The sequence below is a fragment of the Triturus cristatus genome, chromosome 10, assembly GCF_964204655.1.
Source record: "Triturus cristatus chromosome 10, aTriCri1.1, whole genome shotgun sequence".
NCBI lineage: Eukaryota > Metazoa > Chordata > Amphibia > Caudata > Salamandridae > Triturus > Triturus cristatus.
In genome coordinates, this window is record NC_140593.1 from 152,365,690 (window position 1) to 152,426,637 (window position 60,948).

General features: G+C 44.3%; 2 protein-coding genes across 2 annotated transcripts; one reads left to right on the forward strand and one right to left on the reverse strand.

Annotated features, from left to right (window-relative positions):
- Positions 1-11,185: 11,185 nt before the first annotated feature.
- LOC146789084 (cis-aconitate decarboxylase-like) lies at positions 11,186-29,593 on the reverse strand. The gene is made up of 6 exons (XM_085629988.1): positions 29,515-29,593; positions 28,196-28,383; positions 26,701-26,793; positions 21,760-21,965; positions 20,826-21,267; positions 11,186-12,223 (listed from the first exon to the last, which is right to left on the reverse strand). Exons 1-6 carry the CDS (start codon positions 29,591-29,593, stop codon positions 11,744-11,746), a joined length of 1,488 nt encoding a protein of 495 aa, XP_085486114.1. The 3' UTR covers positions 11,186-11,743.
- A 6,663-nt stretch (positions 29,594-36,256) lies between these two features.
- On the forward strand, positions 36,257-60,544 carry LOC146789085 (uncharacterized). Its single transcript, XM_085631025.1, is given in 5 exon segments — positions 36,257-36,323; positions 36,947-37,060; positions 52,887-53,844; positions 53,846-54,189; positions 60,393-60,544. Coding segments are annotated over 5 exon segments (1,635 nt in total).
- The last annotated feature ends 404 nt before the right edge of the window (positions 60,545-60,948 follow it).

Consider the following 60,948-nt stretch of genomic DNA (forward strand, 5'->3'; position numbering starts at 1 on the left):
TTTGTACTACGTGTGCACTTTTAACTTGGTGTCTAAATTCTGCCGCTTTTCCCATATCGCCCCTCTAGCTAGCACCACCTTACCCAGACTACAGCAGTGGTCTGGTGGTGTCAGTTTGTATGGCTGTCCCAGGGTGGCACAATAAGTGCTGCAGCCCTGGTAGGCCTACTGAGGGACCCATGCCCTGGGTACCTAGGGTACCATCTACCAGGGACTGTCAGGGCATCCTCAGCATCCAATTGGGTTTGTACCGAGGGTACTCACATCAGTTTTAAGGAGAAAGCAGATAGGCTGGGGTCCTGGATAGCAGGATCACAGCCAGACTAGTCAAAAACCACTCAAATACCAGGCAAAAAGTTGGGGGCAACCATTAGTCAGATTCCACCTTCCTACACATCAATACTCCTTTTTGCAATTCCCTAATTGCGATTCGAAATTAGGAAATCACAATACGGCATGTATGAAAGTGTGTTAAACACTTTTTGTGATTCCTAGGGGATCGCAAATGACCTACCTCATGAATAATAAAGAGATAGGTCGCAATTTGCGACCCCTTAGGAATCGCAAAAATCACATAGATGGTGACCTGCTGGGGTCAGCAGACCACCATGTCTGTGATTGCTTTTAAATAAAGTAATCTTTCTTTTTGTAAATCAGCACGTTTTCCATAAAGGAAAACGGGATGCTTTACAAAAATAAAAATGAAAAGTTTTCCTTTCATTTTTTAAGAGCAGGCAGTGGTGGGACCACTGCCTGCTCTTAAAAAATGCTTTTACAAACATTCACAAAGGGGAAGGGGTCCCTTTGCGAATGAGTTACCAACTACTTAAAGTAGGTGGTAAAATGCGAATGTTTTGCGACCGCATTTCAGTCACAAAACATTCCTGCATACCGATGCGATTCGGTATTAGAAAGGTATGCCCTAAACACGCCCCTTCCTAATACGGTATCGCAAACCCATTTTGCGATTCGGTAACAGGTCACCAAATTACAAAATAGTGTTTGCTGCGTCTGGAAAGCATTTTTTGCATTCGCACACGAGCGGAATCGGCCCATTTGCGAAGACAAAAATGCTTGATGCATGTGCCCCTTAGTCCTTTAAGTTCCAATCCACCAAGGGAGTACACTTCCAAAGCCAACCAGGACCTCAGGGAAGGCACTTAGAGACTCACAGGGTCCAACAGCAGGGTCCATTCCAAGTCCAGTTGCCACTGGTCAGCTGGGCAGTTGCAAAAAAGATGCACCAGCATTTACAGCACCCCCAAAAAGAATGTGTTGCTCTCTACTGTAGAAGGACAACTATCCTGAAACACGTGTCTAGAGATACACAGCACTGGCTGCACCAACAAGGGTGGAAAACTGATGCATCGGGGCAAACTGAGTGCTTGGATGTGAGGCAGTGTGCACCCACCCACATTCCTGTTTGAAAAGGCTCCCTTGAGCTAATGAGCTGACGAGCTCTGGTTGATGCACCTGCACCCAGCGAGTGGCACAAAGACCTGAGAAGACTTTGGGCAGCTTTTACAGCACCCCCAAAAAAAATGTGTTGCTCTCTACTGAGGAAGGACAACTATCCTGAAACACGTGTCTAGAGATACACAGCACTGGCTGCACCAACAAGGATGAAAAAGTGAAGCCTGACACCAAATTAAGTGTTATCGTGCACTGCATTTACTATGATGCATCGGGGCAAACTGAGTGCTGGGATGTGAGGCAGTGTGTGCCCACCCACCCTCCCGTTTGAAAAGGATCCCTTGGGGGACATGGTCAGGCCACCGACCAAGATGGCCGCGCGGCACTGAAGCTCCGTCAGACGCCACCAGCTCATCCGTATTATCCCCCAGTATGCTGCTTTGAATCGTGCCTGCATTAAACCATTTGACGGCGGGCTGGACTGTGTCAGGAGCGGTGCCTTCGCTGGTGCGCAGGAGACTGGAGAAGCATGGTTTTCAGCTGCTGGAGATCCAAGGGGTGTGACTCTCCTGGACCTTAACCAGCGCTGCTGCCCTATCGGCCTGCCTGAACACCTCGCAGACGCCAAGCCTACCAGCTTCCCGGTGTGTACAGTGATGATTGCTGTTAGGGCGTCGGGTGCAGACAGACCCCTGTGCTCTCCCTCCCCCCGGTGTCGCTTTATCCCTGTTGCGGAGCATCCCTGTCTGCCTCGACAGTGTGCTGCGCCATACTCCCCTGCGTCTCCCAGAGCCCCGTTGGGACAGGGCCCGCAGGTGAGCCTGGGAGGTGATCACACAGTCACACGCTGGCGCATTAGTGGGGGAGGTGAGCTGAAGATCAAAGTGCATCCCGCACCCAGTTGCCCTGCGCATTGCCTTGGTAATCGGACCAGCACATCAAATCGCCGGACTCTGCAGGCCCAATGACGCAGCATTAACGGGACCTGGAAAGCCCAGAACTGCCAGTGCAACCTTTATGCCCGCATCTAACTAGCGGCTAATATTGTATTTCTGCTTAGCGAGGGAGTGCTCCCCGGGGTTATACAGTCGTCCATTTTAAAATCGGGCCTCAATCCCTGAGTTGACCTGCCCATGCCTGTGCGGCGCTTTTGGCCTGCAACCGCTCTACCTCCTCAGTACGTTTGGCCTGGGGGGTATGCAATTGAAGTGTCTCTCCCCGCTTTCGCTGCAGTCCGGTGGGTCCGGTGGTCATCCTGGTTTGGTGCTCTGGGCGGGGTGGCGCTGCTTGGCCCGCAACATCCCCAGGAGAACGGGCCTGCCCCAGCTGACAGATCTCCATAGCTCATTAATGCTGCGGCCTACCGCATTCAACAGACTACCCATTTTTTGGGCCTCAGCCTTTTCATTAACTGAGACTGCTTGATCTAGTGCATGGCTGCATTTGCTGCAGCACCGACCCTGGACCTGGCCTCTGTTAATACGTTTGTCTGTTACGCTTGGTGGGTTCTGGGATCTGGGTTTTCATGACCTAACATATCATTGGCTTTTATTATCACCCATGTCCAATTTCTCTGTTCGCCACACACAGCGGCATGGGCCGTAGAGACCCTAAACATAAGACACTACCATTTGAAAAAACCGCTGAGAAGGTGAAGGATGGAGGCCCGGGCATGGCGGAGGGGGGTCACGATGGCCCAGTCAGCATCTCTATTACAGGAAATGTGAGCGGGCTTTAGAGCCCTAGATGGGCGGTTCAACACCCTAGTTAAACGGCTGGAAAGCCTAGGGGCCAAGATCCAGGTTCACGACAGACGTCTTGACGTCGTGGAGGCAAGGATCTCCGACACAGAGGATGGCACGGCAAAATCCCTCAAAAGGTTAGAGTGTGTCGAGCGCATACTCAAGGATGTGGCCATTAAAAACGAGGACCTCGAAGCACGCAGTCGGTGTAACAATATACACATTTTAGGAGTTTCTGAATCGGCGAACACTGGGCACATTGACCTCTTTGTTGAGTCTGTGCTCATCAACCTGTTTGAAAGGGAATCGTTCACACCCGGTTTTGTAGTGGAATGGGTACATCGTACATTGGGCCCCAGACTCAACCCCAGCTCTCCGCCTAGGCCCATCATTACTCAGATCATGAACTGCCGAGACCGTTACACTGCACTTATCTTGGCAAGAGAGCGGGGCAACACTACATGGCAGGTCTCCAAGTTGTCGCTCTACCCAGATTTCACCATTATGGTGCAGGATTCCCGCCATAAGTATAATGGGGTCTAGGCCACTCTCCGAAACCTTGGCCTAAAATACGGTATGCTCTATCCTGCTAGGTTGCGGGTGGACGTCAATGGCCACGCCCGCATTTTCGACACACCTACAGAAGCACAGGAGTTCTGCCATAAGTATAAACAGAACAGTCAGGCAAAGGTAAACGGTGCGGGGTCCTCCTACCACATGCAGAAGCTCCAATACAAGCATCGAACTGTTTTATAACAACGGCGCAGGCTAAATGGAATATGATTATGTACTAAAGAACAGTGGTGTAGTGCGAATTCTTGGGATAAGTTCACTATGTAATCAGGCATTATATTCAATAGCTGGGCGACTGACGTGGCGTTGCTTCCCCTCAAGGTGTAGGCCATTGGCATGGTGCTCCTAAACCAGGTGCATCATTATATTTATGTCTTGTTCCGACTTGGATTTTTTTTTATGCCACACCTTGTTGTCTGCTGGGGTCTGGTCCTCACTGTAAGGGAAGTGAGACTTGGTGGAGGGTGGGGAAGGGCTTAGTAAAAAAAAAAAAGAATAAATAAATACATTTAAAAATTAGAAAAATTAGAAGGAAAAAAAGGCTCGTCAGCTACTGAGCTGACGAGCTCTGGTTGATGCACTTGCGCCAAGCGAGTGGTACAGAGACCTGAGAAATATTTGGGCAGCATTTGCAGCACCCCCAAAAAGAATGTGTTGCTCTCTACTGAAGAAGGACAACTATCCTGAAACACGTGTCTAGAGATACACAGCACTGCCTGCACCAACAAGGGTGAAAAACTGAAGCCCACGCACCAAATTAAGTGTTATCATGCACTGCATTTACTATGATGCATCGGGGCAAAGTAAATGCTGGGATGTGAGGCAGTGTGCGCCCATCCACCACCTCTTGTGGCTTGTTGTATCCCTGTAGCTTGAGCAGGAGGCCAGCCTTATGACCCCTGGAGTCCACTTATTGTGCTGGGTACAAGAGGGAGCAGGTCCAGTCCTTCAGAGATGGTCTCAGGTCGCAGATAACGGGCCCAGTCCTCTTCTGTCCTCAGGTCTGGAAAATGTTCAGAAGTGGGTGCCTGGCAATGCCACATTTATGCCTGCCGTGAGCTAGTCTGTGGGAATGACTCCAGAACATGGCTTAATCAATGAGGTAAAAGTTCCTGGGGCAACCCCTACCTACTTTAGTAATTTTTAAGATGGGTAAACTCTGTGGCCACACTAAGCTTGGGCTCTGAGGGCTGTGGGTGTGTGTGGGGAGTGTATAGAGCAGTACATGCATGGTGAGTGCATGTACTGGGTGTATGTATAACAGAGAGGAATATATTACATGAGAGATGCAGTGCGGTGTATGTGCAGCGAAAGCATGTGCTGGGTGTGTGTGTGCTTGCGAGAAGTACAATACATGAAGGGTGAAGTGTTATGCACTGCGTGTATGGGGAATATGTGTACTAGCAATGGGTGTGTTTGCATGTAGCACACCATTGCACAATACAGAAAGGATACATGGAGATGACAATACTGGACAGTATGTGTGCTGTACATGTCCAATAAGTGCAAGTGTGGCCGGAAAGATACATTACATGGAGGATCCTGGGAAACCCAGGCCACACTGGTGAAGACATGAGGAGTAGAGGAATCCCTCCAGACAGATTTGTGTAGTGCTGCATTGCTGAGAGTTGAGTGGGACACACTGGAGGAAGGGAGAGAGAGACTCCCCCTGTACACTTCAAAGGGGTGCTCTTTGATTCGGTGATAGATCCCGAGGAAAGGGCCTGAACACATCTCAGGAAGGAGATGGGGCTTATAAGGGATTCATAAAGAGTAGGGCTGTGAGCCAGGGATTAACCTTTTGATGCACGCATGACTGTGGCTGACATCGAGGTATGAACTCTAGTCACTCCCATGGCCTGTGTTGTGGGAGTATCAACTTCAGAGTCTCTCCTGCTGTGACAGACAGCTTCCCAAGAGAAAGAAGAGAGAGAAAAGTGTACACTTCAAAAGAAGCAGAATCCTTAACATCAAACTTCAGAGACCCATATCCTAAATAACATTTGGTGTCTGGAAATGGATTATAAGAAGAGGAGGTTCAGACCACAAAATGTGTCATCTGCCAAGCAGCCAGAAGGGCTGTGTGAGATGGGGAAGCTCTGTAAGACTTCTATCTGAGAGAAGGATTTGGGGCCAAGGCCTGCTAGTCTCCCTGCTGGTTGAGGCGACATTACCCAGGGAAACCAAGACCACCTGTTGTAGAGCCTGGAGCATCAGCGCCTGTTTGCTTGCCAAGACCAGTGGGGAGGGAGTGAGGCCCCGTGGGGATCTCAGCTAAATGGACTCCCAGTGCAATATGGTAATTTCCTATCTGCACATTCCAGGCAGCGACCCCCGTATGCCAGAAGGGGGCTGCTGTGAAGATAGCCATAAGCGGAGTACCATGCACGACAAGTGAAGCCATCTGGCACTTGTGGCAGTGACCCCCAATGCCAGGAGGGACCGCTGTGCAAGTTACTGCCAGATTGGAAGGGCAAAAGCCTGTGTGGAGCCTAGTGGCATCCCCGGATTCCAGGAGAGGCTGCCGATATTTAAGTGGTTGCGAGGATCGGGGCGTCTCATGAGAAATCTGAGCTGTGACGCTTGGGTCACAACGAAGCGACAAGGGTTGACCCAGAACTGCCCCGTGAAACTGTGGAAGACACTGTGTGTGCATCGCTGCATTACTGGGAACCCAGATGGGAGCACAGCAATATCATCCTTGCCCGTGTGTGAGCACAAGACTTTCAGTGCAAGAGACACACCAGAGCACCTCAACAACAGATAGCAATCAAATCTTGATAGGCATTATGATGAGGAGGATTGGAAAGAACTGATTTGCGCTCATGAGAGATGTTTGTGAGAAGCACGGCTGAAATTCAGCTGTTTCAAAATGTTGCACCAATGGCACAGGTCTCCCTATAAACACTGCAGGGCAAAACTCGCCAGGACTGCAGAATGCTGGTGCTGCACACTCCCCAAGGGAGACATGATACACATCCTATGGCTTTGTCCATAGTGCAGTCATACTGGGAGTCAGTATGGTGACACCTCCGCTAGATGAGTCAACAGCTCAACCTGCCCTGTTACACAGCACTCAGGATGTCACAAGAATCAATAACTACAAGAAAAGATGGCTGGATGCAGCATTATGATCAAACAAAATGGACAAGTTTCATGACTTAAAGCAAACTTTTTTCGCTGTCATTATAGAAAACAACGTGAAAGGAGGGAGAGCACAACTGCTGTGTAGGAAACCCCTCACCCACCTACCTAGTAGGTGGCATGCTTCATCATCGGGGCCCAACTGGATTGTCTAGCACAATCCAGTTGTGCTACAACGCCTGAGATACAGCGGAGCAGGGTTATGAGCAGTGAGTGAAGTGCTATGTGAAGTGATTTAAGAGTTAAAAAAGTCTCTGGGAAATGCCCTTTGAAAAAACTTTAATTATAAGGGTCCCAGGACTAGTGTAAAAAAGAAGGGGATATAGTTAGGAATGTTATTTTCCTTGTATCCCTAGAAACTAAGGTCAACTAGTTTCAGCCTTCATTATAGTTCTAGAGGCTTTCGTCAGGACCAACCAAAATTGAAGTAAAAATAATTTTGGTGAATGGCCGTAAAAATAATATATAGGCCAAGTGTAATTATCAGCACACACCCTAAAGTGTGCTGTGAGTGTGGTGATGAGGTACTCACAGTAACTCCGTTTGAGGTTACTTGAGTAGAGAGGTTGTTAATCCTCTGGAGTTAGAACGCCGTATGATTCTCCGCTTGCCAGTTTGTAAGGGAGAACAGGTCCGTACTACCTAGGGCGGCGATCGGTTCCGCTTGTTCAGCTGAACAAGCGGAACCGATCGCCGCCCTAGGTAGTACGGACCTGTTCTCCCTTACAAACTGGCAAGCGGAGAATCATACGGCGTTCTAACTCCAGAGGATTAACAACCTCTCTACTCAAGTAACCTCAAACGGAGTTACTGTGAGTACCTCATCACCACACTCACAGCACACTTTAGGGTGTGTGCTGATAATTACACTTGGCCTATATATTATTTTTACGGCCATTCACCAAAATTATTTTTACTTCAATTGTGGTTGGTCCTGACGAAAGCCTCTAGAACTATAATGAAGGCTGAAACTAGTTGACCTTAGTTTCTAGGGATACAAGGAAAATAACATTCCTAACTATATCCCCTTCTTTTTTACACTAGTCCTGGGACCCTTATAATTAAAGTTTTTTCAAAGGGCATTTCCCAGAGACTTTTTTAACTCTTAAATCACTTCACATAGCACTTCACTCACTGCTCATAACCCTGCTCCGCTGTATCTCAGGCATTGTAGCACAACTGGATTGTGCTAGACAATCCAGTTGGGCCCCGATGATGAAGCATGCCACCTACTAGGTAGGTGGGTGAGGGGTTTCCTACACAGCAGTTGTGCTCTCCCTCCTTTCACGTTGTTTTCTATAATGACAGCGAAAAAAGTTTGCTTTAAGTCATGAAACTTGTCCATTTTGTTTGATCATATTGTTCTGGGGAAGAGGACAAGTTTTCCTTTTCCTCGCTCTCTTGTTGTTCTTATTTGGATGCAGCATTAGCCTTCATAATGGTTTGCATTCTAAGACACTGTGAATAGCCCTTACTATGAGATACTGACGACTGGTACAACACAATGAAAAGAATGGCCACACACGAACGAGAGATATATAAGCTGAATGACCAGCTACAAGTATTTGGAGACATTTGGGGGGCTTACTTGAATAAATATCCCTGGAAGAGTGATACAACTCTGTAGGTGACATAAGCTGATCATATAACTGCGTCTCTTCTAATGACTGTTCTTCAGTTGCTCATTCAGCCCTCTCCAGCTACACATTCTGGGAATCCCTGCCAGCTATGACCACTGGACCGACCACGGAGAGGCTGGCAAAGTAAATCGCTGATTTTTCGGGTCACCAAGCCTAACCTCTCTCTTTTCTTCTTTTTCCTAATATTTTCTCTTTTTAAAATGTTTTGTATTGTATTGTATCTATGTATTGGGCCAGTGCTACCTGAGTAATCCAGGCTCTGAATCCTCTTGGATTGAAATTGGATATATTACTTGAGTAATGTAAAAATCCCAATAAAGGTATTCAGATGGAAAACGCAGTATATGTTGAGCTCCGAGATCACATCAAAGCTAACCATCTCCTGCTCGACTACCAGTCTGGCTTCAGATCACGCTGCGGCACAGAGAATGCCTAATTACACATTGTAGATGATTCCCTCTTGACCACAAATGAACCTCCTCCAGATATTGATAGACAACAAAGATAAAGATGACCTCTTCCTCCAGATATTGCTGGTCCGCTCAGCTGCATTTGACGCAGTAGACTATCCCACCCTCGTGCACACTCTAGAGCCCCATTGGAATTCACCAGCAATGTACTTCTCTGGTTCTCCTTCTACCTTTCCAACTGATTCCAGCTCGTTCACACGGGCACCTCCAGGTCACAAAAGATTCCAATTATCTGCAAAGTCTCCCATAGTTTCATACTATCTCTTGTCCTCTTCAACATTTACATGGAGCGGCTTGGTGCTCGACTCACAGAAAACAGCATCAAGATTCACCACTATGATGAAGACACTCATCTCTGCTTGAAAGTCAAGTCTGCTTCAGACACCCAACGTCTCAGATACTGCCCGCACATCATCCAGACCTGGATGTCGAGCACCTACCCGAAGCTCAACCTTTTTTCTAATGACTGACTTTCAAGACTCTGTCAGTGATTCCAGATTTAATTATCTTAATTCATGGTACAAACTATTTCATTCTTATCATTTCTGTCCATGTCCTTCTCTTTTCACAAAATATCCTACTTACAATATGAATTCTTCTAAATAACTACGCAATCAGTGTGGTATGATGCCATATTATTGGGGACTAAATATAATCTAACAAAAGTATTGTGTCCTAAATATGATTTACAAAAGTATCACCTCCTTGGAATTAATAATAGAAAGTCTGCCCCATGTGCACCAATATTTTTATAGACAAAATGTAGGCCACAATATTTATGTCAAACTATATTTCTGGTGTTGATATTGTAACATATACAACCAATCAGTGCTTGAAGCAGCAGCAGCTGGAGGAGCAAAATTCAAACTTTAAAAGGATTGTAATTTTTGGACATTTTACCAAGCAGGCTACAGAATGCAGAGAGTGCTCCAGTCCAGGCTTGATGGCTGCACAATATTACAAAACCACCATTAGAGCACTGGACAATCTCAAAAGTATAATAATAACATACATTTAGAATATGTCATGAAACTCTTGATTTTGAATTTATGTTTTTTATGACCAAACATTGCCTGTCTTTACATACATTGAGAATGGAACAGGGGACTAATTGGAAGATATTCCAATTTGAATGAAATAGAGTTTATTATGTTCTCTGACACCGAACCAGGCTATTTCTGAATGAGGGGTCTCTGACCATTAATATTAATTAAACAGCACTAAAATCACTAAAGCGTTTGTTCAAACCTCTGTGAATGAAAAGTGATATCACAGTGTGATTTATTTGTAAAATGCATCAAGCTCCTTGAAGCCCTAAAATATGTGCACAGATTATTTGAAGGACTCAAAATCATGTCATTCTCCTTTGGAAAGATATCTGTGGACTTGTCAAAATACAGGGAGCGGTTGGTGTCAACAGACCACAAGCCATGCACTTGGAGAGTGTCTTGCTCAACCTGAAATTCCAGCTGGAGTTGCTAACCCTTGCAAGAATCAATCAGCTCTTTATTTGGGAATATATGGCATCATAGAGGATGCAGGATGGTCACTTTTACTGATCTTCATCAATAAATTAATATCGAAACTAAAGACTCTACTAAGTAGGTTTCCCTAATGGTGTTTCTAAATATGGTGAGTGCATTTAAGTAAGTGGAGTGGGTCACAGAATTGGCTGGTAAATCTATGATCTTTTTGGTATTTCCCACACGTATGATTACTTCACAATATGCTCTGCTTTCCAGCGCACGTAGCAGATTGTGAGAGCGGAGAATGACCACAGTGGTGCAAACTGGATGACATCAGCCGAAGAATCTTAACATTTTAAGTTTGTGCCATGACCTGATCAATCTTAAGTACTTGTTCAGGTGTGTATATTCAGCTGTTATTTGTGTGTTTGTGCATGTGAGGGAAGCTTCTTACAACGGGGACGCTTTTTGGTACAGGTTGTGAAACTCTAGCAAGGGGGGCAGCATGCTGAGGAACAGCTGGAAATGAGAGTTTGTGTAAGAGGCTCCATTCTCCCTGCACCAAGCTGTTGCTCTCTTGTAAGTTGCATCTAAAATGTCAGCTTATTTTTATATGAAAAATTACAATCATTGTAAAATAAATACAGAGCGTTTATTCAAAATTAAATAAATAACAACAGAAAGCACAAAATATATTTCACTAATAAAACATGAGAGACAAATAGGAAGTCCTTGCATTGACCTAATTTGTCCTGTGGTTTTAGAAAAGTACCCGTGAGAGAGCGGGACACGGAGAATTCAATACTGGAATAAAATTGAACATCCAGCTGACCCTTACTTTGGCCCCCATGGGGCGGATCATTCATTGTGAAGCAGAGATGATATTTCAGTGAGATCAGGGCTTATTATTAAACAATAAACAAACATTAAATAACAATAAATAAAAAATAACATTTTACAGTCCTTAGAAAGTACTAATGAGGTTCTAGGAATATTAATCCTATTGTTTTTGGCCAGCCAGATGCTTCTGTGTTTGTACGGATCAAAATAGGACCTTGTTGTACTGTGAGACATGACAGCACTTTTCATGAGAGGAGAGTACTTGGCTGTCACTCATTGTTTTATGCAATGTTTAGGTACTGTTCCTCTCCTTGAGGCGATTTTCAATCTTGTGTATAACAACTTAAGGTAAAGATGAGTGCACCAGGTAGGTCATTCAAAGTTTGTGAGAGGGATGTATTTTGATTGAACACTTTTAGTGCAGGGAGGCTACCAGGTGTGAGCTGTCTACACCTTTACCACAGAGAGGATGCTAGTTGTGAACTGTCTTCCAGGCTCTCAATCTCCTCCACCGCTTCAATAATGGCTTCTGCCTGGTCTTGGTGGAGCACATAGCTAGCGTTGGAGCGGAATTTCTCATGCAGTGATTCTTTACTGAGGGGTTTTCTCCAGTGTCCATAGAAGGTGTCACATCTTCCTGTCACGATCTCTCCGCTGTCCAGGAGCAGCGCTACTTCTCCGTACATCCTGTCGAAGTTAGCCACATTGTCCTCAGGGTGCTCCACCACCACCTTCTTCAGCAGGTTGATGAGGTCAGGTCTCCTGAGGCTGTCCTCACTGAAGGAAGAGATGCCCACATTCCCATCCAGGAGGGCTGTGCAGGCGTTGAACTGGAAGGAGTGTCGGGCCTGGTGCTCAGACTCTGGGAAGGGTCTGTTGATGTACTTAGAGACTGGGACCCTCAGAAGAATAGAGCGGATGGCAGCGGGGTGGATGTATGACGTTACAACGCATGCTATTACAACGCATACCTTTACATCGCATTTTTTACAACGCTAGTACTATTACAACGCATTACTTTACAACGAATTCTGTTACAACGCCAAACCTATTACAATAATGAAAAGTGCTGTTACAACGAAGTATATTACAACGCATACCATTACAACGCGTTTTTTTTTTTTTTTAAAATTAAAAGTACAATAAAATCTGGCACGGGATGCAGGGAAATTAGGGGTTTTAGGGTGGGGAAGTGTATTAAAACGTGGAGAAGAACTGTACGTAAATCGACTAAAAAGAAGTACCAAATTAATACTCGGGTATTAAAATTAATACTCGAGTATTAAAATTAATACTCAAAATTCCCCATAAAAATCAGTTTTAGGACATTTGTAAATTTTAAATACTAAAGAAAAACTAAATTACAGTGCATACACATTTTTAACATGAATAGATCGCAAAGTAAGCAAAGTAAGTAAACTAACGAAAATATAACACACATACACGTAGGCGCCATTTTACCCATCTCACTTGTAAAATTTGTCCTACCACAGTTTCTATGTAAACAATACCAAAAGACATGTTCCAAGATGGATGCCAAAACGGAGCAAATGATTAAAAACATTATTTCTTTTAAAGCATTTTTAAAATATCATTTTCCACAGTAAAACAAAGCATTAAAAAAAACACAACGAACGCAGTTTTTAAAAAAATTAAAAGTGACACACAGTAAAACTTATAAATACAAGTGAGACACCATTTTGCACTCAGTTGATTATCAACTAGCAGAGAGAGCAGACGTAATAAGCTGACCCTCTGTCACCTGCACTGCGACCTCCTCAGAGAGAGCACGGAATTTACAACAAAGCAAATACTAGTAAGTTATTAATATATATGTTAACGATAGTTTTTAGAAAAATATATTTTCTTAAACCAGAAAAAATATTTTTTCACTTAATAATAATAACTTAAGAAATAAACTGTTTCCAATATATTATTAATAAAATAAAACTCAAAATTAAAACAAGTAATTTATTTTCCACAACCAGAAAATCTGAAGATTTTTACATTCCACAGCAGCTGAACCTATTTGGACATCCCCACCACGTGAACGACTGACAAACTCAATTGTTTAGGTAAATGTTATTTTTGTGTCATGGTTTTACTTGTAAAATTTATTTTTAAAAACTTCATAAAGTCATGTATGCCAATGGTGTTTTTTTTTAATACTCAATCACACTGCATAGAAATCAAAATTTTCTTTTTATAACCAACGTTGACAAAGGAACAATTTTTTTTTTATTTCTCCAACAGTGAACATCTTTCCACAAAAACCTTTTAACCTCCAGCAAACATCAGGATAAAGGCACGATAACAAAATACCTACTAGAAAAGGTATGTTTTCTTTCCCATTTTATTATAACGATACATTATTAATCCATTCTTTTGCAATCATTCCTCCTGTTTCGTCCCTAATTTGAAAAGTAATGGATAGTTTTGAGAAACAATATTAAATTTTTTCTGTAGGAAAAAGCACCATCAGTGATATTTTTGTGTAGGGTAGGGGTACATATCTCTATTTCTACTACAGTAATGTGTTTTAATTAGGACAGTATCATGTAGTACTAGTTATATTGTATGTCTGTTTAATTTTATAAATACTCAAGTACTACATTTCTACCCACCATTAATTATCTTTTTTTCGCCTTTTTTCCAGAACAGAAAAGATTTTTTTTTCTCAAAACTAAAAATTTGAGCCAACAAACAAAAACATCCTCTACCACCTCATCCACAAAAGCAAATTCTCAAAATCAAGGTATTTTTTTACAGCACGGATTCTTTACCTTTAAAATATTTGACTAACTATCACATAGGTAAATTTCAAGCAATAATCAATGTAATTATGATTAAATTTTCAAATTTTAGATTTATATTTCATATATAAAGAATGTATTTTTCATAAAGGAAATAGTTATGTGCAGCAACTTATATCACATGTGCAATTTTTGTGGAATAATGTTACTAAACACATTTCTCAACATCGTTCTGTATTCAAAGTTTTTTCTTTTTTCACTTTTCCAGACATTTATTTACCCATTCCCCAACAAATCACCTCAAAAGTGTCTACACAAACCGACTCAGCAATACCACTGAACAGGAGTCTGCCAGAAAACCAATTCGGAAAAAAAGGTAATTTAGTCAAACATTGTAAGTTGCAACAATTTTTAAAATCTACCATGCTGTAGAGGTAACATTTGTCTTATCCAAAATCTGGAAGGTGCAGCAGTAGGGTAAGTGTTGGATAGTGTAGGGGTATTAATTTACTATTCTAACTCCAGGAAGGTGCAGCAGTAGGGTAAGTGTTGGATAGTGTAGGGGTATTAATTTACTATTCTAACTCCAGGAAGGTGCATCAGTAGGGAAAGTGTGGGATAGTGTAGGGGTATTAATTTACTATTCTAACTCCAGGAAGGTGCATCAGTAGGGAAAGTGTGGGATAGTGTAGGGGTATTAATTTACTATTCTAACTCCAGAAAGGTGCATCAGTAGGGTAAGTGTTGGATAGTGTAGGGGTATTAATTTACTATTCTAACTCCAGGAAGGTGCAGCAGTAGGGAAAGTGAGGGATAGTGTAGGGGTATTAATTTACTATTCTAACTCCAGGAAGATGAAGCAGTAGGGAAAGTGTGGGATAGTGTAGGTGTATTAATTTACTATTCTAACTCCAGGAAGGTGCAGCAGTAGGGAAAGTGTTGGATAGTGTAGGGGTCTCAATTTACTATTCTAACTCCAGGAAGGTTCCTCAGTAGGGAAAGTGTTGGATAGTGTAGGAGTAACAACTTACTATTCTAACTCCAGGAAGGTTCATCAGTAGGGAAAGTGTGGGATAGTGTAGGGGTATTAATTTACTATTCTCACTCCAGGAAGGTGCATCAGTAGGGAAAGTGTGGGATAGTGTAGGGGTATCAATTTAGTATTCTAACTCCAGGAAGGTGCAGCAGTAGGGTAAGTGTTGGATAGTGTAGGGGTATTAATTTACTATTCTAACTCCAGGAAGGTTCATCAGTAGGGTAAGTGTTGGATAGTGTAGGGGTAAAAATTTACGATTCTAACTCCAGGTAGGTGCATCAGTAGGGAAAGTGTGGGATAGTGTAGGTGTATTAATTTACTGTTCTAACTCCAGAAAGGTGCATCAGTAGGGAAAGTGTTGGATAGTGTAGGGGTATCAATTTACTGTTCTAACTCCTGGAAGGTGCAGCAGTAGGGTAAGTGTTGGATAGTGTAGGGGTATTAATTTACTATTCTAACTCCAGGAAGGTGCATCAGTAGGGAAAGTGTGGGATAGTGTAGGGGTATCAATTTACTTTTCTAACTCCAGGAAGGTGCAGCAGTAGGGAAAGTGTGGGATGGTGTAGGGGTAACAATTTACTATTCTAACTCCAGAAAGGTGCAGCAGTAGGGTAAGTGTGGGATAGTGTAGGAGTATTAATTTACTATTCTAACTCCTAGAAGGTGCAGCAGTAGGGAAAGTGTGGTATAGTGTAGGGGTAATAATTTACTATTCCAACTCCAGGAAGGTGCATCAGTAGGGAAAGTGTTGGATAGTGTAGGGGTATCAATTTACTATTCTAACTCCAGAAAGGTGCAGCAGTAGGGTAAGTGTTGAATAGTGTAGGGGTATTAATTTACTATTCTAACTCCAGCAAGGTGCAGCAGTAGGGAAAGTGTGGGAAAGTGTAGGGGTATCAATTTACTATTCTAACTCCAGGATGGTGCTGCAGTAGGGAAAGTGTTGGATAGTGTAGGGGTCTCAATTTACTATTCTAACTCCAGGAAGGTGCATCAGTAGGGAAAGTGTTGGATAGTGTAGGAGTAACAATTTTCTATTCTAACTCCAGGAAGGTGTATCAGCAGGGAAAGTGTGGGATAGTGTAGGGGTATCAATTTACTATTCTAACTCCAGGAAGGTGCAGCAGTAGGGTAAGTGTTGGATAGTGTAGGGGTATTAATTTACTATTCTAACTCCAGGAAGGTGCATCAGTAGGGAAAGTGTTGGATACTGTAGGGGTATCAATTTACTATTCTAACTCCAGGAAGGTGCATCAGTAGGGAAAGTGTTGGATAGTGTAGGAGTAACAATTTACTATTCTAACTCCAGGAAGGTGTATCAGCAGGGAAAGTGTGGGATAGTGTAGGGGTATCAATTTACTATTCTAACTCCAGGAAGGTGCTACAGTAGGGTAAGTGTTGGATAGTGTAGGGGTATTAATTTACTATTCTAACTCCAGGAAGGTGCATCAGTAGGGAAAGTGTTTGATACTGTAGGGGTTACAATTTACTATTCTAACTCCAGGAAGGTGCATCAGTAGGGTAAGTGTTGGATAGTGTAGGAGTAACAACTTACTATTCTAAATCCAGGAAGGTGCATCAGTAGGGAAAGTGTGGGATAGTGTAGGGGTATTAATTTACTATTCTCACTCCAGGAAGGTGCATCAGTAGGGAAAGTGTGGGATAGTGTAGGGGTATCAATTTAGTATTCTAACTCCAGGAAGGTGCATCAGTAGGGAAAGTTGTGGATAGTGTAGGTGTATCAATGTACTATTCTAACTCCAGGAAGCTGCAGCAGTTGGGTAAGTGTTGTATAGTGTAGGGGTAACAATGTGCTATTCTTACTCTATGAAGATGCATCAGTAGGCAAAAGAAAGCATTGAGTACATGTTATGTTTTGTATACAACTATTATTAAATATCAAGCTAAATGTTTTTTCTTTTTTTTTTTTTTTCAGATAATGTCTAGCCTTGGAGCAGCCAACTTCATTAAATCTAGGAAGGGAAAAAATCTGTTAAACCATGGTGGATACATATATAGTAAGGAAAGAATAAGTTTAACTAGAAATCATTGGAGGTGCGTGCAATACTACACTACCCATTGCAGTGGCAGAGCGGTTACTGTTGATAATTTGGTTGTGAAAACCACAGAACATAACCACTCTGCCTCTGCAATGGATGTAGAAATCAGAGAGACAATTAATGAAATGAAAGCTATTGCAAGCACCTCCAATGATTCTACAGGATCCATTTTAAGGGAGGTTGCACAGCATGTCCCCAGTCATGTTGCTAGCAACATGCCTATAATACCCAATTTGAGAAGAATTATTCAGAGACAAAAGCAGGCAAGTAATATTCAATTGTCTACACCACATACATTTTCTGACATTAGAATTCCTCATGATCTTTCTATTTCTTTTTCTGATGAACCTTTCCTTCTGCATGACAACGAAAACCCTCAGAAACGTATTTTAATTTTTAGTACCCCCCGTAACCTTGCTAAGTTAGAAAGTAGTGAAATTTGGATGATGGATGGGACGTTTAAAAGTACACCCCATCCTTTCACTCAAATTTACACTATACATGCTAAGATTAACAATAGTGTAATTCCTTTAGTGTATAGTTTGCTACCTGATAAGACTTCTGCAACATACACTGAACTTTTATCAGTGATTAAAAGCAAAACATCTGCAAGTCCTCGAAAAATAATAATCGATTTTGAATTGAGCATGATCAATGTGATCACCAAAACGTACACGGATACCCAAATTCAGGGATGTTTTTTCCATTTTTCGCAGGCATTTTGGCGTAAACTACAAAAAACATCCCTAGTTGCAGAATATTCTCGGGATAGCAAATTACAGTTTGAACTAAAAAAATTAACTGCACTTTGTTTTGTTCCTCCCGAAAGTGTGGACGAGTACTACACTGCAATTATAGAATCTGTTTATTATACGAGTAACGAGGAAAAATTGGCACCCATTCTAAATTATTTTGAGGACACATGGATTGGACACCTAAGCAGATCGGGTCGCAGGAGGAAGCCACGATTCCATGTGGAGTGGTGGAACTGCTACACGAGTTGTTTAGAGGGAGAGGCCAAAACAAACAATGCCATTGAGGGGTGGCATAACTCCTTCAATCATACAATAGGAAAACCTCATCCGAACTTCTACTCATTTTTGGAAACTTTGAAGAAGGAGCAAAGTTTCCAAGAAATGAGATTAGCACAAACACTCGCAGGTAGTCTAAACCCACGAGTTACAGTCAAAACAAGGGAAATGTCAGAGAGACTATTGGCAATTCTACAACAGTTTTCGTTGTGTGTGGCTATAGACTACCTCGAAAATCTTTCTAACATTCTTTCTTTTTAAAACAATGAATTTGCTTACTTTCCTGCTTTGCTAAAAATTACAGTAATTACAATGATTTAATTGGCATACAAAGATTTTTTTTAAAAATTTTTTTTCCAAATTAACAAGTCGGGTTTTTTTTCCATTTTTTCAAACAAATCTTCATTTCATCCAACCTAAACCAATGTTGAAAAATTTACTGTTCCATAGTCTTCGAACCTTTTATCATTATCGGTACGCCATTTTCCAAATTATAGAAAAAATCAAAATTAAATTCCGTCAAAACCAATCTCCAAAACTCAATCCGAACTATAAAATAGAAAATCAACCATATTCCTTAATACACATTGCAGCTGAATTTTCATTTGTATTTCAAACTAAGATTGACAAAATAGTAAAGTACGCACAATTTTTGTAACAAGAAATGAAGATCGACAGTACATCTTTATCTTCGGAACCAGAGAAATCCACTGTCTAAACCGTAACTTTTTATTTAGAATGAGTTACATACTTTTTTAAAATAACTAACTTACTTTCAGCGACCCGACATAGGCATGTATTAATGACATTAATGTGGACATGTTTGACAACTTTTATAACATCTATTAGTTTTCCAGCAACCTCCCCTTATTCTTTCCTTACTATATATGTATCCCTTAAATAGGTTTATTCTATAATATAAACATAAAATATTTCCTACCTGGACGCAGATCAGCTTCCTGCTGCTTCCTCCTCCGATGCTCTGCAAAATGGCGTATTACGTCGACGCACACGTCCTTACGTCATCGCGTGCTTCTGTATTTATGGCGGACTACTTTTTTACATTCAACTGTAAATAAATGTTAATATATGTAAATAAAATATTTATTTTTTGTTTAAAAAATAAAACTTACTTTGAAAAATTTATGAAAAATATGTTTATTTTTTTCATGTTTTTTAAATGTAATAAAAATGTGAAATAAATAATTGTTTCCTGTCATTATTTTTAATTAAGTTTTTAAATCTCCAATATTGTAATTTAATAAAGGTAAAATTACTTAATATGTTCCTTACCTTGGCTCTATTGTCTTTTCCTTTCAAAACTTCCTCTTACTGCACTTTCTGTACTTTCTTTTCTTGTTCCGCGGGCTGTATATGCTGAGGCTGCCAAAATAAATAAAGGACAAACACGCTCATAGACTTCAATGCAAAACCGTGGGAAAGAAATTCAAAAAGTAAGTTATAATTGTTATTTCTGATTTCTAAATTTTCCTTTATGTCCTTTATTAATTTTATAAATGTTAAATTTGTATAATTATTACTATAAATATTTTTAAATATTGATATTAATTTTTTAAATATATTATTAATTTATTTTTATAATAAATTAATCAAAAATACACTTCCATTTATTTTTAAAAGGACACTTTCTTTTAAACATATAAATACTCTTGTATTTTCATATGTGATAAAAATACTCTAGTATTTAAAAATAGGTACTCAATCATTTTTCTTTATTTTTAAATATTATATACTCTTTATTGTTTAAGAAAACTTATTTTTAAGTAGATAAATACTCAACATTTAAAATAAGTTTTTAGTAAGTATCTATTTCTTATATTTTAAAACACTAAACTAAATGTTCAAGTATTAAAATTTAAAATACTCAAGTATTACTCATTTCTACTTAATAAAATACACATGCATTAATATTTTGATTATCTACTCACTTTTTTGAAAATACTAAACTATTATTTTATCACCAAACAAACCAAACTTTTATACCAGTCACAATACTCAAGTATTATTATTTTTATAAACTACTCACTTATTTCAAATAAATATTGCTTTTTTTTTAAATTTTTAAATACTCAAGTATTTTTTTTACTACTAACCAACCAAACTTTTCTACCAGAAAAAAAAAACAAGTATTATTTTATTTATTAACTACTGCCCTTTTTTTAATTAGAAATGCTATATAAAAAAAAAATACTCAAGTATTAATTTTAATTAAACATTTCTACCAGACAAAATACACAAGTATTATTTTTTTGATTAACTACTGCCCTTTTTTTAATTAGAATTGCTATAATAAAAAAAAACCTCAAGTATTAATTTTAATTTTAATGCTACCCAAGTAATAATATTTAGATAAATATTTTGCAAAAAAAAATGCGTTGTAATAGTATATGCGTTGTAAAAGTACTTACAATATAACATCTTGCGTTGTAAACACATGCATTGTAAATACATGCGTTGTAAAAGCATTTCCACAAAATGCGTTGTAAAGGTATATGCGTTGTAAAGGTACTTACCATATAATAGAACGCGTTGTAAAAGCATGCGTTGTAAAAGTTTTAGCGTTGTAAAAAATGCGTTGTAATAGCACAGCGTTATAAAAGTTGCGTTGTAAAGGTAGTTCCCCCAGCGGGGTTGATGGAGCCCATTATATTGATGACTCGGTTTCTGGCTGAGATGACAGCGTCTGCGACCCAGTGCATGCCCAAGTGAGCTGGGAACCTCTTGAAGGCGATGTCTTGTTTCTCCAACAGAAAGCTGTAATCTTGATCTGGCACTGCCAGCGGCGAGGGCTGGTAGTCACCATAGAAAGCACTGAACCCTGAGCAGCCGGGCACATCGTCCAAGATGAGTGGGTTGGCTTCCATTCCACGGGAAGCTAAAAGTGCTGCTTCCATGCCAAGGCGGGTGGCGTTGCCAATATGGAGGGGCTTGGCAAGAGTCGCTGCATTGGCCACAGGTGCCCCTGCCAGAGAGGCGGCGATCGCCAGAGCATGGGCACATTGGTCTGCATTCAAGGAAAGAAGTTTCGCTGTGGCAGCAGCACTGCCCATGGTGCCAACAACAGATGGTGGGTGGAATCTGATTGGAGATACAAAGAATAGTGTCAGACATGGAATAAGGACAATGGAAAGATAGTTTTGTATGGATAGTACTAATAATAAGTGTGAAGTAATGAAATATGCTAGGAGCATGTCAGACATGTACCATTAATGCCATCATGCAGTGAGGAGGCATTGTCAATATGCTAAGATCTAATCAGGCACTCAACATAAATATATAATCCAGTTACAGTGAACAGAAAAATTATCTTTACCATGTTTACATTGTGTGCTATACACATACATGAATCTGTTTGCATCACAGGTTCTTCTTGGGGATATGTCTGCCCTCTATGCACATCAGGCACAGATCATAACATTACCACCTCTAGGGATCTCACTCATAACTCATGAGCTATTTCTACCCTATTTTTTTTAGCATCATAACAATGACCTTCAGATACTGCAGCCCCCTGAGGGCATTCTGGGTTGGTCATGGGGTATTAATGTCATTTGTGGGTATCACACATACCTCTTGGGGATATTGCTGGCTTCATTGGAGAAACGCATTAGTCTTCCTTGCACCTCGATGCCTACGTTGAATGCCAACAGGAAGTCTGAGCCACTCGGTCGGGAGCCCACGGGGAGCATCTGGGAAGCCGCCATGAGAGCCGGCAGCACAGCGCCCGAGGGGTGAGTGGCAGGGTGCCAAGTGTCATCGAAGTCCATGGAGTGAGTCTGTAGAAGAGGAGAAGAGCGTTAGGAGGTCCTTTAAGAAGAGGACCAGGAAGTGATGTTAAACAGAGAGATTGTGTCATCAACCTATGGAAACAATTTACAGACATAGAGGATCCATATTTTAAAATGTTTTTCATTGACTGCACAATTGCCCAATACTGTCTCTTTACTTTCATTTCAAATTTCTTTATTTCGGCCAAATAGGCCATAAAAGATATAATCATACAACATCAATAAAAACATTCACTTAAGATGAATAAAACCCATTTGATATGATCAATAAAACCATTATGCAAAAAGTTGAGACACAAAGCACAGTTGGAATACATTAATCAGAGCAATCAATAAGCAGTTTAGACCTTATGTGCCACATAGCCGTTAAGAATTTGGCAACTGCAAAAACTATGTGGGGATCAGTGCTCGTTTTCAGTATTCTGAACGAATTCAAATGGCTCCTTAAACCCAGATTCCTGCAGAGGGGAGCTAGCCAGTATTTTCTTGGTCTAATGTATGCTGGGCAGAAAAACAAGATGTGAATTTCTTCCTCCTCACAAATGCAACAGCCTGGGCATATTTTATCATTCTTGTTTGACCAATTATAGGTGAAAGATTTAATAGGGAGAGTCCCTAGCCTCCACTGTATGAACAATTTTCTAGATAAAATAGGAAAAATAATGTCCATAAAACCTTCAAACTGATATGTGTCCTTGAAATTCAAGAATCGATCAGTTAAGGTACCTTTGTTGGGTACAGATACCAGGGAAGTAAAACATTTCTCCCTATATAAGCCCACAAGGCGTTTGCGTGAGACCCTGCGACAGCTTAGTTCAGGGGACTCCCATAGTTCCGGGAGTCCCATCCGGTAAAGTTCTTTCTTTACATAAGCTAACCACGGGATATCGTCGCGGAGGTTCATATTCATTACATGTGCAAGCTCTTCTCTATAGTATACAAGCTCAGCAGTTGACCAGAGTCTATGCCAGAATCTTAGGGGCATTAATTGCAGGTCATCTCTTATAGGAGGTAAACCCAAATCTAATCTTAACGGGACCAGAGGTGTCCCTCTGGGCAAGGCCAGGAGTCGCCTCAAAAAATTATTTTCTACCTTAGAAATTCCTGTACCCGCTTTAAACCCCCAGAGTTCTCCTCCATATGTTACAGCTGCTTTGGCCTGAGTTTTGTACATTTCAACTGCCGGGCTGATAGGTTTATAAGTTGAGGAATTTGCCACCTTTAAAATTCCCCCCGAAAGTTGAGAAAGCTTTACACAGCTGGTCACAACGTGAGGTTCCCATGAAAGATTCTCATGCAAAGTTACCCCTAAGTACTGGAATGTTTTCACCCTCTCCAGTTTTTCTAAGCCTAGGGAAGGATTGGGTCTGGTTTTCACGGATGGGTTAAATATCATAAACTTGGTCTTCCCTGTGTTGATTTCTAGGCCATATTGCCTACAGAAGAGACCAACACCATCTAAAATCCGTTGAATCCCCATCGGAGATTTGGACAGCAGGAGGGTATCATCCGCAAACATGATAGCGGGTACCCTCCTGCCAGCCAAAGACGGGGCATCGTTATCAATAACACTGTCAAGATGGGCAATGACATTGTTAACATAGAGGCAAAACAGGGTTGGTGCGAGGACGCAACCCTGTCTAACCCCTCTATGAACCGGAAATTTAGATGTCAGCGCGCCCAGCCTCCCATACCTGACCTGTGCGAAGTTGTTTTCGTGGAGCCTAATAATTGCATTTAATAAGTGGGGCGGGACACCCAGCGTCATTAGTGTCTCCCAAAGTTTCCTCCTGGGAACCAGGTCAAAAGCTGACTTCAGGTCCACGAACACCATGTACAACCTTCCCCTCTCGATGTTCACAGTTTTCCAGTAAAGGAGAACGAGACGGAGGATCTGGTCCATGGTGGACGTGTTTTTCCTGAAGCCAGCTTGAAAGGGGCTGAGGATTTTATTTTCCTCCATCCACTCTGTGAGGTGGTTCAGAAGGAGGCGAGAATAGATTTTTTGGGGAACATCTATAAGACTTATCGGCCTATAATTGGCCGGAAGAAGGGGGGAGCCCTTTTTAAAAATAGGCACTATCTCGGCTCCCTGCCAGGTACTGGGAATCTCCATCCCACCCAAGATGGAATTAAAAAGGGTGAGAAGATAAGGGCCCCAAATCTCTGGGTGTAGCCGAAAAAGATCGCCAGGCAATCTATCTAGACCTGGGGCCTTCCCCCTCGCCAGGGCCTCGATGGCACTAACCACCTCAGAGAGAGTGAATTCCAAGCCCAGTACTGGAACTTGGACAGGGGTGAGAGCCACGACCGAAACATCAGCATTTGGGAATGATTCTTGGTAAAGTTGACCAAAATGTGCCTCCCAGACCGATGCTGCTATGTTTGGTTCTATTGCCGTTTTAGGATCTGCCATACCAGTATTAACCAGGGACCAGAATTTTCTCAGGTCCTTCGCTTCGAGCGCTGTGGTAAGGTCCTGCCATTTATTCCAGTCCCAGGCTGCTCGTGCTTCTGCCATAGCTTTCTTATACTTCCTTCTAAGGTCAGCCACTTGGCGCTTATCCGAGCCTTTTTTGATGCAGTTTATTAGTTCGGACTTAATCTTTTTGCAGGTTGAGTTGTACCATGTTGGAATTCGAGTTTTTATGTTCCTTAAGGGACACACTGGATAGAAAACCTCACCTAGAACGGCCACTAGTTCTTCATGAATTAGGGCTAGTTTCTCATTAAATTCTAGGTTTCTTGGCTGCGTGGTTAAAATATCCAGTTCTTCGAATTTAGGAAGTGCTAACTGATAGATTTTACTTAAAGACTCCTCAGAGCTCACCAATTTCCCCCATTTAACCCTACGTCTATTAGAACTAATAGACAAATTCCCGGGGTTTTGAATGGTATCAGTGCCAGATGGTCGGGTGGTACCGTTAAAATGTGCCAGGTACAATACGAGTGCATTATGGTCACTGTCTGTCCTAGTTATTATTCTAAAGTCCATGACCTTGGACCAGAGACCAATATCTACAAAAATGTAATCCAGCCTGGACTCCTGGTTCATCCTGTTAAAGGTACATACAGACGGAGTATCAGAGGCGGTACGTCCATTACACGCCCTTAGCGAAAAATTTAACGTTAAAGACAGGATTTGTACTACTAGAGGGGACCATGTTTTGACAAAGGGAGATTGGCAGGGAGGAACTCCCCAATAATCATCTTCCACTGTAAGGGCGTCTTCCTTAAGTCCTTCTAGGGGCTCAAAATGGCAGTTGAGGTCACCCCCCAACACTATCTTGTAATCCTTGGGAAGGCTATCCAAAAAACACATAAGATCGTCTATTGTGGGGGATTCAGTGGCCAGACTAGTAGGGCGGGAATACACAATAATAATTGCTAGATTAGGGCGATTAGGCCACCTAAGTAAAACACACTGAATGTCATGCGATAGGGTCAAAAGACTCTCCGCAGTACACCCAAGGTGACTGTCCACCCAAATCGCCAAGCCTCCAGAGGGCCTCCCTCTCCCAGACCAAATCGCATTTACCTCAAACACTGCATATCCTGCTTTGCACAGTGGTTCTCTCGCCCAAGTCTCTTGAAAGAGACAAATATCACTGGTACCTATCAAAGAGTCCCAGTCGCTCGTGTCAAGTTTATTGGCAATGCCAGCGACATTCCAAGAAAGGACCTTTAATAAATCATCAGTCAATTCTGAGCCACCTCCGCCGGAATTCTCCGGTATGACGTCCAACATTAAGACTGGCGGGCAAGGCAAAGAAACTTCCGAGACCAGTTGAGCGATAGGAACTATTTTAGTGACTAATGGGGCTGACAATGTGATATTAGTACAGGTAGGGCATAGTACATTCTTGGGTAGATTAGCTCCTAAACCTTTGGATTTAAAGGGTATCAAAGTCTCTCCATGGAGGGCACTAGAATCTTGAGTGGCAGTGGCTGTTTCACCTCTCCCGTGCCCCTGTCCCTTATAAAGTCAGTCTACCTGATCGAGACAACTGTATCTATTAGGATGAGAAAAATTGCAAAAGTTGGCAGTGGGAACATAACAGGAAGACCTTAGTCTGGAACCATCGCCAACAGAGCCCACCCGTATCCAGCCATTATCATTATTCCGAAGTGGATTACAGGTAATGGGATAAAAATATGACAGGTGGACTACTTCAATGGATGTAAATCCTGTGTTCCCAGTCCAGTTGCAGATATACGGCACAATGTTAGGATTCCTAAAATTTACAATTATGCAGTCTCCCTCACATTTCTTATCGGTTTGACCGATCCATGGGACCCTTCTTACCATAAGAATTTCTCCATTGGAGTTAGGAGGTAATGGCCTGTGGATATTTAGCCAACTAGTGACCTTATTGTGTAAAGACTCATGAGATTCCCTCACATTTCCATGGAGCATAGGAACACCCTTCAAAACAACAGAATATGCTGCCGCCTCGGGAGGCAAATTTATCACTGTACGCCAATTAGGGGAATTGAATTGCCTAGTTGGGAAATTGGTTGCCTCATCTAATGATTTCTCCTGACCGGTTCTAACAGCCGGAGCAGGTAAGGTCTGGCCGCTAGCAGATCGTGTCTCTTTACAGAAGTGGAAACAGACAAGATTGAACACTGGAGTAGACAACATTAAAACAATTCTCAGAATTTCACCACTTTTAGTCTACGATTGATAGATACATTGATAAGCAGCTGTCAAATTCCTTACCGCCACTCCATTGACATATGCAGCCAGCGTGGGAGGGAGTCTCATTCTTTTCTTTCCGTACACAGAACTGATCGCAGACAAGGAGAACATGTCCTGTTGGAGAGAGAATAAAGTGATGAATGAACCGTGCTCCTAGACACCTAGTGGAGGAAGAAGGTAGCTTGTTAGAGGATGGGTAACTCAACTCTAAACACAGGATGAGACATCTCAAACCTGGAGGGGTCTATTAGGAGAAAGACAGGAGCAGGTCAGGGATCTCCATGAGCAGGAGTAGTGTTCCTGAAGGACAGCTGTGTATGAGATCAGAGGTCCCCATGTTTATCTGCTTACCCTAGATGATACTCGCTCTCCTGGTATTCTCTCGAGATATTAACTGCTTAACATCTGCAGGGAGCTTAGGGTGTGATTTGTGAAAACTCAAGGTGGATTTTATGACTTGGCCTTTCTCTCTTCTTGCCTATTATTTCAGGTAGCGGGTCACACTGTTGGTTTAGAGGGTTATTTAATGGGTGGGGAGTCCATGGTGTGATGCTTGGTTAGATCCAAGACTCCGATAAGCAGGTAAAAACTGATGGTGATACTGAACAACTAAAGTCTGAAGAGATTCTGATTAAGGGATGGTTGAATTCATGAGACGTTGCGTTTTTTGTCGAAGTTGCCTTTTCCTTTCGAGTATCTCAAGGTCATGCTAATTTTCTGGGTCCTGATAATATGTTTTAATGGTGGTGTGTTACAGGTTGTAGTGTTTGTTTTGCTCCCAGTCTCACTTTAACTGGGAGGGCCCTTGGGAGATGGTCCCCTCTTCTGATATATGGGGTTTTAGAGGACATGTACTTCATGGTGTGCTTTCTGGTTTGGACCCTGCCTCCCTTTAAAACATGGACTCCCAAGGACATTATGGCATAGTTGGTTTTTAATGGCTGGGTGGTGAATAGTGGGTGTGCTTGTTGTGGCCCATGTCTCAGGCTGGATCAGAGAGAGATGGTGATCAGCATAGGTCTAGAGGGGTTTAATGGATGATTGTTGCTTTGGAGTTGTATGGTGTATTTCATGGTGCGGCTCTTGTTGCCACTTACATGGCAGGATCACAGGAAGATGGTCACACTCATGGTCTAAAAAGGTTTTTTTTTTAAGGCTGTGTGTTGCATGGTGTGGTCTATAGTGTCTTCCATGTCTCCTCCTACCTGGCAGGATTACAGGGAGATAGTGCACACTGTTGTCCTAGAAGGGATTTTTATGGATGTGTGTTGCAACGTGTGTTGCCTGATGTGTACCATGTCACCTCTTGTCTGGCAGTATCCCAGGGCGATGGCCACACTGTTGGCCTTTAAGTGTTTTTATGGATGTGTGTTGCATAATGGCTTGCTTGGTATTTTCCATGTCTCTCTTACCTGGCAGTATCCCAGGCTGATTTTCACACTGTTTTTCTAGAGGGGGTTTTAACAGACGTTTGTTGCATGATATGTTACTTGGTGTGCTCCATGTCTCTTCTTACCTGACAGTATCCCAGGGCGATGTTGAACACATGGGTCGTGCTTCCCACCAGTCCAACCCCGATGCTGTCCAGGATCATACGCTTGCTTCGGTGCCGCACAGCTTGTGACAGGTGATCTGCCTGGACTCCATGTATGAAGGAAGCAAAGCTGCTGGTGACCGCCTTCTCCAGGGGGCTCCCCTCCAGCGCTGGATGAGAAAAAGAGACAGGATCAGAACTACTGGCACTCTGGGTTGACATGAGACAAGGGTCCAGCGTGTTCGGACCTGAACCAGATCATGTGTATATGGGACAATCATTACTCAGGACCCTTGGAGTGTAGACCCATAGAAGACTCAAGCCAGTGTGAGTGGCACCAGAAGCTGTTACTGGGCCCAAGTGATACAGAGCGGCATCAGAGCAGGGAGAGTGAGACCAGAACCAGCAACTGGGCTCAGGACATAGAGAGAGGTCTCTGGCCAGGGGGAGTGACACCAGAACCAGCAACTGGACCCAGGGCATAGAGAGAGGTCTCATAGCAGGGGGAGTGACACCAGAACCAGCAACTGGACCCAGGACATAGAGAGAGGTCTCAGGCCAGGGGGAGTGACACCAGAACCAGTAACTGGGCTCAGGGCATAGAGGGAGGTCTCATAGCAGGGGGAGTGACACCAGAACCAGCAACTGGGCTCAGGACATAGAGAGAGGTCTCTGGCCAGGGGGGGGTGACACCAGAACCAGCAACTGGGCTCAGGGCATAGAGAGAGGTCTCATAGCAGGGGGAGTGACACCAGAACCAGCAACTGGGCTCAGGACATAGAGAGAGGTCTCTGGCCGGGGGGGGGGGTGACACCAGAACCAGCAACTGGTCTCAGGGCATAGAGAGAGGTCTCATAGCAGGGGGAGTGACACCAGAACCAGTAACTGGACCCAGGACATATAGAGAGGTATCAGACCAGGGGGAGTGACGCCAGAACCAGTTGCTGGACCCGGGACATAGATGGAGGTCTCAGACCAGGGGGTTGACACCAGAATCAGTTACTGGACTCAGGACATAGAATGTGGTCTCAGGCCAGGGGGAGTGACACCAGAACCAGTAATTGGACTTAGGAGATAGAGAGAGGTCTCAGACCAGGGGCAGTGACATCAGAACCTGTAACTGGACCCAGGACATAGAGAGAGGTCTCAGACCAGGGGCAGTGACATCAGAACCTGTAACTGGACCCAGGACATAGAGAGAGGTCTCAGACTGGGGGTGGGGGGTTAACACCAGAACCAGTAACTGGGCACAAAATACAGAGAGACCTCATACCAGGGGTTGTGAGTGCAGAGATACTTACCTTCCACTGCCGCTGTGTGCACCCGCCTAGACACCCTGAGGATGGCCTGTGGCTTCTGGAAGAAGAAAGAGAGCGACATTAGCTGAGTTGTTGCAGTGCATCAGAACATGGAAGGGAAAGTAAAGGGCTAGAAGAGCAGAGGGCAACGAGGCTGAGAAGGGAAAGAGGACAGAGAAGGAGAAATAACAGAGGAGAGATTTGAGGGCGGTCCCTGTTAGAGGCTCCCGTCTGTCAAGCTGCATTCCAAGACTGGCAAATGAGAAACTTCAGCCTGGCCCATGGGCAGTCCCAGCTTTGCATAAAAGCAATCCTAGGAGGGCACCTGCCCTCTCCCAGCATGGCACATAAGACATCACTGCCTGGCATATCAGCAGTTAACGCCTGGTTTATAAACAGCCCTAGACTTGCATATTGGCTGCAGGCTGGCACCGTAGACACTCTGTCTCAAGGATCAAACCTGGTCTATGTAAACAGCGCCGCTAGCGCTTTGAATAGCACCTGGGATTTATAGGCACCACTCTGGCATATGATGCCAACATCTGGACACACATGTGATGTCAGCACTCTGATAAATTATGCCAGCACCTTGGCAAATGAAGTCAGCATACTGGTATACAATGAAAGTACCCGGCACTATAGGAACCATACTGGGGTGTTAGGCCAGCACCTTAAGTTGGCATACATCTGGTCGCAGCACTCTGACAAAGGATGCTCGTCTTCTGGCCTATGACGCCAGCGCGCTGGGAGATGTTGCCAGCACCTTGGCACATCATGTCAGCACTTGAGGTGGTTTTTGTTCTGGTGAGGGCACTCTGGTGAGATGTTTGCACGGGAACAGTGTGCTCATGATATCAGTTTGCACAGTATGAAACTGTTCATCTTGCTCCTGTCATGGGCGTACAATGGACAATGTTCCCTAGGGCACAGTGTAGCACCAGTGTTTACCAAATGGCACAACCATGTCATCTGGGACCCCATGTATCTATTGGCACAGACTTCGGATCGGCTAAAGTACAGTGTTATTTTGAAAATTCCCCTCAGGGCTGCCTGTGAAGACAATGGCTATTTGAAAACGTTGTGTAACGTGCATTATTACACATTGTGAAAGAAGAACTTACATTCCAGTCCCAAACTCCTCTTACAACAGACCTTAATTACCTAAAATGCTCCTGTTCTGCTCACGGTAGACATGCACTTTCATAGCATGAACAGCACAGAAACACATGACTAATGGACTCAGAGCAGACGATAGAAAATCACATGATGAGGTAAGAATAAAAGGTGCCATCCTTTTATTCACAAAGGTTCATGTAAAAACGGAAAAGCATTAAAAATATACGTATAAAAAGTATTTTAAAATTACGAGAATGCTAACGTGAAATAAGAGACGAGTAAACGTGTGAAAGGAGTGTTATGGCCATGTACATCTTCTAATAAGTGAATTCACTCTCTGCTCTATTTTAAAATAAATCTCTCTATGAAAACAAATTGAATTTCGAGATCTAGAGATAGGCGTTCAACCAATGGAAACAAATGATGCCCCCAAACTGAAGCAAAATACACAAATCCAGCGGTTACAGCTGCGAAACCCCGATGGCTGTAGCAGGGGCTCACCTGGAAGGCGCCTTGAAGCATGTTGTGCACTGATGTCTGCTGCTGTCCTAAGTGAAGTTTTCTCTGGTGCGTCAGTCAGTCTCTGGGGAGATCTCCTCTGTCTCTGCAGTCAGTCTTACTTCCAAGAGAGGTCTCAATCAGTCGCTGTCTTTCGAGATAGATGTTCTCTGTCCACCTGGGAGGGGTCGTTTCTGTCCCTGTCCTGGGACAGTCCTTCGCTCTCTCTCTCTGGTGCTGACAGGAAGGGGCAGGTTGTGCCTTTAGTGCTGACAGGTGTTGTGTCTCTCTCCAGCCAGGGGTTATATACGCTTAAGGGGGAAGTGACCTCCCCTAAAAAAGCCCTATGTAGTGACATCACTAAAAGGGGCGGGGCGAGGTGTAACCTGGGCCAGGCATCGCCCTCTGGGAAAGACCGGGAAGACCTCTTGGAAATTCCTGCAGTCCATATACTAGAGAAAAGAACAAAGGTGGGGGAGGGGCCTGTGGGAAACCCCAGGAGACATCCTAGACTGCTTCCAAGTGTCCGCGAGCCCTCCCCTGGCTTCCCAGGATGGCGGATGGACTTAGATAATAGTGACGGTGATATCAGAGGGCGTGTGCGCGCGCTGAGATGTATAGCTCCTCTTCTGTATGCTTCTAAATCTGAGCATATATGCATGTATAAATGAAACCCCAGGAGACCAACCGTCCGTAAATTTCACGGACCGCCCGTTATTTGGGCCTCTTGTCCTGTCCGTTGTGAATTCCTTTACGGGCGCCTTTTGTCCGTAATTTGGGACATCAGAGTGACCTGGCCGCCCCCCCCCCCCAAGCAGCCTTCGAGATCTGTAACTCACTGCAGGGCCAGCTCGCGCTCCTGCAGTGACCAGTGGCCTGCAGCGCCCCCCCCCCCCCCCCGCCAACCTGACACAGATTACTATCGGCCCATTATCATCTGTATGTCGCCCTAATTAGCCCATACAGAATGATCATGGGCCTCTCTTCAGTGACGCATTTGCTGTGTCTCCTCCTGCCCCAGGCGAAGGCATGGCATTTTTCTTTTGTTTAGTGGCTGGGGTCAATTGAAAATCCAGTTGAATAATAAAAAAGCCATTCTTTATAAATCCTGTTGAAAATGGGTAAAGAAACATTTTAAAATTAAGCAGGTAAGTGGAAACCAAATTAATAAAAAAAGAGGGGGATATTTTAGCAACATTTATGAAACAGCGCGAGCTGTAGAAGCATTTTGAAATGATAAAACAGGCACATGTCGGTTGTAAGAGGTGTGTTAGGCACATCACACCGCTTGCTTGTGTTTTGTACATTAGTATGCCCCTAATACACCTTGGGCCGTGCCGAAGAGGGAAGTTTAAGGAAGAGTTTGTTTAGTGAAAGTAATTTCAAATCGGCTTTTCACAAACCTCCTGGATGTTTAAAGTGACAGGTTGAAAACAGCCCAGCTGAAAGGAGATTTTTTTCTTGGCATGCTGCCGTATAAGCGTATAAATTCCAAAACCAAACTTTGTTAAAGCAATACAGCATGCCAAACAAAGCATAAAAGGCAATCAATGCAGCTATAAAATGAGTATTGGAAGTCCATTTCCTACAGTCTTTGGCATCCTCTATAGGCCTGGGCGAAGCACTACGCTACGCTCGCGTAGTTTGCGAAGTTCGCGCTACTTCGCGCTACGCGAACTGCACGTAGCACAGTGCGAACACGCGTAGCGTAGTGTTGCGTAGTGCTGCGGTCATTTTTTGCTTGCTCGCGGTCCTCAACGTCAAGTTGGCGACCGCGAGCAAGCAAAATGACATCCTGGCGAGACTTTTTCCTTGTTCGCGATCGCGAGCATGGAAAATAAACCTCCCGGCGAGATTCCCAACGCGAGAAGGTCAGGTTTCTCATTGCGAGGGGTCGCGTATGCTCGCGACCGCTCGCGATGAGAAACTACCAGTTCGCGTTGAGAAAGCTGCAGCTCGAGTAAAAATCTACTCGAGCAGCAGAAAACTACAGCTCGCACTGTGCAAGATGCCATTTTCAATGATTGCACAGTGCCGGTTGCTTGTCCGCACTGTGCAATCATTGAAAACAACATCTTGCACAGTGCGAACATGTTACTTCGCAGTTCGCGAAGTGCTACGCGTAGCTCGCGTAGTGCGAACTTCACTTTGCGTAGCTTCGCGAAGTGCTACTTCGCGAACTACGCCCACCCTTAATCTTCTACTTTCAGAGTTCACAGACCTCTTTGCAATGCTGAATTTGAGAATGTCCCAGAGTTGGGCACCAGAACTTTAGTAGATCACCTGTTCTTCAAAGAAGAATGTGCCTTCATGATTGCCCTGATGATTGTAAAAGGCCATACAGTCACACATGTTGCATGAAAGGACTGCTGCGGGCAGCAGCATTGCTTATTGTGAGGGCCACTTGAGTGTATTTCAAGAATGTCACTATTACTACAGTAAAGGAGCGGCAATAATGCCCCACCAGCCATCCCCCTGAGCCCCACACTCGCAAGCAGGAAGAGACACTAACTCTCCATTGGCTGATTTCAATCAGGGTGGGCTGGGCCAGCACTCTCCTAGCCGCACACTTCTTGCTGAACCATTCTGACTGACTGGCATTGATTGGCATGCAGGGTCAAACTAGGGCAATCTGGCAGTGGAGAAGGGCTGGCTGGACGGGTCAGTGTTTTTGTCTGCTTTTTGGCCTGTTTTAATGTCTGGTGGGCATGTTGTTCTGCTGATGTTTCTTCAGAAGATCAAAACTGTCCCACTTTGTAAATATGGACCCCTGTTTTTTGGCTATCTGCTTCGCTGATGGGAGCCACTTTTATTTTTGATGCCTGGGCCTCTTTTCTGTCCCAGTCCAGTCCTGTTGATGTGGCCAGATACAGATTTAGAACCACAGTGAAAACCAAAGGGACTACTCAAGATAAACCAGGGCAAACAAGTAAACAATCCATTTATACATGTTTTCATTTAAATCTGATATTTGTGATTTATTTTCTATTATGAAAGGTGAACTACAGATACCAGGATGGAAAGAAAAAACAGCAGAGACATTAAGAGCCAGGTTGTCAGCTTCTTGCAGGACACGAGAATAGAATCGGAGGCTCCGACGTGGAAAGGGAGGTTGTTCCGTGCTTTGGGGGTTACATGGGAGAAGGCAAGGCCTCCGGCTTGCTAGTGAGAGTCTGGCTGAGTGGAGGTTTCTGGGAGGTGTGTAGAAGTGTGTGTTGATATTCAGGTATGCAGAACTGGTTTTGTGAAGTGCTTTGTGTACGTGTGTGAGCAGTTTGAATCAGGTTCGTTTGTTGATTGAGAGCCAGTGTAGTTGCCTGAGGTGAGAGGTGGTGTGGGTGCGGCAAGATAGGTTGACTGTTTTAGAACTTAAAATTATCATGTCTTTGCTTCTCAAGGAGGCCTCCATGTGCAGCTGGGTGCAGGTGCTGTACAGCATCTGTGCACTACCGTAGACTGCACTCATCAAGTGATGACTTAGAGCAGGCGGACACATGTATGTTCAACTGTGAACAAAAAGGGAAGGTAGTTTATAGCTGTTATTGACCTTAAGCCATGACTGTAGGGAAAGAGCACAGGTACTGGGAACCTGGACAGCAGGGACCCAGTACACCTGCATCAAAAGCCAGGCAAAATGTGGGGGGGGCAGGTGGGGGGCACTGCACCAGAAACCCAGTCTCTTCTGGCTGGCCACTTGGAGAACTGCACTCTAGTCCACCACTAGCAGTCCCAATTAGCTATATTCTATGCATGCTGCTTTATATCTCACAATGGCACTCAGATATGAGATGCTAGTAACTAAGTCCACCCGAGCAGATCTTCCTGACCACTTTTCTCACCAAACATGCCTGCTCAGGACCATGAACTGTAAACAAAATATCAGACTGTACAACCCAGTGCAGTAACCATATAAATATATCATGATCATATGAAATACCACAAAAAGACCTGCAAAGTTGATCAAAGCTGCGTGCCTACCAAAAACAACATGAAATGCACGATTGTCTCAACCTAATAGAAACTATTTTTGACTTGTACTTGTGTTGGTTGTCTATTTACTTATGTAATATTGCGCGACCTCCTCTGATGTGTCTGTAAAACTTACCTTTTGTCTAGAATTTTTGTCCTGAATTTTGACCTTCAGTCCTGATTTTTTGTCCTGAATTTTGACCCTTTGTCCTGAATTTTTACATTCACCATCCTGAATTTGCAACCATGCCAGTTGGTCACCCTAGCAGTGATAATGCTAATAATAATGTGCACAAAGTTGGCACCCATTACCTAGCAGTGACAATGCAGCTCTTTGGGTTTTTGAGAAGCGCACATAGCACGTTAATGCTACCTCACAGCGCCATGACATAAAAGGTGCACGGAGAACGGTAGTAGAGATGGTCGGACCGGGTGTTGCACACGTCTGATGGCGATTAGTGACCCAAGGCCTCAGAATGCTGGTGAGATGTAGAAACATAAAGAGCTGCTGGGGCCGGGTGTGGAGTGAGACACCAGCGGTGACTGACCCGTGCGCACTCCAGCTGCCCCAGCCTGACGGGCTCCAGATTCACCCACACTCCGGACTCACTCCGGGTTCAGCCCATACTACGGATTTACTCCAGGATCTGCCCACACACTCCAGACTCAGCAGCCCACACTGTGGATTCAGCACATACTACGGACTTACTCAGGGTTCGGCCCACACTCCAGACTCATCAGCCCAGACTCACTGCGGATTCAACACAGACTCACTTCGGATTCAGCCCACACTCCAGACTCACTTCAGAATCAGCCCACACTCCAGACTCACTACGGATTCAGCCCACACTCCAGACTCACTTCGGATGCAGCCCATACTTCAGACTCACTGCGGATTCAGCCCCCACTCCAGACTCACTTCGGATTCAGCCCACACTTAGACTCACTTTGGATTCACCCCACACTTCAGACTCACTGCGGATTCAGCCCACACTCCAGACTCACTTCGGATTCAGCCCATACTCCAGACTCACTTCGGATTCAGCCCACACTTCAGACTCACTGCGGATTCAGCCCACACTCCAGACTCTCTGCGGATTCAGCCCACACTCCAGACTCACTGCAGATTCAGCCCGCCCTTTAGGTTTACTCCAGCCGCAGGATGCCGGAGCCAGGGAAGGCACCAGAGCCCCTTCACTATTCCATTGGGATCTTGTCCATCTCTGTAGGTAGGACCCAGACTGCTTCGTTCAAATAGCGCTAAAATCCGATTGAGGCAGGCAAGCGCTTTGTGAATGGAGAGTCATGGGTTCTCTTTAGATGAGGTGTTGGGGAATCATATTAGTGTTGAGTTGCTTTCTGAGGCCTAAGAGAATGGTTTAGGATGGGTTACGGGTGCCGGTAGAGCTGGCGAGAGTCAGTGACATGCTATCTTCACAACTCAGTGTGACTGACTGTTTCAGCTCTACCGGCCTTCGGAGGCAGAAGCGTCTCGGGAAGTCTTGGGTCCCCTATAGCTCAGCTCATGTCTGAATACAGCCATGTAGGCCGCTTTTCCACAGTTCCTCACCTGTAACCGATCAATATTTAATATTGGAATAATGAGGTGAACAGGTGTTTCCTGGGTTAACGGGCGTGCTGCCGAGATCTAAAAGGAACAGGTGTGTTTGTGTCACTGATGTCTTTGGTGTGTATCCGGCTCCTCCCAAGATTGGAGAGAGGCTGGGGTGAGTGAAAGTTATCATTTCATGTCTGTCTCTGTTGTGTTTCCAAATTCCCTCCTAAAGAGGGACCCTGGCGGGCGTGTGTTTTATTTATCGCTGCATAATGGCTGTCTTTGCTGTTCTTCCAGGCTCCCTCCTGCTGTCAGTGACGTCATACAGCTCCTCCAGAGCCACGCCCTCATCCCCAGCACAATCCCTGGGGGTCCTGCTGGTCATATTGACAGCTCTGCTGGGATATACAGGTGAGATCACATGCGTGGGGTTCAGGGGAATTGGGGAGGGAGGCACACGGCTGAGACTTTGTGCGACATAGTGCCTAAATACATAACGATTGCTTCAATGCGCTTATGACAACTCGATATGGGAATGTAGTGCTTGAAACTGATGCTAGGTGGAGATGCCCAGAGAGGAAGTCTTCCCTCGCCCACCCTGTAGGAGGGCCTCGGGGTCATGAGTGAGAAGAGACCCTTTCTTACGGAAAATGCTAGGAAAGTAAACATGTCGAAAAACCTGCGGCCTGTTCTGTGGGTTAATGGCGGGCAAAACAAGTGCAGTCTAGGAACTAATAAAGCCTGACCCCGTCTCTGGCTGAGATTTTACAGAAAAAATTTCGGGGGGACTGAATCTTTAAGCAATAGGCAGAGTGGAGCTGATTTCGGGGGGGAGGGGGGGCTGAATCTTTAAGCAATAGGCAGAGTAGAGCTGCAGGGGACTTAGAAGGGGTGAAACAACAACAAGGCCTCATTAACATGCAAATGGTCTTTTAAAGACCTGTGAAGTGCTCGGGCGGGTCTGTGTGTGTGCCCGGGAAGCTGTCTCATCCCGGGCTGCCACACACGACGGGGGGGGGGGCTGAAGCCCTTTGAGTCCATAGGGTGTTGCACACCTGATTCCAGCATGCACACGGGGAGACAAACGAGACAGAAGATGTGCACGCGGGGATTGGATGCTTTACTGGTGGCGTGATACACTGGGGACTTTTTTTTTCGCCGCCAGTAAAGGCAGTCCCCGCGTCCACATCTTCTGTCCGTCCTATGACGGGCCGCGCTTGTTGACAATCTGACCTCTATTCCTCAGAGAGCGGGCATCCCGACAGACCGACGGTGACGCTTCCCTCGGCGCCTCGTCGCAAACTTGCGACACAGGCGCACGTTTAAAATAGCCCCCTTCTAAGGTGGGGCCAGAGACCAAACCTACCATCGAGTTGTCTCCCCTGTCCTGTCACTGTGCCGAGTGCTCACCATTGTGCCCAAGTGTCTGAAGTGAGAATGCATCTTCCGATCTCTCTTTGAGAGAGCGCTGATAGAGTGAAATTCAATTTATAGTGAATTTTCTTTTTCTGATGTGCCAATCTGCCCGTTCACTTCCATTGCCTGTCACGCTTGTTCCGGAGGAACGCGGCCCCGTGCTACTCGAAACCAAGGTGACATTTCCTTCCCGCTCCCCAGAATTAATAACAGGCCTCGTATTCATGTGATCTTTGCTCCACTGTCTACTTCTGTATTGTTAAAGCTACACGTGGTTTTAATTGGTGTCGGTACCGTATGTGTGTAACTGGGCAGTGTGGTCAGCCTTCCATTAAGCTTGTCACCGCAGGAATCCATGTCTCTAGACCTGGGCTCTTCTTACTTTGAAGTTACTCCAGCTGGTTCAAAGGAAGAAACCCAAGACTACATGTGAGAAGGTAGCCTGATATATATGCTGTCCACTAGTTCTAGTGGGCACCTTGTATCAGTCCAAACAACCCCTTATGGTGATAGGTTAAAGACAACCTTTATTGAAAGCTATCCTAGTGGTAGCTATGGAGTGCAGCCTTCAGGCTAAGTCTTGAAGGAATGTAAAGCAGCTTGTTTTACCTGTCTATAATCTCTTGAATGATCAAATGAAAAGACAACCACGCCAGGTATATATTCAAAATATGTATTTAGAATAAAACACACCCTTTAGTCTCTTTATGAGACTGGAGTTCGAAGTACTTAGTTTACAACTCAGTAATTATCAGTAATAGCACAAATACACGTTTGGGCCCTAGGGGCGCACCAAACCATATACCAAAAAAGTGGTATAAGAACCACGACTGGAATAGACACTAGGCTTATAGCCTCTACAATCGCTGGGACCCCAAGGAACCACCCAAGGTAGTGACACAGGGGACCCACGGGGACTGTATGCAGTTTGTAAACACAACCGCGGGTTCCCGTTATCTTCTATGGGCAATGTCGCGGTTGGAAATTTAAAGATTAGGGACACTTCTAATCGAGTCAGGACCAAACCCTTTTGTACTTAAGAAGTTCTAGGGCTAGCACCCACGAGAGCACTGGAGTACTCGCGTTACGTCACCCAGGAAAACCGGGTGCATAGGTGTCTTTTGGTGTCGGGTCGCGTTGTCGATTTCAATGGGAGCCTGCAAAGAACTGCTGCTGCCGTGAAGAGGAAAAGTGTCCGCAGAGATCCAAGGCCGGATCTAGGATGGAAGGAACCTGAAAGCAGAGGGGACAGAGTCTGGGTCACTTGCCAGTGACTTAGGGCAGGATGGACCAATGCCCACAGATGTCGGGTGCTTCAGGTGAGTTGATGGGTGTCTTGACTCTTCAGCCACGAGGTCCAGGAGGTGTTGACGAAGTCCACAAGCCGGGTTCAATCTGTCCCACAAAGTCTGTCGAGTACTGCGGTGTTGGCGACCAGAAGGTCTGAGGGACTCACCCAGCAAGGGTAAGTCAGGGCACATCTGGAGCAACCAGGAAAGCCTAAGCAGAAATGGAGTTGCCTTCGTGGGGACCTGCTAGCCAACGGGCTAGTGATCGCGAAGGAGCCTTGAGCGGTCGCACTTGAAGCTGGCCCACGGATCACTCGTGGAGTGGAGGCCAACAATCTTCGGTGCAGAAGGTGAGCCAGGCTGGGGCTACTCAGAGCCTAAAGCACAACTTCAAGGAGGACCAGGAAGATAGTGTTGCTGCAAAAGTTCACGGTGTCCTGGGGTCACGGTTCCACGTCACCCACGATATCCACGGGCCTCGGCTTTGCTGTGGACTCAGGGTAGCCTCGGGGAAGTCTGGAAATCCACCTCTGGTGATGCAAAGACACCGGCATCCGGCGGGAGCTTCAGCGATGCAGACCAGTCAGATGTTTCTTTGGTGCCTGCCAAGCAGGGAAGTCACTCCTTGACCCCAAGGGAGATTTCTTCAGTCTTCTAGTCAGGATAGAACGTCGAAGGTCCAGGATATCTGTAGCAGAGTTTCGTCCAGGGTAATCTAAAGTCCTAGGGGCTGGATTCCTATACTTATAGTAAGTTGAGGGGATGGACTAACTCTAAGGCCCCACCTATGGGTGGGCCTGGAAAGAGGGGTGGTTACACCCATTTACTTTGTCCAGTTTCACGCCAGATCAGGGGCAGGTAGCCCCTGCAACCGGTTTGAACTGGGCTATGCACAGGGACAGCAAACGTGCCCCCAGTGCAGGACTTCCAAGCACCAGAGAGTGCTCCCACCCAGCCCCAATACACATCTGCCTGTCTGGGGAGGTGGTCACACCTCCCTTCGACAGAAAACCTATTGTCCAGGCCTCCCCTGCCGGAGTTTCAGTCAGCAGCAGGAGGCCAGACCCGTGTCTGTGGCAGAGGCATCCAATTGTGATGCCCGGGCTCAGCAAAGTCCTACCGGGTTTAGCCAGTGTGAACATGTCTCTCCCTCTAGAAGGGTGGAATGCTACCCCCGCCGCCAGAACTGGCTGGGGGTGGGGTAGTATTCCAAAGCGTTTGTCACCAAACACAACATGTTTTGATGCAACCATTCCAAAGTTAGCATTTACCGCGAGGTTATAATGCACTTAAGAATATATAGTATGGCTGTATCACAGAACAGCCATAATGAAGTATTTCTGAAAGCTGCAGAGGGGCTCAGCTCATGCTTGGGCACCCTCTCACATAAAACCAAGCACTCTGCCTTCAGGATTGTCAAGGCCTGCCATAGGAGGGGCTTATAGGTTTATATGTGTCTGTATATATGTGTGGATATAGGTAGCCTATACCACTGTAAGGGTGCAAGCACACCCTTACCCAGGCTGCAGTAGCAGACCTGTGGTGCCATTTTGGAGTGCTTCCCAGGGGTGGCATAATATATGTTGCAGTCCCTGGGAGGCCTCTGAGGTACCTATGCCCTAGGTACATAGTATACCATATACTAGGGGCTTATAAGGCACTCCAGAATCCAATTAGATATGTACCTAATGTACATGGAAACTATTTTAGAGAGGAAGCAGCTAGGCTGTGGTCCTGATTAGCAGGGCCACAGCCAGACTAAGGTAGAAAACCAGTGAAACACCAGCAAAAAGTGTGAAGCAGATCCTACTCTCCTACACTACAATTGAGGTTCTGAAATTTGTCGTTTCTCGATCGTACCCAGACTCCATCTTGTGTTTTCCGCCATCTTAGGTTGCCCTCACTCAGGCAGCTGGTAAACAAGATGTTTTTGTCATTTCTGCCCTTGCGTGTCAGGTAGCTTTTCGTCCCGTGTTTATTAACTAGTGTCAGGGTCTGGCCGAATACACTAATTCATGTCTGAGCCGGATAATCCCCGCCCGAACTATCTGTTAGCTCACACCATTCTTTCCTCCCGCTTATCTTATCTACTGCCCTTCGCTACACATCTCATGCATTCTCGGGTCTCACGACTGTCCTTCTAGAACATACAACCATGTTTTCTTTCCTTGTAAACTGTATCATGTGGATTCTCTTTGCAATTTGCTTAAAGGGGCCAGCAACAAACATCACCTGGAACACAAGTCAGTTTTTAGCTTAAACCATTGTTGGTAACATTTGTCGATGTCTCAAATTCTATATGTGTTTGGGTTATCCATTGTATCCATTGTATTTCACTGTATAAAAGCTTGTGCGCCACGGAGGTCAGGAGCAGTCTCTTGTGAACCCATCCCTGTGTGACTTCACAGACAACTGTACTAGCTGCAGCTAATAAAACTCGATCTTTTACGCCAGACGGAGTGTCCAGTGTCTCTGTATTGCAAGACAGGAGAACTAGAGAATTTCAGGCGTACTCTGCGCCGCTTGGCCCTTAAAGGTCAGGTTCCTCAAATGGCGACCACGAAGGGACGGCTTCAGTGGTAGCGGTGCAGCCAGAGGATCGTGAGGGGCCCCACAAGGAAAATCCGGAGGAGGCGCCCCACGTGATTGACCCCTGTATGTTGGAAGTGGACCGAAGGATTTTGCGGCGTGGCTTCTCCTTTCAGACGGCTGCTGTGACTGCTGCCCTGACTGCCGTCCTGCCTTGGCCCCAGTTTTTGTGAAGATTTGGTAGAGCGAGACGATAGACGGACTTCCGGTTGGCGTAAGAGGATACTTAGTTAAGTATTTGATTGGTGGGTCGCTCCCACAAATTTTGCTTTTTGGGTCTTTTGAGTTTCCTTTTTGTATTTCAATTGTTGCAATAATTGAAGCCAAGGGTGAGTACGTTTGTGCTGTTTTGTTAAGAATTGACACCCCCCCCCCCTTTTTTTGAAGTTTGTAGAACAGTCCAGAGAAATAACGATGCCTGGTCTAAGTAAGTTTCGTCGATTTTGTTGCTTAGGTTGTACTAGGAACTCCCAGCTCGAGGACTCTTGTCCGATTCCTCCGGTTGGAACTCCCACTTATGAGCTCTATTCAAAACATGGTATTGGCCCCATTACTTTTAACAAAACATGGGTCCGATATACCAGAAGAGATGGTGTTTTGCAGTGGCCACAAAATGGCAGTTTTGAGTCCAATATATTAGACAATTTAGAAACCACTTGGTTTAGAAGAAAAGCCCGGCCGGCAATGTTTGACTCGTTCCGCCTTTGGCGAAAGGAAGCCAAACAGAAAGAAATGAAACAAGCAAGAAGAGATCAAAAAGATACAAATATGTCGATTTTACAGGCTGCCCAGCAGTTAAGAAATAACGAAGTAGACTCTGCTAGGGAGGTATCAGAAAGACAACATCGCCTGGCAGTAGATAGATGCTATCCGGTGTTGCCTACTTTCCCTTCAGAGAAGAGTAAAGATATAGAGGAAGACCCTTTAATGTCTTGTTTGTTGAATTCTCCTCCACCCTATGTGCAAACTCCTAATGCACCTCCTATGGCTCAGCCAGCAGCTGCTCAGCGACCAGCTCAGCCAAATAATACTTCTCTTCCTCCTCAGCCTTTGTTTTCTCCTTCTCCTGTTATTCCATCTCCTTTAAATTACTCTCTATCCCCTGTTCTGGTGAGAAACTCTCCAGGTACACCGAGGAGACTCACAAATGCTGTCACAAGTTTCTTTTCTCCCTTAATTGGAGCCCTGAATCTGTCTCCGTCTTCTTCTAGACGACAATCTCGTTGTCAGCTTCCTCTTACGGAAGAAAAAGCAGTATTAGGTTCCCTCGCCCGTAAATGGATTGAGAAAGGTCCAATATATAGTGCACGGGATATTTTGAGCACCTTTTGTCAATGGACAGAGCCCATTCAAAGATATGTTTTTGACATAATGTGCGACACTCTCATTAAGGGTTGGGACGATATGGAATTAGACACGGCTCCTATGGAACTGATGAAGCTCCAAGCCGATTTTGATAAAGGTTTTATAGTAGGAGCAGACGTTGAGAAAGCGGTGATTATGCTGATTGAATTTAGGACTTAATTTCTCTCTCTAAAACTCCCCGAAACTGATCTTATTGACAAAACTAAACATTATCCAATGCGTGAAGTTCCCCCAGTATGGAGAGAGGCAGTAGGTGGTTCTCAGCCGGTAGCTGCTCATTTCCAGCGTATATGGGTACATGAACCTTGGAAAAGAGCCGAAGTTTTAGCCCTTAAACAAACACTTCCAGACCCACGTAAAAATCCTGCTGGCTATTATAAGGAGCTATCCCAGACAGTTGAGGCTTGCGTTATGAACTTAGCTGACATTGATATGTTATTTGGGAATGTTGTTCCACAAGCAATATGGGCGAAAATTTGTAGGGAAGAACATGCTGCCGAATTAGGTGGTGTTTGGGCAGCTATTAGAGCTGCTGACACAGCATAAGTTGGCGGCGCAAAGCCTGACAATCTGATTACAGCACTTCCTGGTAGAATCATTGATTTAATGAAGACTCTTATGCCTGCAGTACGAGTAAATTGGGATAAGTTAACCGCCTGTAAGCAAAAGAAAGACGAGAGTGTCTCCGATTTCTTCACTCATTTTGAGGAGACCTTTCTGGATCATAGTGGTCAGGATATGAGCACGGAAGGTGGACAACGCTTATTTGTGGACAAGTTCGTATTTAACTTGCTTCCCGAATTATCGAATAAATTAAAAAGTTCCGAGAGTGCATGGGCTGTTTCTTCTACTGCTAAAATATTGGCTACAGCACAATATTATGAAAACAGAGACAAGGAAGAGAAAGATAAGCAGGAGAAGAAAAATAAAGATTTAAAAACAAAGGTTCTTTTACAGCAGGCTTATCCTCCACGTCCTGCTCAGCACCAGTCTTCTCAGCCCCCACAGTTTCAGAAAGTGTTTCAGAAGCCCGAACATTATGTACCCCGATCTATGCTAGGTCCAAACCAATGTGCTTACTGTAAGGAAGAGGGACACTTTAAGAGTAATTGTCCAGTTTTGCTCCAACGTAATAATGGAGTGTTTGTCCCACGAGGCCGTGGTAATTTCCAGTCAGTCTCCAGGGGTAGAGGTAGAGGTTCGTCCCTCCAAGAGAAGCGTTCCTTTCCCTCTCTTAACGCTGTGAAATCTTTTGACCAACAGAGAGTCCAGTCTACACAATATTATAGTGACTATTATGTTGAAGGTGGCGACGAAAGTTTCCAAAATGAATAGGCCAGCCATAGACAAAGTAAGGGAGTAGTATCAATTCCAGTAGATCAGAATGGTCCTTATGTCACTGTCAATGCAATGAGTATTTCAGAGCCATTTCTTTTAGATACTGGTGCAATGAGAAGTTCTATTATTCATTCTAAACTCCCTGGGGCACCTTTGTCTGGCTTAATAAACACGTCTGTAGGATTTTCCGGCGCCCCAGTTCGTAACCCAGTCTCTTGCCCTTTACCTGTTTCGATTGGTCCATATGACCTGGAAGCATCACTTATCCTTACAACTGGTTGTGGTGAGAATCTATTGGGTTTGGATCTGTTGAAAAGTTACATGTCACGTTACACTGCTCCCCTTCTGGTGTGTATCTTACACTAGGTAAGAAACTAACATCGTCAATGCATTTGTCTAGAGATAAGTTTCCACCTGAATTACTATCTCTTCCTGAAAGTCTTTGGGCTACGGGTGCGAATGATGTGGGTCGTCTTGCGATTCCACCATATGTTGTCACTCTCAAGCCTAATGTTAAACTGCCACGTATAGCTCAGTATAAGATTTCCAATGAAGGTGAAAAAGCATTATTGGCTATTGTTCAAGATTTGGTCCAGAAGGGTGTGGTGGAAGAAACGAGAGGAAATGTGTGTAACAGCCCTATTCTTACGATTCTTAAGCGAAATGATCCTTCTCAACCACCAGTCTATAGATTTGTGATTGATCTTCAAGAGGTGAACAAAATTGTTTCACCACAGTTCCCTGTTGTCCCAGACATTACAGCCTTACTGATGATGATACCAGCTTCAGCAGCTTGGTTCACCGTGATTGACTTAAAGAACGCTTTCTTCAGCATTCCTATTGCTAAAGAGAGCAGAGATATTTTTGGATTTTGTTTAGGAGGCCGAAGCTTCCGATTCAAGAGAGCACCACAAGGCTATTGTGAAAGTCCATCCATTTATAGTCAAGCTCTTAAGTCACAGCTTGATACATTCCCTTTGCCTCCCGGAGCCACTCTTATTCAGTATGTGGATGATTTGTTGATTGCGACTGATTCAAAGGATGTGTGTAAAGATGTGACTGTGGCATTGTTGCGGCATTTGTCTGATCTCAATCATAAGGTATCACCTTCTAAATTACAGTACGTGTGCCAAGAAGTTACATACTTAGGTCATCTCTTATCAAAGGAGGGAATGCGACTGACCCCCGAACGCATTGAAGCAATTACGCACATGTCGGTACCATCGACCCAGAGAGAAGTACGTGCTTTCTTGGGCATTACTTCCTACTGCAGACAATGGATACCTAATTTCTCTTTATTAGCCAAACCTTTATTAGCACTTACACAGAAAGACACGCCCCATCCACTCCCATGGACTGATGAATGTCAGAAGAGTTTTTCTGACTTACGATCAGCCCTGTGTTCTGCTCCTGTGTTAGGTACCCCTGATTACAGTAAATGTTTCACGCTCTATGTCCATGAGAGAGAAGGTTGTGCATTGTTAGTTTTGACACAACAATTTGGAGACAAACAGAGGCCATGTGCCTACTTTTCTGCTACGTTAGACCCGGTAGCTAAAGCGTTACCTAGTTGTCTCAGAGCTACGGCGGCGACAGCAATCTCTATTCGTCAATCAGCTGGAGTAGTATTGGACCACACTCTCACTGTCATGGTACCACATGCTGTGGACACTTTATTGAATAGAACTAAAACACAACATCTCACGAGGGCTCGGTTGTCTGGTTACGAGTTGACTCTCTTGGTAAGCCACATACGTATAAAGCAATGTAACACCTTGAATCCAGCTACTTTGTTACCACTCCCAGATGAAAGAGATCCTCGGGATCATCATGATTGCTTTCTTCGCACAGAAGAAGAAACAAAAGGAAGAATAGATTTAAAGGATACTGCGCTCGAGGATCCGGATGGAACCTTGTGGGTTGACGGTTCCTGTTTCAAATTACCCAATGGCGAGACTACCTCAGCTTATGCAGTCACCACATTACATACAGTAGTGGAGACAGCATGTATCAGATACAATTCAGCCCAGGCTGCAGAATTGATAGCCTTGACTAGAGCATGTGTGCTGTCGAAAGGGAAAAGAGTGAATGTTTACACAGACAGCCAATATGCCTTTGGCGTGGCACACAGTTTTGGTCGTTTATGGAAGGAAAGAGGATTCTTTACTTCCCATGGAACGAAGATTCAGCATGGCCAGTTGGTCACCGATCTTCTTGACTCTCTCACATTACCTACCCAAATTGCCATCATCAAGTGTAGTGCACATAAAAGAGTCACAGATGACATTGGTCGCGGGAATGCTTTCGCAGACGAGGTAGCGAAAAACACAGCTAGGAACATCACAAGTCACATGTACGTTGCAGGCCCTGCAAATCAGATCCCAGAAAGAGGAATGTGTGAGGACACAATTGAGAGCGTAAGAACGATTCAGGAAGAGGCTACAGAGAAAGAATTGAGTAAGTGGAAAGAAAGTACGGGAATGTTGGATTCGAATGGATGTTGGACAGAATTGTCAGAGCATCAACGATGGATGTTGCCAGATGCATATGTATTACCTGTAGTGACTATGGCTCATGGACCAGCTCACATTAGTGCTAAAGGCATATGCAAACTTCTGGCTCCAGTTTGGCAAAATGAAGGAATTCCAAAATGTGCAGACAATGTGGTAAAACATTGCATTATATGCTTAATGCATAACCCAGGGAAGGGTACTCCAACTTCTGCAGGCCATTTCTCTCCCCCTACGTACCCCTTTGAAGTATTACAGATTGATTATATACACATGGATCGATGCAACAATCTCAAGTATGTTCTGGTGGTAGTATGTGCATTCTCTAGATGGATAGAGGCTTACCCCTTAAAAGATAACACAGCTGTATCAACTGCTAAAGTATTACTGAAAGAGTTTTTTCCTAGATTCGGTTTGCCGCGAATTGTCTGGAGTGACAATGGAAGTGAATTTGTAGGCAAAATCATGCAGAAAGTATGTACGGGTCTTGGTATTAGACAAAAATTCCATGCGGCAAACCATCCACAATCAGCGGGTTTGGTAGAGTGCTACAATGGCATTCTCAAACTGAAATTGGCAAAGATTCAGGCCAGCACAGGTCTTGCCTGGCCTGACGCTTTACCATTGGCATTACTATCCACCAGAACTACTGTACACTCTCGTATGGGACTTAGTCCATATGAAGTGATATTCGGACGCCCCGCCAATATTTGGGGAGTTCCTCGTCCTAGGAAGTACTCAGACATACCGTACCCTATGCTTATTGATTACCTTCATGACTTGACTGCTAAATTAAGTATTCTTCGCCAACAGGTTCAAAGTGCTCTGCCAGAGGCCTCAACAGACCCAGGTCACTCTATCAAACCGGGAGACCGGGTCTGCACCAAGAACTTTCAACGAAAGAAAAATCTTGATCCTCGCTGGTCACCTCCTCGCCAGGTTCTACTGGCTACGCGAACAGCAGTAAGGATAGAAGGCAAGAAAAACTGGGTCCACGCCGTGCATTGCAAAAAGGTACCCTTGCCCTTGCCTTTTGACCAGTGGGTCCGCGGTGGCATAAGTGAGTCTGAAGGAGACAAGACTCCCCGGTTCGTACCATTTAGTAACGCACGGCTGGAAGACACCCAGACTGAGGAAGAAAGTGATGACACTCTTCGAAGAACCATTCCATTACATCTACAAGTGAACACTACTCATCCGGAAATAATCTTTCAGGACCAAACGATTCCAACAAAGAAACGATACAACCTGAGGACCAGGCCTGAAGCAAAGACTTGAACATTTGTTATTTTTGCCACCAATGAACTATTTTTCCTTTTTAGATAGTATTTGTGCCATCTGTCCCCATCGCAGGCTCTCGGTAGGAGTCTTGGACTGAACCTGGTTTATGGTCAAGATCCGCTAGGTTCAGGATTATCAAATAGCCAAGTGATTGAGGAAGATTGCTGCGAGCGACAAATTTTTCTAGCCAGGATGGATGGTACATCACGTCAGGTAGATAGGAGACAGAATATGCAAACCAAATATTGTAAATCATTACGTAGTCGTTTTGGCGTAACCTTGTGTGTGTTGCTGATTCTATGTGTTTTATTAGCATGTATAGGTTGGATTGTCCATGTGTTACAACTAAAAACTGTTCCTTTATCTACTTCTGTACCTTCTCGTCCCACTAAAATTCAACACAAGATAAGTGCCCTTTCCGCACATGAACAAATAAGAAGGATGGAGTATCAAAATAATTTGTTTATCCAGCTGTTACACCAACACCAGTTAGTTGTCAACATATCTGACTGTTGGGAATGTGGACTCATGCCTCACACTGCCCATAAAGGGATGCCCTATTTAGTATTGCCTTTCTCATATGAAGGTTCAGCATGGGCTTACCTGACCATGTTTTCGGCTGCGTACCACAACAGACTTCGATATCCGATAGGTACATTTGAGAATGGAATGGATTTTAGCCACGGTACTTTGATAAAGGGTATAGTGACCATGGCTAAAATTCTAAGGAAGAGTAAGATTCCTTTGGATGAAAAGAAAGCCTACGAAGGTTGGAATGTAACTCATTACATTTCCAGTCTTAATAACAAGACCAAACAAGAGAAGTCTTCCCCAGCATGGACTGTACCCCACCAAGGCAACTTTTGCCTCCGAATCAATAGCAAGGAGAATGACACTCAACAAAACTGTTCCCAGATATATGTATTCACGCCTCAAAATAACCCTCCATTGATCCCATCACAAGGAACCTATTTTGTCTGCTATGACAAAGCATATACATGGCTCCCCTCTGACTTTTTCGGGAACATGTTACATAGCATTCTTGCTTCCCCCAACGTATACTGCACCCTCAGACTCGGGGTGGGCGGAATTTGCGTAATCGCGTTACGCAAATCTCAGCGAAACGGTAAAAAATCTCCGCGAACACGCAGAAATTCCGCGAACACGCGGAATTGCTTGTTCGCGATGCTTTTTTCCTGTTCACAATCGCTGTTTGCGTGCTCGGGGAGAAATATCTCGCGAACACGCATTTTGAGAACGCGAACAAGCAAAAATTTCACGAAGACGCAGAAAGCGTAATTTTGGGCAATTTCGCGTTCTCCGCAGAACGCAAAATTACCCAAATTCCGCAAATTCCGCGAACGGAACGGAATTTACCGCCCAGGCCTACCTCAGACCATCACAGACACAGATATGGTAGAGGCGTATTTGATGCCAAAGACACAGCTGGCCAGGAGGGAGGAGATTTCTTCAAAGGATTCATTCCCTTCTGGGGACCAATGATTAACAGCGGAAACATTAGGCGATTAGTTCGCGTGGTTGAGACAACCATCGATGTTACTGCAGGTGCCTTAAGTAACATCACTGCAGAACTCCGAGCGGACCGTCTCATGACGTTACAAAACAGAATTGCGCTAGATGTGATCCTAGCAGACCGAGGAGGAGTCTGTAAATTAATTGGATCAAGCTGCTGTATATACATTCCTGATGACGCCCCGACTGTATATTAGGCCATCTCAAAATGACATACCATCTCCGCATCGATCCATCAGGACGAAGGAGATTGGTCCCTCATGGGATGGTTATGGAGATTATTATCTACCTGGGGATGGAAGATACTAACATTCCTTGGAGCAATTCTGGCCATCATATTCTCTTGTTGCTTGTGCATACACTGTGGTCCTGCTATCTGAGGTCTGTTCGCTACCTTATGTGTATCAAAGCCTGTAACCCAACAAACAGAGAATATTAAGATGATGGTCCAGCAACAGTTAAACGACCTTATGGCAATTGATATCGACTCCGACTCAGACTAACATGAGCCCAGTCATTGTGTTATTGCCTGAGTAATGGCTAAAGGAGGGTCTGAGGTTCTGAAATTTGTCGTTTCTCGATCGTACCCAGACTCCATCTTGTGTTTTCCGCCATCTTAGGTTGCCCTCACTCAGGCAGCTGTTAAACAAGATGTTTTTGTCATTTCTGCCCTTGCGTGTCAGGTAGCTTTTCGTCCCGTGTTTATTAACTAGTGTCAGGGTCTGGCCGAATACACTAATTCATGTCTGAGCCGGATAATCCCCGCCCGAACTATCTGTTAGCTCACACCATTCTTTCCTCCCGCTTATCTTATCTACTGCCCTTCGCTACACATCTCATGCATTCTCTGGTCTCACGACTGTCCTTCTAGAACATACAACCATGTTTTCTTTCCTTGTAAACTGTATCATGTGGATTTCTTTGCAATTTGCTTAAAGGGGCCAGCAACAAACATCACCTGGAACCCGAGTCAGTTTTTAGCTTAAACCATTGTTGGTAACATTTGTCGATGTCTCAAATTCTATATGTGTTTGGGTTATCCATTGTATCCATTGTATTTCACTGTATAAAAGTTTGTGCGCCACGGAGGTCAGGAGCAGTCTCTTGTGAACCCATCCCTGTGTGACTTCACGGACAACTGTACTAGCTGCAGCTAATAAAACTCTATCTTTTACGCCAGACGGAGTGTCCAGTGTCTCTGTATTGCAAGTCAGGAGAACTTGAGGATTTCAGGCGTACTCTGCGCCGCTTGGCCCTTAAAGGTTAGGTTCCTCACAATTCCCAGAACACAAAGGGTAATACATTAAAAGTCCAGCACTGAAAAAAGGTGACAATGCTTCCTTTCCTCTCTCATCTTCATGCAATAACCCCTTGTGGTTTTATAGGACAGAAGGCACTTACGTAGACAAATTTTAAACAATGGATTTGACTGTTCTAGCGACCATGTCGCCACACACTATGAGATTGATTGAGTTTTAAGTCAACAGCCTTAAGCATACTGGGACTTGTAATTTTAGTTTGTAAACATAGGCCCGCATGTGGAAAAAGGAGACTGTCTGATGAGTACAGTCTTAACATGGGTCACTCTTGCAACGACGCTGTTTCCAAACCTCCAAATCATTGCTTTCTAGTGTGCTAGTCCACTTACTTCAACGGAAGCAACACAAGCTCATAAACCCCAGAATGCATTTGTTTAATCACTCTGTGTTCTTGCACAGTGGAAGGCCCATCACAAAGATCGACAGGCCATCTTTCACTGGCTTACTGCTGTATTTGGAAGTTAACCTGGTACAAACAAGATTACATATTTTTACAGACAGTGTTATCATGTGTAAACATGTCAAAGTAATAAACTAATACTATCATAAAATGTTCTACAGTATGCCGCATAATTTCTACATAATTTTTTCACCCTTCCACATAATTTGGTCCTCCCCAGGCACATAATACTAGTCGCCCTGGATATTGCCTGGTACTGGTTATTTGAATTCTCTGGTGTCAAGTAATCCATTCCAAACATTTACTCAATTTTCTCTGTGGTAGATTAATTAGAGGGAGTCGTGACCATTAGTGAGGAATGTGAGTTCATGTAATGGTTGGTGGGGTACGTGGATAGGCGAGAGGAGATCACATATTGCTAGGTTGCAGGGGTATAGTTTCAAAGAAGGAGGTTGTAATACATGAGGGGGGGTGATGGCAAATGCAATAATGGTGAGTTGCAGAGAACCAAGATTTAAAAACGGAGGATCTGATTATAATCGTACAATGGGGTTCAGAATGATGTCAAACGTATTACTGTAAGTCTCATAACGGGTTGCATCTATATTGCGGAATGTCAATTAATGTGCCATGAAGTATGTGTACTGCTCACTACACTAACCCTGGACTGCACCACACTGTGCCCTGTTACGCATTACCAAGGTTGGTAGTTGAATATAATGTAAAGGAGGGTGATCTAGGACAGTTAGACAAAATTTTACTCTAATTGCCAAAGGGATACTCGTCAGTTGGTTTTACCTAATCTAAACAGACTGGAACCTGGTCACTCACTTAACAAGCATTAAAAATGCAATAGGTCTCGCCTTTCATTAAGTTAAAGCCATTTGCTTTGCTACACAATACCATTAGCAAAGCAAATGGCTTTAACTTAATCAAAGGCGAGAACTATTGCATTTTCAATGCTTGTTACTTAAATGTATGTATCCCATCTCTCAGTCTCTGTCTCCTCTCACCCAATCTCTTTAATTCCTCTAATTTTCCCTCCATTCAGATTTCTTTCTCTTTAAATCCATCTTTCCTATACTAACTTCTTCCTTCCATACATTTCACTCTCTTTCCAATCTCTACCTTGTCATCTACTTGGGTCTCCAATTTTCTTCCTTCCTTTATTTACTTCTCCCTTCTTCTCTCCTGCAGGAGTCCGGAGGAGCCGTGGTCCAGTCCCCTTGTTTGTGTCCTTCTGCCTGATGGTCTCAGCGCTATGGTGCTCTAAGGGAGTGATCCATATCATGGACGGTCAGGGGGTCATCAGTGGGTCCCTTGATCTTCATAATGCCATGGTCCCGGGTCTTGCAGCCTTCATCCTGGGACTGATCATCATCAGTCTGGTGGCCATCCTTCAGAAGGAGGCTGCCCTCGCCATGATGGCGTTGGCCATCTTGCTCTACTCTGCCCATGAAACCGCCACATACTATGACAGTAGCTTTGGTGCCTCGGCTGTGGCATCTAACCACCTCATCGTCTGTCTCGTTGGGGCATACTGTGGTGGAGGGAGGCTCCTTCATATACTTACTGGGAAGATGGTCATCCTCCCTGGTACAGACCTGGCTACAACTAAAGCCATCACCCATGGCTCACCCATGGCCTCCAGCAGCAACGACCTGGTCATCATTGGGCTGACCTTGAATATGGTGTCCGCCAGCGTCTTTGGATGCAGGGTCCTGGGAGTGACCACCAGTCTCTTTGTGGGGCAGGTGCATTGGCTATGGATGGTGGGGCTCTTCCAGATTGGGGTCTACATCCTGTCGTTTCGATCCTTGGATACCCTGGCGGCCATCTTCTTTGGCTTCATCTCCATCCTACGGTTCGCTGAAAGGTATTCCTTGCTCTACCGGTTCTGGCAGGCAACTGAACCCATTTTCCCTGTCCCATTACTGGCGGTCTTTTTGCTTCTATTTATGGTCTTGGCTGTATTCATGGCTGGTAGGAACCTAGTGGATGGGCTGTATCTGCTGTTTTTTGTGACCTACTCCATCGCTTTGGCTTTGCGTCCCACTGGTTTCTTCCAAGGTGGACCCCAAGGAGTGAATGTGGCTATTTACGTCACTTCAGCACTTATGACACTCATTAAACTTTACAACATGAAAGCGGCCACCAATTCCAACAGGGTAGGGGATTGTTAAGAGACTGTTCACACCTATTAGCATGTTCAAGTTACGTCAAGAAAAAGACCTGCATGTTCCTTACCTCGGCTATTCTAAGTATGCTGATGGAGAGGTGCTTGGCCACGCAGGCAGCATTTTGGCCGCCTTTGCAATCACCATGTCTGTGGACCCAACAGATGCACGTGCCACTGTCGTCCTACCGTGGGTGGTGGTAGCTGGAGGGCTTCTAAAATTTGTCTGTGGCTCTGTGGCCTTCTCGCGTGGTAAGACCCTTGAGAGCAGCACCTTTATTCTTTATGGAATTATGTGGGACATCTGGGGTCTCACCAGGTATGGTGAGGGGCTTCCACGTGGCGGATGCACTTGTTTTGCAGTGACGGGAATAAATACCCGATCACAGTTGATTGGAAAACAAACTATCAGCGTTGCCTATACATGGCTACTATCTGGGTTAGTAAATGTCGTAAATCTGGAATAGGATATAGTGTATACACGGCTAATGTGTGCCAGGTAGCCCCTTCATTGCTCAAAGGACCAGCTCTGATACTCTGAACTAGATGCAGTAGATATCCACCAAACCACGGTTGGTGTTTTTGATATTTGTTTTGATATTCCAGTGATACTTCCACGTCATGGTAGGGATTATACTTAGCAAATAATGCAGCAGCTCTTTATGAATGAAAGCTCTCCGTATAGGGATCCACAGCATCAAACTCCACTGATGAGTGAAACATTTGAAAGAGCATGCAGCATGAGTATTTACAGTGACATTTACCCCAACTCCTGTGTTAGGAAAACCCTTAGCCAAGAGGTGTCGAGTAAGAGGTGGGGTGAAATTTACTCCTGTTGGGATAGATTTCTGCACCACTGCCAGATTCAAAACATAACCTTTAAAACTGAAATTAATATGTAGTTACCTTTAATTACTCAAGTGCCTGACAAACCCACAGGAGAGAGGGAGCACCAGCGTGAACTGATGGAAGAGACCAATATTACGAGAGATGTCTCCATCATTAGTAAGAATTGGCAAAAACTTAATTGCTTAAAGATAGGGTCCTCTGTATGAGCACCAATGATATGTCCTGTGGATTTCTGCTGCAGAATATGGCCTGAGAAAGGATTCTCTGGACCTTCTGATACTAAAACCTTAGTGCACCAACATAAGACAGCGAACCCGGCCCACAACCCATTGAGCATTACTTGAGAAAGGTTCATTGGTTTGAGAAACCCTCCCTTCTCTTTGGCTAAATAAACTAATCTTAGAACCAAACCGGCCCTTTCAGAAGCCATTTAGTTGGTTTTCCTCACACCGACATACATTATTAGAACAACTGAAGCAGTGTACAATAACGAGACAGCTGTTGGAACAGTGTCTTTGCCACAGTGGCCGTATTGTCCTCAGGCAGATAAGGCTGTCGAAGGACTTGATTAGCCTTCTTCGCATTCTTCAACAAGGAAAGGTGTTTACAGCTAGAGCTGAAGTTCCGCTCTAACCAACAATGCCTTAATGCAGTTCATGTACAGTTATACACCAATAAAACACTATTACAATATGGCGATCATAAAGTATGTCAGCTGGTGTGGTGTCACCTGGGCAGTGCACGTGTCCACTTTAGTTTGGAGGAATTAAAGCTGAGGCTATGATGGCTACTTCATTATAGGGAAATAAGTGTTGAGACATTAGGTGACTATGCATTCACAGTTTGGGCCTCTGATGGTAGACCAGTAGGTCATGGATTGGTATACAGTAGATAAACATAGTTCTAAGATGCTGACCATTTCACCTGTGATGGTCATGTGATCTGTGAGTAGGCCTATACCTGTTTAACACCTACAATCACTGTGTGGTATTTAACTAACCAATTTGATGACAATAGGGTTATTATTTGGCGAGTATGTGCAAGCTGACACACAAGAGAGAAGTAAGTGTAATGGTAAGTGGGCTGTTAGCATGAGCATGCCATCAGCGGACTCAGGGAAGTAGTATGGTGACAGGTTTCATTTACCTGGTAAGCCTTCATCTTTAATATGTTTGGCTATAATGAATTTGAGGGTCTCATGTTAACGCTTTTGTGTAGTTGAGTCATCTTTTTAGGGTAAAATTGCTTTCTGGTTGAGGCTGGGTTGACAGTATGTAGAGCCACTGCTACTTGGGGGCAGTGGGACCATGACAAGGCGCACGTGCTAAACCTGATGTATTAATACCCAATATATAAATAAGTATTTACATCAAGATTTGTGGTGTGTGAAGGCACCATTGGGTTCAGAGAACTGAGGGAATACTTCTGGTCCTCCTTGTTTCAGTAGGTGGGTCGCGTCATTACTTTATTTACATTGAATCTTTGATTCAAGTATGTGAGGAAGTGATGTTTGGGTTATGGGTCGACTGTCTGTGTAATCCCTGCTTCTCATGAAGCTGTAATAGGATAAGAGCAATTCTTTTGAGTGCAGGGAAGGTACATATTTGAAGTGGGGGCAGAGTGCTGATCATAATTCCCATATATAGAGGTATTTATAGCATGACAGTCAATAGTATCTGTGAGCCATTAACTCATATAAGCAGATAAGGTTTGTTGCAAAATGTGGCTGTTTTTTCTTTAGACAAGTTGGAAGAACACGGTTCTAGCTTTTTAGAAAATTCCTGGATCAGGTTAGTGGAAAATATTGGTAATAATCTGCTGCCTGCTTTGTAAGTATTTAGTTCACTATAGGTAAAATGGCATGACACAGGTTATGGCAGTATATGATGCACTGGTGATGGTTTCTGGTGGCACTCCTTCATGGCTTTATTTGGTAATTGCATTGTCTCCTTTCCCTTACGTACTGAGGGCCTTATTTATGAAGGCCTGCATCACTTTTGCGCTGCCGTTGCGTCACTTTTAGTGAGGCAGCGGCTGCGTAAATAATGCGCTATGTTGCGCCATATTTAAAAAAGTGACGCATCTAGTCAGATGCGTCACTTCCCCCGCAAGAAAGGGTCGTAGGAGTGGCGCAGTGAAATCTATGAGATTTTCCTGTGCCACTTCTAGGACGCCAATGCATCAAAACCTTACGCCTGCCTCATGGCAGGCGTAAGCATGACGCAGGCCCTTTCACATGGGGCTTGCCCCATGTGAAAGGGCCTGCGTAAGGGAAAATGTTTGTTGTACTCTTGAGAAGTAATGTTTTCTTGTTTCAAAAATCTGATTTATTGTCCCTTATATCCTTTCACCTTCCTTAAGGTCCCCTTTGGTATCTCCCTTCAATTCCCCCTGCCCTGGTTCTATTCTTAGAATGCTGCTTTTTCTCACAAGAGACTTGTAAATTGAGAGCTAATTGTTGGTGATCTAGTAAGGAATAAACATGATTGTCCATTCCATGAGATTCCTGTTGTCATTTCTGGATTCCTGACACCACATCTGAACCACTGAAGAACTGAGTCACACTTTTTCTCATCATTACAACTTCATTATTCGCCTACTTGCTAGTCATAGCCTAAGGCCTGGGTGCCTCACTCAAGGCTTCTCTCACTCACAACCTTTGGCTCACCAATCACCAGGAGACTTGTGCCTTTTCCAGGCTGAACACCTCACCTTGTACATTTTATCTCATAGCCTTTGAGGCATCTGCTTTACATGAGCTCCGGTTACATTACACAAAGGCAGGTTCGTTTTTAGGCACGAGGTGATAGAGATGATAGAGGGCCCGATTACGACTTTTGGTGCAGCAAGAGTGGGCGGTATGCCACAGACATGCTCCTGCTGTGCCATTGCCATGGTTGACCACCGCCAGATTATGAGTTTCCTCCTGTTTGGCAGGCTGTTTTTTAAAGTTCCCAGAAGTGGTGCCTCTAAACATGGGCACCGCAATGGGAACTTCACAAACAAATCCTGCATGGCATGAACTGAAAAGTCCATGCCGTGCAGGAACTGGGGTGCATGCACACTGGGGAACACATGTTGTGCCCCACTGCTTGAATCCCCATGCACATGGGGAACAGGGGTCCCTGTAGGGCCTTCTTTTTTCAGGACCACTAGCCTTTTCATGGAGTAAAGACCACCATTGCTCCTGAAACTAGTAATATGCATGGTGGTGCCGCAGTGGCACCACCTGCATATTACATAGCCCTAACCGCCGTGCCACTGCCAGGGAACCGCGGTTCCCTGGCGGCTGCGGCGGTGCAATGGAGGTCCACATGCCGAAGTCGTAATATGACGGTCGGACCGCTGCGCCACCATGAGTCTGGCAGTCCTCAGACCAACAGACTCGAAATCCGGACCTAACTGATTGACCAAGGATCGCAGGTTATTGAGCCAATGCCAAGACTGGAACCTGGTTTGCCATATCCAGAGTCGGCAGCTCTGGTGGTAATGCCACATCCTCTCAAATAATTGCATTGTCCATGCTAGGTAAACTGTGCCATGTTTTTGCACATGGTGACACACAATGTTAATTACTGGAGTCTCTGTATAAACCAAGGTGTTCTCCCTTCTGGGTGCATGCCCTTTATGGACCCAAGGATGCTGCTCTGTAGGACCGGGGAGGTGGAGGGCCGAGGTCATTATGAACTGTCCCAAACAGACGCTCACCCCTATGAGGTGTTTACTTTCAGTAACTTGTAGGATGTCCTGAATTCTGAAACAAACGCGATGAGTGGAGCCCCCTGCAGGGCTCGGGACGGGTGCTGCCTGTAGGATTCACCCAATGTCTCCCAAGTCCCCAGACGAGAGAGAACCTCCTATTTGGCTATGCAGGTTGGGATGAATTCCCATAAGTCCACACCCTCCACCTCCCAGTCTGCTCCCCCCACCTGCATCTGTGCTAAGACATGACAGGACCCGAAGAGACGTTTTGCAACAATTTTACTGTTTAAGTCAGTGCTGCGAAGCCTTAGTGAACGTGCGCTTAAGAAATAGCATATTATAATTGATGCGATAATTCACCATTTCCTTACTTGTGTGCTGAACATTTAACCACAGCAATCTTTTTGGGCATTTGTAATGCATTCAATAAATCCTTCACATTTTTACTATTCCGGATTGGGGATCCTGAAGAAGTCAATTATCCTTGTTACATCCACAACTGACCAAAATCATGCAACATCGAAAAACCTTATTGACTATCAGTGAATTTGGTTACTCTCAGATTTTTGCCAATTTTACATACTTTTGTCAAAGCAATTAGTTCAGAAATGTGAGCAGAATTTACCCCTTTTAGACAGGATGCTTCAAGAACTATAGACACTGTACATACTGCATAAGCAGCACTCAATACACCTTTTTCATCTCTCAGACAGGATCCATCCACAAACATCACACTATCTGATTCTTCTAGTGGTGTATCTTTTATGTCAGGCCTTGATTTTGTGCATAATTCTGTCACACCCAAACAATCATGATCTGCTTCATCCTTCACTTCTTCACAATTTGAACTTGGCAACAATGTTGCTGGAATCAATGTTGTACACCTTGTCACCATCACATTTTCAGCACCCAAAATCACTCTCTCATATCTAGTCAGACGACTACACGTCATATGTTGAGTTCGTGATCTTGTTAAAAGAATCTCAACTGAGTGTGGCACATATACCTTCACTCAATGTCCCATAACAATTGCTTCACTCTGCTCAAGGCTCACACAAGTAGCAGCCACTGCTTTCAAACAGTCTGGTAATGCTGCAGCCACTGAATCCAAAGTAGAAAAATATGCTACTGGACGACGTGCCATTCCATGTTTTTGTGTTAGGACCGAAAGTGCACATCTATCTCTGTCACAGCATAATAATGCCAAATATTTGTGTAATCTGGCATTCTCAATGCAGGTGCTTGACAAAGACTATTGCGTAATTCAATAAAAGCTTTCATACTCTCCTCATCCAACTCAATAGGATCAACCACATCCTTATGTGTCAACCTCTGTAAAGGTTTTGCCATCAGTGAAAACCCACTGATCCATTGTCTGCAGTATCCAACCATTCCCAAAAACATTCAAACTTCCTTTTGAGTTCTAGGAGAACTCATTTACAAAATCACATTTATTCAGTCTTGCGTTACTTTTCTAACTCGTTTCTCAATTTTGAGTCCCAAATATTGTACTTCTTTTTGACAAAACTGTAATTTTGCTGCTGCACTTTATGCCCACCTTCTGCCAAATGATTCAGTAAGGCAATAGTATCTGTCACACAGGCCTCTCTTGTTTTTGATGCCACCAGTAGGTCATCAATGTACTACACTAACACTGAATTTTCTTGCATGATCAATGACTCCAAACACTTTTTCAAGATCTGATTAAAAATCAAAGGGCTCTCTGTATACTGCATGCCAAGACACGGTCTCCGAACCGGAAAGCAAATAAATATTGGCTATCCGGATGTAAAGGTATCGGGAAAAATGCTTGATCAAGATCAATCACTGTGTACCATTCTTCATCACAAGGAATTTGATAAAGAATCACTGCTGGGTTTGGCACTATTGGACAACAGGGTACTACAAACTTAATAATTTTCCTCAGATCTTGTACTTTCTTTATTTTCCACTTGGTTTCTTAATCCCCATAATAGGTGAATTACAAGGACTACTTAGTATTTCTAATCTAGAATTCTATTTCTTCGTTGATATCATCCTTTTGTTTTCCAATCCTATCACAGATAACTTCTGGAAACAATGGATGAAATTGCATTCCTGGATCATCTTCATTGATGACCATGACTAGTTCAGCAGCAGAAGGATTCAATATTATCTTCAAGAGACTTTGGTCTCCTGTATGGGCGAAGTATAGTTTTGCTTCTGCTGATCTACTCTTGAAGGACACTTTGGTGCAGAAATGTCCAATCAGACTTATCCTGTGTCCATCGAACGTCACTGCTTGGATATCAGCTGGGAGCAATGATATGTGATCTGTTGATCAAGTTGCCACCATAATGTCTCTAGCTATTATACTGGTGATCTTGATTCAGTTAGGAATGTCAACTCTGCCTCCATCAGTTAGAGTACGCATCTGGGAGGTTTTAAATTCTCATTGTCATTGTTTTCATCTGGTCTAATCATCAATACTCGATTAGTGTTTTCTTTCTCCCTTCTTGCATTAATTTCACAGATTTCTTCTTCAGATATTTG

Bases quoted from the DNA above. Each gene is read 5' to 3' on its own strand.
- LOC146789084 (XM_085629988.1), bottom strand. From the start codon at position 29,593: ATGTCGCTCTCTTTCTTCTTCCAGAAGCCACAGGCCATCCTCAGGGTG. The intron at 26,794-28,195 runs GTAAGAAGAGAC...TCTCTCCAACAG, and splicing joins TCGCCCTGGGATACTGTCAG to GACATGTTCTCCTTGTCTGC. The intron at 12,224-20,825 runs ATCAACCCCGCT...GTAACGTCATAC, and splicing joins TCATCAATATAATGGGCTCC to ATCCACCCCGCTGCCATCCG.